The 70,675-nt window shown below is 45.1% G+C and overlaps 2 protein-coding genes, 2 long non-coding RNA genes and 1 pseudogene across 31 annotated transcripts in view; 3 read left to right on the top strand and 2 right to left on the bottom strand.

Annotated features, from left to right (window-relative positions):
• The window catches only part of LOC123586046, a 3,583-nt gene extending 2,880 nt beyond the window's left edge, over positions 1–703 (top strand). The window contains exon 3 of the long non-coding RNA XR_006706567.1: positions 1–703. This exon is cut by the window's left edge and continues 723 nt beyond it. This is a non-coding gene — a long non-coding RNA (uncharacterized LOC123586046).
• A 4,252-nt stretch (positions 704–4,955) lies between these two features.
• On the top strand, positions 4,956–9,355 carry LOC123585791 (annotated as a pseudogene).
• Positions 9,356–14,373: 5,018 nt separating this feature from the next.
• On the bottom strand, positions 14,374–44,640 carry LOC123586043 (interferon-activable protein 203-like). 28 transcript variants are annotated; one of them, XR_006706565.1, is made up of 14 exons: positions 44,358–44,597; positions 39,606–39,884; positions 38,601–38,719; positions 37,822–37,989; positions 34,175–34,342; positions 31,468–31,635; positions 28,736–28,921; positions 24,860–25,027; positions 22,187–22,354; positions 19,508–19,675; positions 16,687–17,106; positions 15,715–15,820; positions 14,894–15,009; positions 14,374–14,689 (listed from the first exon to the last, which is right to left on the bottom strand). XR_006706565.1 is itself a non-coding variant. In XM_045454855.1 (14 exons), exons 2-14 carry the CDS (start codon positions 39,868–39,870, stop codon positions 14,635–14,637), a joined length of 2,355 nt encoding a protein of 784 aa, XP_045310811.1. In that variant the 5' UTR covers positions 39,871–39,880; positions 44,358–44,640; the 3' UTR covers positions 14,374–14,634. The 28 variants fall into 28 exon arrangements, 27 of the variants coding, with proteins under 27 accessions (XP_045310811.1, XP_045310813.1, XP_045310810.1 ...); XM_045454855.1 differs by having other exon boundaries at positions 15,635–15,820; positions 39,606–39,880; positions 44,358–44,640; XM_045454857.1 differs by having other exon boundaries at positions 15,635–15,820; positions 28,736–28,903; positions 39,606–39,880; positions 44,358–44,640.
• An 8,737-nt stretch (positions 44,641–53,377) lies between these two features.
• On the top strand, positions 53,378–54,524 carry LOC123586045. The gene is made up of 2 exons (XR_006706566.1): positions 53,378–53,632; positions 53,843–54,524. It is a non-coding gene; the product is annotated as an uncharacterized LOC123586045 (long non-coding RNA).
• Positions 54,525–55,175: 651 nt separating this feature from the next.
• LOC123586044 (myeloid cell nuclear differentiation antigen-like) lies at positions 55,176–63,565 on the bottom strand. Its single transcript, XM_045454884.1, has 4 exons — positions 63,397–63,565; positions 59,392–59,823; positions 57,617–57,805; positions 55,176–55,493 (listed from the first exon to the last, which is right to left on the bottom strand). The coding sequence occupies exons 2-4, from the start codon at positions 59,812–59,814 to the stop codon at positions 55,356–55,358; spliced, it is 750 nt and encodes a 249-aa protein (XP_045310840.1). The 5' UTR covers positions 59,815–59,823; positions 63,397–63,565; the 3' UTR covers positions 55,176–55,355.
• Between the last annotated feature and the right edge of the window lie 7,110 nt (positions 63,566–70,675).

Raw genomic sequence — 70,675 nt, 5'->3', positions numbered from 1 at the left:
CACACCCAAAAAAGGTAGATATCAATAGGAAGAGCACAAGGCCTGCATTCGAAGCCTTCGACTTTATACCTTCCTACTTCCCCTTACTATCTGCGTGGCCTCGGGTATGTCACTGCACTCGAGACACCGAATTCAACTGTAGCAACGGGGAGATGATAACAAATGAAACTGCTGTGTGTCAGGCACACCCCACCGAATGCTTACACCCCCCGTTTTCCAAGCGACCCTGAAAGATGGAGCTACTATCCCCATGTCAGAGGTGGACGGGTCGTTTTCCTCTGCGTCGCCCAGGCCCAGTGAAAGTGCTTTGTGAATGGTAAGCCACCTGCCAGTGGTCAGTCACACGCGAGGCCAGGTTGGTTCTCCGCTTCCCAAACCAGCGCGTGGGCTCCTGAAATCACGACGCTGCCAGAGATCCGAATGCGCTTGCGTTGGGCGTGAATGTTACCGTTTGACAAGTGTTTAAAAAACAGTTTTTAAGGAAACCGATCTTCTGGAGTACAATGCAAATTGTATATGTACAAGATAAAAACAAAACTTTGGAGAGACAGCGGGGCCTTTGTCTCCTTATACGGTATATAAAATGTATCAGAATGTGATTGCTATTATGTAAGAGGCTTCTGCGAAGATGAAATTCTTAAGGAGAAGGGGGAAACAAACAAAAAACAAGGAACTGGAGGGGCGCCTGGGTGGCTCAGTCGGTTGGGTGTCCGACTTCAGCCAGGTCACGATCTCGCGGTCTGTGAGTTCGAGCCCCGCGTCAGGCTCTGGGCTGATGGCTCAGAGCCCGGAGCCTGTTTCCGATTCTGTGTCTCCCTCTCTCTCTGCCCCTCCCCCGTTCAAGCTCTGTCTCTCTCTGTCTCAAAAAAATAAATAAAACGTTAAAAAAAATTAAAAAAAAAATAAGGAACTGGACGTCTACATATTGTAGACCCTCCACAGATGTGAGCTCCTCTTCCTCCTTTGTCCCCAGGACTGGGGAGCTTCAATGGCTTTATCACTCCAAGGATTTCAAATGGGTGTGTGAATTTGAAAATAGTTCTGAGAAGAGTTTGAGTTCCCACTTAGGATCTGGACGCGTGGAAGGAGTTTTCCTGTCGTCAGCTGCCTGCGGGGAAAGCATCGCGAGGACACAGTGACGGGGACCATTTGGATGACTCACTGATGGGTCACTCAGGCTCCCTTGAGGCCCCACCTACTATTGCCGGTTCATGACCATCCTTTCTTCCGTGGCTTATGTCCTGTGGCCTATGTTCTGTGGCTTATGCCCCATACGGTGTTGTTCTGGAAGTCACTAATTACTGGTGATGCCAAGCATCTTTTTTCTAATGTTCGTCAGACCTTTGACTAAATTGCTTATTTATACCTCTCTATGTGTGTTTCTGTTTCCTCCCTCAAAGATTTCCATGTTGCGTGCAGGGAAATCCGACCAAGTGTTTCTCTCTGCTTCTCTTTTTGTACCTGGAGGAAGAATCCTCCCCCACCTCGGGGTGTGAGAGTCTCCTGTGAATCCCTCAGGAGCAGTGCTGTTCTGATTTAGGGATTTGATCCACCTAGATACACATATTTTTGTACAATGCGAGAGAAGGCTTCGGTATTATCTGTCCCCATATAGATTGCCACTTGTCCCATTCTTATAGTTTCCCACTCTTTCCTTGTGATTTGTAAAGTCACTGAATTATATACCATTTTTATGCATTTGTGGTTCTGTTACCCCATTCTGTACCAATTAGTTGACTTTTCTCTGTGTGTGAGAGATATGATATGTAAACCACCATCATATTGCTTTAACTGTCACGTATTCATAGTAAGTGTTGATATCTAGTAGGGACAGTACTTCCCAATGAATATCTTAAACTTGTTTTGGGGTAGTTTTGTCCTTACTCCTTTAGGTAGGTCTTGGGCTCACCCTGATGAGCGCAAGGGGAAGCCCTCTGAAATTCTCCATGGAGTTTACGGGTTACTTTGACAAGCTGCCATTTTCGTTTTCCTGAATCTTTATTGGTTAAAAAGATCATACCTATCTTTCTTTACTTAGATCTTCATATAAATCTTTCAATGACATTTTAAATTTTTTCTCTTTAAGGACTTTACAAATCTTTTGTTAGATGTCCTTAAGTATGCCGTAGTTTAGTTGTTACTGGAAATTGTACTTTTCTATTCCAGATTTTTTTAGTTTCTTATTTCTTGAGTTTATTTATTTTGAGAGAGAGAGAGAGAGAGAGAGAGAGAAAGCACAAATGGGGGAGGGGCAGAGAGACAGGGAGTGCGAGGATCCCAAGCAGGCTTCAGGGCAGAGCCCGACGTGATGGGGGGCTTGAACCCACGAACCGTGAGATCATGACCTGAGCCAAAATCAAGAGTCAGACACATAGCCGACAGAGCCACCCAAGTGCCCCTCCAGATCTTTCTCTATTGGCGTCTTCCTGAAATAAAAAAAACGCCATTTTTGAATATTTGTCTTAATGTCTAGAAACATGGCTGAGTTGTTATTTTTAATATTTTGGGTATTATTTCGGATAGTACACACAGATAATAAAATTACTGTAAGGTGGTCTGGGCTCCAGGACAGAAAAGTCAATGGCACAACATAAGGAATCCGGACGTGGACCCACTCGTCTATGGACAACTGATTTTCAGTTGAGGGGAATCTGTTTTTAAAGTACCCGTAGATGATGTGCTGTTGTCTGAGAACTCCAGAGGCCTTGCATAACCTCCGGGGAGTCCCTTTCACGGCAGTCCCGACCCTCTTTCTCAAGAAGCTCTTGCTTACATTTCAACAGGATCTCCTCTGCTGTACCGTAAACATTCTGCTTCATCTTCCCTTTAAAAAGATACTAACCACTTACCGTGCTTTACTTTGAAAGGAGAATTCTCTTGGGTGGTGTGCCTCCGTGTGGGTCCCACAGTGGGGACCGGGAGTAACAGTGAGGAACTGTGTTACTTCCTGGCCTGGGCACCTCACTCCTGGGCAGCCGGGCAGGTGTGGGTGCGTTCTTCCCCGTGGGTTGAAGATCTCTTGTTCCCTGAGCGCCATGGCTACATCTGGCTTTATATCCGGATGAAAAACAGAGCCGGCCAAGGAGCATCCCCCCAAAGACCCCCCCAAGGAGAGTCTCCAAATGCAGCAATTCCAGGGTTCTACACGCGACTTTGGTAGCAAAAGTCACAACATCTCATACATAATATTTGTGTGCATACCACGTGAACAGCATGGCTTCTCACACACGAGCCTATAATGGGCGAGTGGCAAATGTAAGCGATGACGTGAGCACAGGGGCCACGCAGAACCACAGACACTTTATCAAAGCGGCCTTGTCCGGGAGTTTAGTAGCCTCCGCTGTCTGAAGTCAGAAGGTGTAGCTCTTGGACTTGGCCTCGAGGGGGCGGTAACGACACGTAAGAACCGACCCCACTGGCTTTTCTGATTCTGAGCTGAGGAATCTAAAAGTGTGGGCCGACCACAGGCTGACCACATTTAGGAACGTCTTTCGGTTTTTATCTCAAGAATTCATTTTCCCTGCTTGGGGTAACACGCAATTTCCTCTGTTGAAGACTTTCTCCATTTTGTTGTGTGTAACAGTGATCCTAGGATCTTATTATCCCAACTCGGTAAAAGCGACCCAATCTGGGACTGGGTGGGAGACAGGGATGCCTGGAGCTCTGTAGCCATAGAAGAAGTCGGCTAAGTTCCCGTTTTATAAATCTAAAATTCCTTCCCGGGTCATTCTTAGGCCTCCTTTGGGTGCAAACACTTATCTGTGATCCGTGCTGTTCTGAACTATTCTGGTAGAAAACCAGTGATTGTTGCATTTCCTGTGGGTCTCACCTTTCAACCTTTGTGGAATGTTCTCTCTGCGTAGCCATTGCCCGTCTGCACTCGGACTGCTGAGTGCTGTCCTACTCACGCCCTCACCTCATGGAAGGTGGAGGAGAGCTGGACAGACCTTGCATGGAGGGAGAGTCAATAATCAGCAGATGGAACAGGCTTGTACAGAAAGAGAGATGAAGGTCACCGAAGCCTGGAAGTTCAGAGGAGATACCATCAGTGTCTGTGAAAGCCGTGGAAGATGAAAGGAGAAGGTTGAAAATGATAGATGAAATGGCGAATACAAACGCACACCCGAATGTTAAGGAAAATGAGATCCTTGGGACCCCAAATACTTCCTTGGTACCACATGTGTGAGAAGAAAAGGGCTGCCATGCTGAGGGAGACGAGGAGGAGGAGTCCCTCGGTCTCTCTTGAGTCTGTTGTCTCTCCCACACTATCCACATGGAAGGGAGACTTGATCTGCATACCTCTCTGAGACACCTGTTTTGTGGAACTGACTTACCTTTGGAGGGTTAGTTTCCCTTCTTCCTAGAGCAGAGATCTCTCTGAATGGCCTGTGACAGAGCCCTGACCACTGTGTACTCTTGGAAAGGTAGTGACAGGGAACCCACCACCTCAGAAGACAGTTCGCTCTACTCTGAAACAGCTCTAATAATTAAATCCTTCTTCTTTCGAGTAAATTCAAAGTTAAATTTTTTTTTTTAATTTGATTTGAGACAGAGAGAGTGTGTGTGAGCGGGGGAGAGGGACAGAGGGAGAGACAGAGAATCTTGAACAGACTCCACGTTCCGTGCAAAGCCTGACATGGGGTTCGATCCCATGACTCTGGGATCATCACCTCAGCCAAAATCAAGAGTCGGACACTCAACCAACTGAGTCATCCAGGTGCCCCATCAATTCGAAGCTTAACTCCAAAGGTTGCCTTGTTATTTTTAACCCAGAACTACTCATTTCTATCAGAAACAACATCCAATAACCTTTTGCCCCTTCTGTCTGAGGGTATCTCAGATAATTGAACAGGACCATATTGGTGCATGGTATTTAAAAAAATTATCACTGGACTTTGGCTTTTCATGATGCAAGATAAGTTGGCCATCGACCTGGGGCACCCAAGGTGCCTATGATGGTGGCCTTGGTGAGCAGCGAGCCCATCACCTACCCATCCGTCCACCTATCCTTCCAGTAAATATCCATTGAGCTGCTAATAGTTAATGGGAACTCTTTTCAGTTCTGGTGATAAAATAGGGAGTTGTAAACAAATGCAAGTTTTGGAAACTTACGCTCTAATGAGGGAGGTAAGTCTTTTTCTAACTAATGAAAGTTAATGAATTAGTAAGCTGAGATAAGAGCTCTCTATGAAGGAGATGGTCATTGGGGAGCATGTGTCAAGGGAACATAACAAAAGCCAGGAGGAGGTGTAGGCTGGGAGGGGGTGTCAGATGAGGAGAAGGTGTCAGATGAAGCTTCTCGTGAAACGTGACCCTTCAGCTCAACTCTGAGAAATAAATAAGAGTGGACAGTGTCTTCAGTAGAGGGAACACCGTGTGACGAAGCCTTGTGGCAGAAGTCATTGGCTTACTTGAGGACTTGAAAGAAAACCTGTGTGGCTGGAGCACAGAGAGTCACCAGAGGGTGGTTGAGATATCCTTTGAGAGACAGACAAGGTAAGGCTGTGTGGAGCATGATTAGAATTCTCCTTGTTTTAAGAGAAATCAGAAGTGATCAAAAGGGGAATGATACCAGATTTGCACTTTGGATTGATCCCTCTGGATATCGTGGGGGAAAAATGTGACGGGCCAGTTTGACTTTGGGAACAACAACTGGAAGTCAGGAAGAGCTATCATGAAGTGGAAATGGAGGGAAATACACCGAGCTGAAAGAAACTTGGGAAGAGGGATTAGGATTCGGTGACACATTGGAAACGAAAGGCTAAGGAACAGTCGCTGTCAGGGAGGGTGTTTGGTTTCATTCAAATAACTAGGTTTTCCGGCGTGAAAAATACACATGCTGTAGTGGCTTTGGGCAGCCAATTCTTTTTTTGTAAAAGTTTGCATACAGAGCTAAAAGGTAAACTCACTCCAAACAAAAAATAATTATAATATCAAAATGTTATTGACACAGTGGTTTCCTGGAAGTGGATGGTGCCTTGCTTGTGTTTGATGTGGACCAGTGTCCCAGAACACATTATTGGAAAAGCTGGTGAAACCCCAAAGATCCATGAGTTTCAAGCTCAGCCCCTTGGAACAATTGTAAATGGGCTGTTTGCAGTCCTGAATATATACATATACACACACATATATATATTATATATGTATAATATTATATATGTATTATATATTATATATTATATTATATATATTATATATGTATAATATATACATATATATACACATATATATTTTATATTGCTTACTAAGACTAGCTTATTCTCCACCAGGAGCTTGGAGAAAACTTAGAAATTATTCATTTCCAACTTTCTTTAGAGAGAAGAAAACAACAACAGCAGCAGCAACAAAAAACCTCAAAACTAAAGAGCTGCATAGTGAATGTGCTAAAACCAAAATACATTAAAGTGTTTTTATTCTTGAAAAGCCTATCACAATCCCATTTCAACTCCTCCATCCTTGCAGCTTTTGAAAGAGGGACTACTTCAGACACAAATCGTGTCTGCCCTCTGGGTTATTTTTGCACTTTATACAAAGGATCTGTATTTAAGGCTACTAGTTTTGTGAATACACAATCAGTGCAGTTGAGTGATAAGCCAGAGTAACTGACCCGGAAGACGAATTGGTGGAGCAAGCTAACGAGCTGTGAGGCAAAGAAGAAGAAGAAGAAGAAGAAGGGGCATAGCTCAATTGGTTAAGCATCTGACTTTGACTCAGGTCATGATCTCACGGTTGGTGAGTTGGAGCCTCCCGTCAGGCTCTGTGCTGTCGGTGCAGAGCCCACTGGAGATCCTCTTTCTCCCTCTCTCTCTGCCCCTCCCCCACTTCTTCTCTCTCTCTTCCTCTCCCTATGTGTGTCTCTCTCAAAATAAATAAACTTTAGAAGAAGAAGAAGAAGGAGAAGGAGAAAAAGAAGAAGGAGGAGGAGGAGGAGGAGGAAGAGGAGGAAAAGAAGGAGGAGGATTAGGAGGAGGAGAAGAAGAAGAAGAAGGAGGAGGAGAAGAAGGAGGACAAGAAGGAGGAGGAGGAGGAGAGAGTCTGTGAGGAGAGCCCTAGAAGTGAGGACAAATGAAGGACCACAAGGAGGGATCCCACTCACTCCACCTCCATGAACCTTAGATGAGCCCTGCTGTCTTGGGGTTAGTTGCAGAGGAACCAATAGGGCGAATCTGTCCTTCTGGAAAATTCAGGCCAAAAATGACCTAGGTTAACAAGGTGATAGCCTCCATTCCAGTTTGGAGCCTTCAATCTGGCCAACCACCTGCAAACATGCATTCATTTAGTCCATTAAATTAAACCTAAAGAACTATCAATCTTTTATGTAACCAATCAACACCCTGCTCCCTTTTGACCTGTACTTGATTATGACTGTTTCTTGTCCGTGATTCCTATAGGAATGGCAAACTTTCCCCTTCTTCCTTTCTAGGTTCTTTGGCTGATCTAATAATTACATTGCCATGAGACAGGTGAATAGGAGAAAAACTTAATTTTGTATGTACTGGGGCCCCATAAAAAAATATGAGACTCTGAGATAGTCAAGCACGTGAGGCTTATAATGCCATCTTGAGCTAAGGAGAAGGGGGCAGGGGTCCAGGGCTTCAGGGGGAGCAAGGCAATTCATGGGAAGATGAGAAGACCCATTGTTTGGTTCACACGTGTTTGCCCTGCCATGCTGCTACACCTGTCTTTTATAAAAAGTTGTCTTGGGTAATAGCTCTTTTCTTGGCATAGGCTCCCATGGAAAAAAATTTTTTCATAGTTAAAGGAGATGCAAAAAGCTTTTCTTGAGTCTTGTGGGTCTTAATTGCCTTCAGCTCAACATAACCTATGTGTCAAAGTGGCACATTTTGGGGTGACTTTTTCTGCTCTCTTCATTCTTCACTCTTGGACTAGATTTTGCACCATCTGCTCGTGTCTCTCCTGGAATGGCTGCTTCAGGTGACTCTCCTCCAACCGTGGGATCTCCTTTCCGCTGCCTGCTCTGGTTACTGGCCCTGGAGAAACCCCAGCTTCTCCAGCTGTCAGTTATCGGCCCACGGGCCCTCCTGGCCTCCCAAAGGAGGGCAGCTGACAGACACAGGAGGCCATCATTCTTAGTAAGACAGTTATGTTTACCCGAATTTGCTAACATCTATTACATACACACCTGCCACTTTCAAAGCTGGATTTTTTTCTTATACAGACCTATGATGGTTAAACTTACATTTTTTAGACTTTATAACGGTGCAGGGCCGATACGCATTTAGTAGAGGCTGTACTTCGAGTTTTCAATCTGGGTCTTTTCCCAGGCTAGCGACGTGCAGATGATACTCTCTCGTGATGCTGGGCAGTGGCCATGGCTCTCGGGGAGCCGTGTGATCCCGAGGGTCAGCAAGCTACACACTGACAACCGTTCTGCCTTGTAAAACCTTTCCATTTTTCACATTCAGTACGGGATTCAATAAATCATGTGAGATACTTCAACGCTTTACAATCAAATGAGCTTTATGTTGGACAATTTTACCCAACTCTAGGTTCATCGTTCAGTGTTCGGGGCACGATTAAGGTAAGTGAGGCTAAACTGTGATGTATTAAATGAATTTTTAACTTCTGGTGGGTTCATCGGGATGTAACCCCATCACAAGCCAAGGGAGATCTGTCTTTCCTTCTGGAGGCTGTTGCTGGCACTTCTGGTATCTGACTGATGTGGCGTTTCTTAATCAGATGAGCAAAGGTTGGGCGTTGATTGATTTTTGCAGAAAACAGAAGAGTCATATATTATTTGACCTAAATGACAGAGCGGGAAGCATGGAAGCATTGATGCTTGGAAAACAGAACACGGTCAAACGTGAGGAAGGGGATATATCTTAACTTACGTTCTTTGAGCTGTCAAAAACGAGTAAAGGTACAGCTGAACTCTGGAGTTCACAATTTCGTTAAGGTGGGAGTTGCATGGAAAGTCACTCCTCCAAGGGGATGTATTTTGTATTTACTTTCACAAAGCTGGACAGGTCCTCTTGTACCCCTGCATCTCACGGACCTTAGGGATCTCTCTTCTCCAAAATGCATATCTTACATACACAGTCAAGAGGACATGGCTTTCTCACAAGGCAGAGACACACATGGAGGTGCCCATACAGCCCCACAGGGTTCATTGGAGACACTGCACGTCTAATGCAGTTTGCCCAAAGTTGGGAAGAGTATTCTGACAGATATATATATAAAAGTAGGTGCAGACCAAGACATTTTGAGGACGCATTTCTCAGAGTCAATCCAGCCATCCCTGCATCTACCGTAGTCCAGGGAAACTGAGTCAGGATAAGTCCCCTTCCTCTTCCTGTCCTTTGTCTGTCCTTTGCCACCAGTTGGCCTTCTTCCCCATGCCCCAGCATTGTTTGCACAGGCCCTTGCCTCCCTTTGTAAGAGTGGGAGTGCAGACAGGAGACAGTGGCACGTGCCCTTGTTAAGCAGGAGTGTATATCTCAGGCCAGACATAACTCAAAGAGAGAGATCCGAGAGTGAAAAATGAACTAGAAGGAAGGGAAGAGATCATTTTATGAGAAGAGAAGAAGGGTGCACTTTATGAGGACAGAGGCACTGTAAGCAGAGAAGGAGTGACTGATAAGCAGCTTCACAGACTGTATTTTTTCTTCATGCAGGTTATTAAGGGAAAAAAATTGAAATGAAAAGGATCAATTCAGATCAACTGCTCTAAACAGCATTTAATTGAAGAATATCTAATACAGCCTCTTCAACCAGACTGTGAGTTGCCTGAGAACAGCAGGGCTCAGGCTCCCCCCACCACTTCCAGATTAGCCAGGAGGGGGCCAGTGCTAGATAAATAACTCCAAAACCACAACATATTATCACAATAAAAGTTGATTTCTCATTCAGCACAGCCCCATATCAGTTTTAGTTTGGGGTAAGGATAGGACTTTGCTCCGTGTGGACATTCAGGGAGATTGTTGTTTTTCAATAAATGCCTTTGAATGAATAAAATGGTTAATAGAAAATATTTACTATATACGGTTACACACGTCAGATAATCCAGAGTTATAATTAACCAAATTCCCAGAGCAAATATGAAAGGCTCGTAGCATAAAAACATTCTCAACCTCACCAATAATCTGTGACACAATTAAATAACGAATAAGAGGACTCTGATCCTAGTTAGAATGTAGAAAAGTTAGAAAAAGTCTTGCTCCCACCCTCACAATAACAAATTTAAGTGGATAATCTATGAAAACCACAACTCTTTCTAAACCCATTAGCGAACTAAGGCTGCAGAGCAAGCATCTAATGAAAAATCTAAGGAAAGAGAGAGGACCCCTCCAAGGAGAGAAAAGCACTTGCTTATGTGGGAGCTGATGACAGACACTAAGTTCCCCACATGAAAGAAGAATTCAGCTAAAAGTTTTAATGGATTTCTCAAGGCTAATGTCGGACTAGCATAAAAGTGTAGAGTCCCTGGGAGTCTCAGCCACAAGGAGAGTTTGTGCGTACTTGTAGGTACTTCTCGGTGGGCCTCATTGGATGGTTATGAGAAAGATTGGAGATGGGGAGACTAACCATTGTGGGGCAGACATGGAACTCTGTCTGGAACCTTCCTTAGAGAACAAGAACCAACCAACCAAATAAAAAAAAACCAAAACCAAAAAAAAAAACCCTCTAGTGGAAGAGAAGCAAATTCTGCCATCTTTAGGACACAGAGGAAGACCTATTAAAACGGAGGGAGGGAAGAAAAAGTTGTTCTACTCTTGGAGAAAGGGTAGAAATAGGTTCTGGGAGCAGCGTGTAAAGCAGAATGCAAATTCTACACGTGAGGGAGGGACGGGATCAGCGGTGACAATCTCACCTGTAAGATGTAGGACAAAATGCCTACCAAAGACTGAATGATGCTGAGTCAGAACAACAGGAACTCCCCCATCACTCCTCCTACAACCTGCTGCCGACTGCCAAGACAAATAAGTACCAAACAACAAATCACAGCAGTTCGTTGCTAGGGGATGATCAACAGTACATAAAAAATATCTTCTTAGGTTCAGGTGTGAAGGGAAGACCTTAAGATAATGGTATAGATAGCACTAGAAGAATTTCAAAGCATGCGGTGCCCTGAGAGTAAATAGCACCAATAAATCTCAAACCCATCTCTACTCCTGACCAGATCAATTCAACAGGCATGGTAAGATCATCCATGCTCATTTCGAGGTATAAAGACTCTCTGCCTCAGTCTCCACCATCACAGATGGCTTTCAATAAAATTTGTGAGGCATGCAATGAAGTAGAAGAAAAAAAAATCTGTCAAGAGACTAATCAATCAAAAGAAATAAAATGTTGAAACTATCAGGTAGGGTATTTAAAACAGATGGACAACAAGCATCTTCAGGTGAGCAATTTCAGGAGAAAAATGTAAACAAGGAGAAAGAATAAGATGGAAATACTAGAAATGAAAAATACAGTCATAGGGATGAGGGAAGTCTACGACAGTATCATCAGTAGACTTGACATGACCCAGGAGGAGATAGATTAACAAAATGGAAACACAAAAAAGAAAACACTGAAAAGATTGGAATATCCAGGAGATATGGGACAATAGCAAGTAGTTTAAAATACTCGTAATTGGAACCCCGGAAAGAGAACAGAGAGAGATTGAGGCATGAGGAGTATTTGAAAAGAGACGGTGGCAAAGAATTTTTCAAAACTAATTATAGACAAATAACCACAGATCCAAGAATCTCAGAGAACATCAGGCAGGGTAATAGACTTTTGGCAAAAGTATAAAGTAAATAAGTCATGGAGATGAAAAATGCAGCATAGAGAGAGTATAAGTCGATAATATAGTCATCATGCAGTATGGTGACAGATGGTTACCTCACTCATGGTGAGCATCCAGCAAGGTATAGAATTGCTGAGTCAATATATTGTCCATCCAAAACGAATATAACATTATATGTCAATTATACTTTAATAATGAATTTAACTTTTTTAAAAAAGAGAAACGATATCAGTGGTGGTTAGGAGCTTGGAATTGGGGGAAGAGTTGACAATGTGTCCTATCTATTGATTTTGTACTGGTAAAACACCCGCACACATTGGTAAAAACCCAAAGAACTTTGCACTAGTAACTGAAGTTTACTGTATGAATATTATACCTTAATTAAAAAAATGGAAAATAGGTACTACATAGGAAGATAAAATTGTGGAGGTTTTTAAATACTCTTTTGATTGTGATTTTTGATTCTTCTGGAATAAGCACCCATTTTTTTATACTAAATAAGATGAAACTTTTTGTAATGTTTGTTTATTTTTGAGAGAGAGAGAGAGAGAAAGAGGGGGGAAGGGCAGAGAGAGAGGGAGACATAGCACAGAGCCTGACAGAGCCTGATGCCGGGCTTGAATCCACGAACTGCGAGATCATGACCTCAGTTGGACGTTTAACTGACTGAGCCATCCAGGCACCCCACGATGAAACTTTTTTTTAAAAAAGAACCATAAACCTGGATCAAGGATTTTATTTTTTTTAATTTTTTAATGTTTATTTATTTTTGAGACAGAGAGACACAGAGCATGAACGGGGGAGGGTCAGAGAGAGAGGGAGACACAGAATCTGAAACAGGCTCCAGGCTCGGAGCTATGAGCACGGAGCCCAACATGGGGCTCGAACTCACAAACCGTGAGATCATGACATAAGACTCTTACATAAGAGGAAGAAGGTGAAGACGATGAGTATGTAGCTCAGAATACAAACATCATTTCTGTGTGAAGCCTTCATGATCCTTAGGGTCCATAGATCAGGTCGGAGGTGGAGGAAGTGTCAAGAGTCGGCGACATCTTCTCTGCATGACATCCGTTCCCCAACTAGCTGAGGGACGTTATGATCTTGATGACTTCCCTCAATCTCTCTTCAGTGAAAACTTCAGTTTTCACATGGCGGATGGAAAAATGGGATTCTAGAACTTCTAACTTCCTTCCAACTCTGATTTTCCCCAAATGCCCCAAATGATATGAATGCTATTAGGTTGGCATTGTGCAGGATTTTTTTTAAGTATACACATTACTCTTGGCATCTAAGCCTCCCAGAATAAAAGACGCATTCAGAAAGGAAGCCGTACAGGGGAGAACCACTCATTATCTTTCCATGGACCTGGGCCCCAAACCATAAAGGCAGACCTGTAATGCCTCTTTTCCTAGATCAGTTGCACATGAACAGCCTTGGACCTTCGCGGAGGGAGACACCTCATTCCATTCTTCTCAACTTCCGCCTGATCCTCGCTCCCCTCCCCCTAACACACCTATCCCAACCGGGACCACGGCCTGATTCTCCATCAGGGACAGCGACTGACCACCCGCGTATCATTTGGGATGTGATTTCACCTTTCTCTTCCCTGTTTTTCTCACGTTAGGAGAGTGAAAAGGCGAAAACTCTCAACCATCTAGAGCTAGGCTGGAGATTGACACAAAATAATTGCAAAGCACCAGGAAGTGAGTATGTGATCAAGAAATCGATTGTAAACGTCCGGTTTTGGATACCTCCTTCCTGCCATTGAACTCCACAGTACGTGAATGATTCTTCAGCGCTTGCCTGAAGCGAGCGGGTCTCTGCCCGAGGCAACTTCCCGCTGGAATCCACGCAGGGGCAGCATGAGAGCCAGGAAACATGGCTGGAGAGCCACCAAGCTGTTGGGCCTTGAGTAAAGGAGCTCAACCAAGCAAGCCGCATCACACGGGGCTAGAACCACACGCAACACGTACGTGTCTTCCTGCAGATTGCCCGGAGGTGACTTATTTGGCGGAACAATTAGGCGTTATGCCCGCTCAGGGGCACCAGTTCTGAATCGACTCCCATCCTTCTGAGCTACAGCAATCCTTTCCTAGGAAAACAGGGCTTAGCAACTGCAGCTCAGAGAATTTCTGTGCTGACGTGCGCCCTCAGCAGGGTTTCTCTGAGCAGGGCACAGCCCGTTCAACATGCCTGTTCTTGACCCCAGCCTTCCTTTGTCAAGGTCGCACCCAAAGCATAAAAGCAAATATTGCTTGGGGCCTGTGTGCTCCAACCTGACCTGCAAGTCACACATGTTTGCTTTTGTTTTTTCGTATTATTTTCTTTTCTTTTCCTCTTTATTTTTTAAATTTAAATCCAAATTACTTAATATCTAGTGTAGTAAAGGTTTCAGGAGTAGAACTGAGTGATTCATCACTTACATACAACACCCAGTGCTCACCCCAACAAGTGCCCTCCTTTAATGTCCATCACCCATTTAGGCCACCCCCCCAACTCCCATCCAGCAACGCTCAGTTTGTTTCTGTATTTAAGAGTCTTTTATGGTTTGCCTCCCTCTCTGTAAATGATTCACTTGTAAGCAACGCACCAAATGAATTAGACTTCTATTCTAGCACTCCTTTAGCAAAAAAAAGTTTATTATTTTTTCCCAAATTATAAAAATTATACATGCAAAATATGGCATTAGGGTGTCACAGAAAAATATAAAAAGAAAATAAAAAGTATCCATTAACACTCTATTTCCTAGAATTAACAGCTGGTATACCTATCACTGAATTTCTATCATGTACATATATAGCTTTTCTGTATTTGGGTTTTATTTCCATGTACATCGTTAATGGCATCCAGGTTTTTAGAAGGACATTATGCTGGGGTTTTCATATACAAATCAGGGTTGAGTTGTTGTTTCTGGTTTTTCCTGGGCTTGATGACCTTGAAGAAGAAAGAAATGAAGTTAGAGCAGGTGAGATGTAGCTAATTCTGACTTTCTCTCTGCACTGACACTGTCCTCCAACCACCACTTGCATCCCATTCTCGTAAGGTTCTTCTCACTCTCCCCTGTCCCCTTCAATGAATTCCTGTCCTTTGAGTCACCTCCCACATTGGTTGAGACCCTAAAATGAGATAGTCACTCACCCACAGCATGAGTGCACGTGGAAGGGCAGGAGAGAGAGGAAGGAGCAGGTGTACTCAATGCCAAGAGTTGAAGGGATGGTTCTCACGGGGAAGACAGGTGGGAGGAGGGTGTGAGTCTGGAATGGAAAGGCTGGAAGGTTTGAAAGACTCAGAACTGGAGATATCTAAGAGTCTGGGCCTTGCTGTGGGTCTGGATGTGTCAATCTTTGATCTATTTCACTCTGGTACTAGCCTTGAAGGGTCTTCCCACAATCTCACGTGGACAAAGAGCGTGGAGTTAGTCCTGGAGGACCAATACTCTCTGTCTGTGTAGACCAGTCTGTGTATCTCATTAAAGGCAAGTTACTTTGTGTCGAGGTACTCAGGGGCACTCTTGATCATTTAGGTCTGGTGTGAGCTCTGTTTGCCTTCCTCTGGGATAGATGGCATTTCCCCCATATTAAAAGTGATGAACCTGAAGTTTCTGGTGCTTAACTTCACCAGCAGTTAGAAAATCACAGAACTAGGTTTTGAAAGAAATCGGCCTTAATGAAGCCCAAATTTACTACATAATCTCCCTGCTTTGATGCATTCAACCAATTTTGTAATATTTAGCTAGGTATTATATCCTTTCAAGGCTTCTCTGGGGTTTCTCTCTCCAACACAATTCAAAACCTCCTTCTTTAAAGAAAGAAAGAATGATAGAAAGGGCAGTCATAAGTCTTCCACATTGGAAGAATGCTATTCCCCAGAAGTCCCCACCTTGATGAAGCTGTGAGTTATAGATCTCAGCTGTCTTCGATCCCCACTTAGTTCAAAGCAGATGAGTGTGAGTTTATCGCCTTTCTCACAGTTGACTTTGGTCAGTCGTCCATACACCAAGACGTCCATCGTCCCCGTATCATCTTGTATTTCATACAAAGTGATGCATTGACCCAACACCATTTTCTGCAAAAGAAAATCGGCATGCTCCTCAGAACTGGATCAGGTTCCACGTCCATGAGAAACACAGGGTGTCAGTGGAAACTTTTGTCTCCGACAGGTTAATATGAACTGGAGGTCCAGAAGGAGGCATAGCACATAGCTTAGGATGTTTTGTTCAGAGATTCTCCTTATGAGTCTGAGAAGGATTGCCACTCATTCTCATTAAGTGGATTATGTCATTTCAGTCTCTACCTCTTTCCTGTCCATTCTCTACTCCCTCTTCCCAGTCTGCCCAAATCCAGAATCTCGATCATCTAGTCCCGTTGTTCTAGGTTCCTTCTCGCTCACTGTACTCATTAATTCTGCAAATGCACCTGTGTGCACAGCCACTTACACGGAGGGCACAGGAGACAACACAGGTAGAAGGAAAAAGCTGCATTTCAGGGCAGAATCATCTGTCGATTTCCTACTCTGGTTGTCACAACCAGCATCCAAGTTTGGGAGGGCAATTCTTTATTCACAATCAAGTTAAGCTGTCATTGAAAGGGATGAGACAGAACTCAAACAAAATCATAAGGATATGTGTGCTGATAGAAAGTCTGCACTGTTCTGGACCAGAGTACCTGTGAATGGATCATAGTATCTGCCAAAAACCAAGGATTTGGGGAAATCTCTTTCCGTAGAACTTACATGGCATTGCCTTCGGAAGAGGAATGTGAAGAGTTTTTCTAGCCCGTATCCTGAAGTGGGAAGGTTCTACCCAACTACCCTCGTCATTGGAGCCTTGAGTTCCTGTGTTTCAGAAGTGAACCAAACTGCACTTGGCAAGTTCAGACCTTTAAATTTGGGGGTTATAGATGCAATAGTACAAAACAATGGTGTGGGCTTACCTTATGCACCTGATACACCCCACTCACAAATGTTCCTGGCTCTTCCAAGCGAAGCTCCTTGATTTTAGGAGTTGCATTTGCATTTTGGATCAGTCTGCTTGAGACCTCCATCTTTCGGTCAGCACTGACATCAGACACAGAAGAGACATTGTACACTTCCAGGAACCCGTTGCGGCCAAAATAATCTGCTAAGGTGATGACTCTCTTTGGTATGAACTTGTCCTTCAGGCCGACATTAAAAACCTTCACTCGAAAGAACTGGCTCTCAGTAACCACAGTGGCGTGAAACATCTTTCTCTCCTCGCCTGTGATGTCATATGCGAATGGCTCTGTGGCTTTCAGCACCATCACTTCCTTGGCGCATGTCTGTAAACCCTCTTCTCTGGAAGCTTTTGTAGGTACAGACTTCAATCTTGGTTTCTACTTGGAAGTACACATCAGAAAGTGGCCCAGGTAAGAAAGGGAACACACAGTCCTTTCTAGTGACAGCCACCTTAAGCTTAATGTTGAGCCTCCAGAAAGGCTCAGATTGGATGGATTTGGGGGGAAAAAAATGAGCTAGAGAGAGAGAGCTGACCTAGTATAAGGTAGCTAGTGGAAGACATGGAAGAATTACATGTAATTGTACTTATTTTCTTCCTCGTTTCATACATTTGGGAGGAATATTATTTTTTCTGTTAAAGGCATTAACCCAAGATAAAACAACAACAACAACAACAAAACAATATTTCTCTGAGGAGAGCTCTGGAGAGCATAGAGGAAGAGGAAAATAGCCATGCTGTTGTGAAGGGATTCCCATTAGACATGAAGATAAATATATTATCTTAATTTACCAATCAGCATTTTAGTGAGCAAAGTAAGATAGCAGTAAGGAAGAAAATAAATCACCCTAACAGCACTGGCAGTGAACGGCTCTAGTCAGAAACCACAGATTTCATCTGGAACCAGTCCCAGTAGATGTCACAATTGAAAGAGGGAAACCATGAGCCCTTTTCCAAGAAGGGCTGTGCTAAAAAGAGATTAGTTAAGCAATCACTGGAGAAGCTCATGAACTTCCCTGATTTAGAAATGTTCTGGCTCCAGACTTGAACAGTAGAAGAATGAGCCTTCCGAAAACATGCTTCCTTGGCATAGAATTATTTGAACCCAATGATTCTAAAAAACAGCAGCATAGAAAAAGCTCTACAAAGAGAATAAAAATTCCCCTAAATGTTAAAGCTTTCAATCACAAAGCCTGGATTTGAATCCAGTACCAAGTAAATGCCTAGTGCACAGAAATGTCGTCAGCACTGTCTTTCCATGGTTTTTTCAGAGGCCTGTAGTCTGCTCCAATAAACAGATATTTCATGCTTTGTGTTGACCCTGTTGGTGGAATCTTTGTTAGAGGGATAGCCTTATAAAAGAAATTTCTCCATTTGGGTAAGCCACATATACTCAGTAATCTCATTGACAGGATCATGCTGAGCTATTGCCTTTTAAAACTCAGTTATCATAAACTGGTATGACAAGAGTGGGGCTTGGAGGCTGAGGAAATATTGGTTTGGATAATATTTTGAAAGCATAAACAGGTCATTTTCTCTCAGAGTATATTCTCCATTTCCCACCTTGTTCATAAATCATGCTTTTCTGTGCTATTCCCTTCATCATAGCAGAAATTGAAGGTGATAGTGATCTGTTTCTGGCTTTGAACCCAAAAAGCAAACCGAACGCACACCCTAGAGAAAATTGTTGGGAGACCCCATGATGAATAACAACAAGGCTTCCATTCTCACCTAAAGAAGCACAGACTGAAAGGTCAGACACCTTTTTGAAGGCCTCCTGTGCAGGTGGTCAGACCCCAGGGAAACACTGAGTCCATGGTGTGTTTATGTGTAAGAGGGTAAGGCACAAAAGAGCCTCCTGGGGTCCTGGTGCTCCATGGAGGATTCAGGGCAGCAGAAGGATTCTGACAGGAGGAAAAGTGACTGTGTCCCATGTATAGGCAGATGAGGACATAGAAAGTCACTTCCATAGAAAGTCACTTCCAAGCCAATACTCTACCCCCAAGGGTAGGCAACCACCATGGTCATGTCACGGTGGGACGGAGGTGAGCTAAGCGGGAGGGCATGCCTGCCTGTGCACTTGCCTCTCCATTCTAGTCTAGTCTTTCTCTAGAATCTGAGGTTATTCTCCCATAAAAGGAGAAGGTACACTCATTATAGTGGCGATAAATGCTGGAAAAGAAAAATAAAGGGACTCGTGAAATCGAGCAGAGGAAAGATGTGATGTATTGTTGGAGGCACATCAGTGAGGACCTGCCCGTTGGGGAGGGGAAGCAGTCAGGCTGATGTCTGAAGGTGGGTGTTTCTGGGTCAGTGAAAAAGACAGGAGTAATGAATTCCCAACCAGAGAAATATCTTTTGTATACATATTGGACGTGGGAGGGAGCCCCTAATGCTGGAAAAGAATCCAGAAGTGTGGTCAATAAGCCAGAGGAGAGGGACGAAAGGAGACAGGAGATGAGTTACATGCAATTGTTCATATTTTCCTCCTGTGTTCATCTTTAGTGGTCTGACCACCCCCTATTCTCATTCCTGCACTAAGTCAGTAACCCTCTTGAGATCAGGAGTTCTTTCAAAATACACATTTTCAAATAGCAAAATACACACTTTCTATTACACTGAAAACTCACTACCTGCATTTAATAAGCTAACAGGTGACTTTTGTTATGTAAGGAAATTACACATAGTAGGGAATTGCTGAGAAGCTCTTCCCAGGTCCTGATGATTCCTGTGCTATGTTGTAGAGAGAGGAACAAGTACGGGGAAGAGCAAGACGGTACCTTGGTCGAGAAACTGCTGCCCGGGGTTGGTGGAGGCATCCGAGGAGGCTGAGAGAAGGACCCAGGTGACAGGGCACCTGTGACGGAAGGTTGTCCAAGCTGACCCCATTCCGGCATTGGCTGCATCATCTCAAATTTTTCAGTTTTTATGGTTTGGGTTTCCATTTTCTGAAAATAGTTTTTTTCTCCCTGGTTAGTTGTCAGTATCAGGTGAACCACAATCCCTCTCTTCCTTCACCTCTCTCTCTCTCTCTCTCTCTCTCACTCTCCTCTCTCTCTCTCTTTTTGTCTTTCTGTCTCTCCGTCACACACACACACACACACACACACACACACACACACACCAGGATCCTCAATCTGGAATACTAGCACAGAAGGATACCTCCTTCTGCTCTCTGGCTTGGACCCCAACCAGGGTACAAACATCCCTCTGCAAATTTTAACAACACAGATGATTGAACTTTCATTGGAATGCTAGGCAATTCTAGTTCCACCTCTGCTTCCAAGGGCCCCATGTCAAGCTCCTCAAGACAACACGTGGATCGTGGCCTGGTAGAAAACCCTACCTGGCTCCAATGGAAACCTGTCTCAGAACTACTTGGCTGAACTTCGGGATGTTTTCTTAACCATGTTTTTCACTGCCTTGTGCTTGTGCAAATAAGCAAATTGGTTCCTACTCCTGTCCTTCAACTCAGGAAACCCTGTGAATTCTTTGTTTTCCATGCCAGTGAGATTCCCCCCGTTCATCATTCCAGAGGCAGGATTCTGCAGCAGGCCACCAAATCCCTCAGAGATCTCAGGGACAGACAAGCCTAATGAGGGTTTCCCCCAGGTTCTCCCAAGTCCTGGACTTTTATGATCGTTTAAGGAATTGCAGAAAGAGTCTGTAAACTCGTTTGCCTTGACTACCTGTCCTTTTACTAACGAAAGCCCAATTGGACCATCCTGCATCTGATATGCCCGTGCCACCATTCTTATCACTTTTAGCATCCATTTGACCACTTCATCAAGTGTCACTTGTGGATAAAGTTGTAGATGAGAGAGCTTCTGGAATACCTGCCTCTGGTAGGCGGCTCCTGATTAGAACCCCGTCGGACCAACCCCCACACCTCATTCCTCTTTTGCAGGAGTACAGAGCCTGGCTGTGGAAACAAGTCCACCCATGACTCTGGTTATTCACACATTAGAGGCATTAAAAAAATATTGTAACATCCGCACAGCTACGTGGATTCGGTTTGTGCCCGTGAAGAGCTCACGTGTTCACGCTCTGACACTCACTGTCTGTGTGACCTTTGCAGAACGTGTTTAACCTCTAGGAACCTCAGTTTTCTCAGAGGCGAAATGGCCCTAGCAACAGCATCCTGAGTGATAAATAATGAATGCCGTTATAAAGATGAGATGAGATCACGGACACAGAGCACACAGGTTCCGGGGTCGAACCCACTACGTGGGCAATACACAGCCATGTCGGCATTGTCACTGCTTTTTCATGATCTAGAGATTTTGGTCTGCTCTGAATTACAGATGCCTCATGTTGTATGTGGGTCCCTCCTGATGGCATGGGAAATACTTCCCTAAAGTAGCCTCTCTATTTGCTTCTGCCACAGGTAGCAGTTTATCCCAAGACAACCTTATCTTGATATTCCCTCAAAATCAGTGACACTGAAAGCTTCTGTCATAGCAGTAGGATTTAGATGCTGAAAATATTTTTTCAAGTTTATTTCTTCATTTTAAGTGCAAGGGAGCGAGAATGCAAAGAGACACAGAGAGGAGAGAGAGACTGAAAGACAGAGGGAACGTGTAGGGTAGAGGAGGCAGAGAGATAGGTAGAGAGCAAATCTCAAGTCAACGCTTCACTCTCAGTCCAGAGCCCAATGTAGGGCTTGATCTCAAAAGCTGTGAGGTCATGACCTGACCAGAGATCAGGAGTTGGATGTTGTATCGGTTGAGCCACCGAGGCACCCCTAGATGCTGAAAATATTCTTTTTGACTGGATAATATGAGAAAATAATAATTGATTTCATTTCCTTCATCACCCTGTCCTGTTGTAGAATCACGATGTCCTGAGCTGTTTGCTTTAGAAGAGACGTAGCTGTCAGAATCAAGGGCAAAACTGCTCTATGCCTGGTTTCGGGGTAAAAGTTGAACAGATCCCACATGGTAGAGAAAATCATTGGGAGACCCGATGATGAATCAGGGCAAGATTTTTGTGCTCACCTAACGAAGAAAAGACTGAGCAATCAGACACGCGTTTTGTTCCTGTACAGTGGCTGGACCCCAGGGAGGAATTCACTACATGTGTGTTTATGTGCAAGAGGCTGAGGGAGCCGATGAGCCTCCGTGGTCCTTGGGCTCCAAGGAGGATTCAGGGCAGGAGAACTTTGCTCATGGCAGTAGAAATTCTCATGGGAGTCATTTGTTTAAGGAGTCATCTGAGTAGGCCAACGGGACTTTGAAAGTGTCACTTCCAAGCCAGTATGCTTGGCAAAAGTAGCATTATCCTGAGCTGTGTGCATATGTCATTGTCATAGCAGAGAGACAGTGGCTGTGGTTATTGTCATTGTTGTGTAATGAATTTTACATAGTAGGGGAATTACTGAGAAGCTCTTCCCAGGTCCTGGTGATTCCTGTGCTATGTTGAAGAGAGAGGAACAAGTATGGGGAAGAGCAAGACGGTACCTTGGTCGAGAAACTGCTGCCCGGGGTTGGTGGAGGCATCCGAGGAGGCTGAGAGAAGCTCGCAGGTGACAGGGCACCTGTGACTGAAGGTTGTCCAAGCTGACCCCATTCCAGCGTTGGCTGCATCGTCTCAAATTTTTCAGTTTTTATGGTTTGGGTTTCCATTTTCTGAAAATAGTTTTTTTCTCCCTGGTTAGTTGTCAGTATCAGGTGAACCACAATCCCTCTCTTCCTTCACCTCTCTCTCTCTCTCTCTCTCTCTCACTCTCCTCTCTCTCTCTTTTTGTCTTTCTGTCTCTCCGTCACACACACACACACACACACACACACACACACACACACACACCAGGATCTTCAATCTGGAATACTAGCACAGAAGGATACCTCCTTCTGCTCTCTGGCTTGGACCCCAACCAGGGTACAAACATCCCTCTGCAAATTTTAACAACACAGATGATTGAACTTTCATTGGAATGCTAGGCAATTCTAGTTCCACCTCTGCTTCCAAGGGCCCCATGTCAAGCTCCTCAAGACAACACGTGGATCGTGGCCTGGTAGAAAACCCTACCTGGCTCCAATGGAAACCTGTCTCAGAACTACTTGGCTGAACTTCGGGATGTTTTCTTAACCATGTTTTTCACTGCCTTGTGCTTGTGCAAATAAGCAAATTGGTTCCTATCTCGTGTTCTTCAGCTCAGGAAACCCTGTGAATTCTTTGTTTTCCATGCCAGTGAGATTCCCCCCGTTCATCATTCCAGAGGCAGGATTCTGCAGCAGGCCACCAAATCCCTCAGAGATCTCAGGGACAGACAAGCCTAATGAGGGTTTCCCCCAGGTTATCCCAAGTCCTGGACCTTTATGATCATTTAAGGAATTGCAGAAAGAGTCTGTAAACTCGTTTGCCTTGACTACCTGTCCTTTTACTAACGAAAGCACTTTGGACCATCCTGCATCCGATATGCACGTGCCACCATTCTTATCACTTTTAGCATCCAATTGACTAGTTTGTCAAGTGTGACTTGTGGATAAAGTTGTAGATGAGGGAGCTTCTGGAATACCTGCCTCTGGTAGGCGGCTCCTGATTAGAACCCCGTCGGACCAACCCCCACACCTCATTCCTCTTTTGCAGGAGTACAGAGCCTGGCTGTGGAAACAAGTCCACCCATGACTCTGGTTATTCACACATTAGAGGCATTAAAAAAATATTGTAACATCTGCATAGCTACGTGGATTCGGTTTGTGCCCATGAAGAGCTCACATGTTCACGCTCTGACACTCACTGTCTGTGTGACCTTTGCAGAACGTGTTTAGCCTCTAGGAACCTCAGTTTTCTCAGAGGCGAAATGGCCCTAGCAACAGCATCCTGAGTGATAAATAATGAATGCCGTTATAAAGACGAGATGAGATCACGGACACAGAGCACACAGGTTCCGGGGTCGAACCCACTACGTGGGCAATACACAGCCATGTCGGCATTGTCACTGCTTTTTCATGATCTAGAGATTTTGGTCTGCTCTGAATTACAGATGCCTCATGTTGTATGTGGGTCCCTCCTGATGGCATGGGAAATACTTCCCTAAAGTAGCCTCTCTATTTGCTTCTGCCACAGGTAGCAGTTTATCCCAAGACAACCTTATCTTGATATTCCCTCAAAATCAGTGACACTGAAAGCTTCTGTCATAGCAGTAGGATTTAGATGCTGAAAATATTTTTTCAAGTTTATTTCTTCATTTTAAGTGAAGGAGAGTGAGAATGCAAAGAGAGACAGAGAGAGGAGAGAGAGACTGAAAGAGAGAGGGAACATGTAGGGTAGAGGAGGCAGAGAGATAGGTAGAGAGCAAATCTCAAGTCAACGCTTCACTCTCAGCCAAGAGCCCAAACTAGGGCTTTATCTCAAAATCTGTGAGGTCATGACCTGAGCAGAGATCAGGAGTTGGATGTTGTATCGGTTGAGCCACCGAGGCACCCCTAGATGCTGAAAATATTCTTTTTGACTGGATAATATGAGAAAATAATAATTGATTTCATTTCCTTCATCACCCTGTCCTGTTGTAGAATCACGATGTCCTGAGCTGTTCGGTTTAGAAGAGACGTAGCTGTCAGAATCAAGAGCAAAACTGCTCTATGCCTGGTTTCGGGGTAAAAGTTGAACGGATCCCACATGGTAGAGAAAATCATTGGGAGACCCGATGATGAATCAGAGCAAGATTTTTGTGCTCACCTAACGAAGAAAAGACTGAGCAATCTTTGTTCCTGTACAGTGGCTGGACCCCAGGGAGGAATTCACTACATGTGTGTTTATGTGCAAGAGGCTGAGGGAGCCGATGAGCCTCCGTGGTCCTTGGGCTCCAAGGAGGATTCAGGGCAGGAGAACTTTGCTCATGGCAGTAGAAATTCTCATGGGAGTCATTTGTTTAAGGAGTCATCTGAGTAGGCCAACAGGACTTTGAAAGTGTCACTTCCAAGCCAATATGCTTGGCAAAAGTAGCATTATCCTGAGCTGTGTGCATATGTCATTGTCATAGCAGAGAGACAGTGGCTGTGGTTATTGTCATTGTTGTGTAATGAATTTTACATAGTAGGGGAATTACTGAGAAGCTCTTCCCAGGTCCTGGTGATTCCTGTGCTATGTTGAAGAGAGAGGAACAAGTACGGGGAAGAGCAAGACAGTACCTTGGTCGAGAAACTGCTGCCCGGGGTTGGTGGAGGCATCCGAGGAGGCTGAGAGAAGGACCCAGGTGACAGGGCACCTGTGACGGAAGGTTGTCCAAGCTGACCCCATTCCGGCATTGGCTGCATCATCTCAAATTTTTCAGTTTTTATGGTTTGGGTTTCCATTTTCTGAAAATAGTTTTTTTCTCCCTGGTTAGTTGTCAGTATCAGGTGAACCACAATCCCTCTCTTCCTTCACCTCTCTCTCTCTCTCTCTCTCACTCTCCTCTCTCTCTCTTTTTGTCTTTCTGTCTCTCCGTCACACACACACACACACACACACACACACACACACACACACACACCAGGATCTTCAATCTGGAATACTAGCACAGAAGGATACCTCCTTCTGCTCTCTGGCTTGGACCCCAACCAGGGTACAAACATCCCTCTGCAAATTTTAACAACACAGATGATTGAACTTTCATTGGAATGCTAGGCAATTCTAGTTCTACCTGTGCTTCCAAGGGCCCCATGTCAAGCTCCTCAAGACAACACGTGGATCGTGGCCTGGTAGAAAACCCTTCCTGGCTCCAATGGAAACGAGTCTCAGAACTACTTGACTGAATTTTGGTATTTTTTCTCCACCATGTTTTTCACAGCCTTATGGTTCAGCAAATAAGCAAATTGGTTCCTACTCCTGTCCTTCAGCTCAGGAAAACCTGTGAATGCTTTGTTTTCCATGCCAGTGAGATTCCCCCCATTCATCACCCTGAGGCAGGATTCTGCACCAGGCCACCAAATCCCTCAGAGATGTCAGGGACAGATAAACCCAATGAGAATTTCCCCCACGCTTTCCCAGGATCTGGACCTTTATGATCGTTTAAGGAATTGCAGAAAGAGTCTGTAAACTCGTTTGCCTTGACTACCTTTACTTTTACTAACGAAAGACCTTTTGGACCATCCTGCATCTGATATGCCCGTGCCACCATTCTTATCACTTTTAGCATCCATTTGACAAGTTCATCAAGTGTGACTTGTGGATAAAGTTGTAGATGAGGGAGCTTCTGGAATACCTGCCTCTGGTAGGCGGCTCCTGATTAGAACCCCGTCGGACCAACCCCCACACCTCATTCCTCTTTTGCAGGAGTACAGAGCCTGGCTGTGGAAACAAGTCCACCCATGACTCTGGTTATTCACACATTAGAGGCATTAAAAAAATATTGTAACATCCGCATAGCTACGTGGATTCGGTTTGTGCCCGTGAAGAGCTCACATGTTCACGCTCTGACACTCACTGTCTGTGTGACCTTTGCAGAACGTGTTTAACCTCTAGGAACCTCAGTTTTCTCAGAGGCGAAATGGCCCTAACAACAGCACCCTGAGTGATAAATAATGAATGCTGTTATAAAGACGACATGAGATCACGGACACAGAGCTCACAGGTTCCTGGGTCTAACACACTACGTGGGCAACATAGCCAAGTCGGCCTTGTCACTGCTATTTCACGCTCTACTTAGAGATTTTGGTCGGCTGTGTTCTGCAGATGCCTCATGTTGTACGTGGGTCCCTCCTGATGGCGTGGGAAATACTTCCCTAAAGTAGCCTGTCTATTTGCTTCTGCCATAGGTAGCAATTTATCTCAAGACAACCTTATCTTGATATTCCCTCAAAATCAGTGACACTGAAAGCTTCTAAGATAGCAGTAGGATTTAGATGCTGAAAATATTTTTTACAAGTTTATTTCTTCGTTTTAAGTGGAAGAGAGCAAGAATGCAAGAAAGAGAGAGAGAGAGGAGAGAGAGAGAGGGAATATGTGGGGTAGGGAGGCAGAGAGATGGGGAGAGAGCGAATCTCAAGTCAACTCTTCACTCTCAGCCCAGAACCCACTGTAGGGCTTGATCTGAGAAGCTGTGAGGTCATGACCTGAGCAGAGATCAGGAGTTGGATGTTCTACTAATTGAGTCACTGAGGCACCCCTAGATGCTGAAAATATTATTTTTATATGCATATTTTTTAAAAATAATGATTGATTTTTTTTTTGCTCTCTAGATTATTCACTTATTCACCCTGTCTAGTTCTTGAAACATGATGTGTTTTTTTTAATTTTTTTTAATGTTTATGTTTTTATTTTTGAGACAGAGAAAGACAGAGCATGAACAGGAGAGGGGCAGAGAGAGAGGGAGACACAGAATCGGAAACAGGCTCCAGGCTCTGAGCCATCAGCCCAGAGCCTGACGCGGGGCTCGAACTCACAGACCGCGAGATTGTGACCTGAGCCAAAGTCGGACGCTCAACCGACTGAGCCACCCAGGCGCCCCGAAACATGATGTTTTGAGCTGTTTGCTTCTGGAAACACAGGAAACAAAGGTAATATTTGTCCGCATCTGGTTTTGGGGAAACAAAGGGACAGAACCCACGCTTGAAGAAAATCAGTGGGAGACCCTGTGATGAATCAGAGCAAGGCTTTCCTGCTCACCTAATGAGACACAGATGGAATGGTGGACCCATTTTTTGCGAGCTTCCTGTGCAGGTGGCTGGACCCTGTGGAACAACCGACTGCATGATGCGTTTATGGGAAGAGGCTGAGTCGGCAGATGAGCCTTCCCGGGGTCCCTGTTCTCTAAGACGTTTAAGGGCAGTGTGAGGATTCTCCCAGAATAGAAATGGCTGTGTCCCATATATAAGCAGGTGGGGACTGAGAAACTGTCACTTCCAAGCCAGGATGCAGGGTCAAAGCAGAGTTATCTTGAGATGTGCACATATGTCATCGTCCTAGCAGAGACACAGCGGCTGAGTTTTCATGACTGGAGAAGGACACATCCGCGGCCATCTGGGCCTGGGATCCAACAGGCACAGGTAGCTAGCTCCATCCCATGCATAAATCCTGGGGACACTGGGTAGGGATGATGAGTTTTGGTGCTGACAACAGCAGGATCCACAAGACACAACTTGAGAAAGATGTCTTTAGGGAGTTTGTCCTCAAGTGCTATGTGTGTGTTGGGGCCAGGGTACAGCCTGGGTCAGAGGGCAGCTTGGGGCTTGGGTGACAAACTACATTAGAGAATAGTGATTCAAGTGTTGCCTGGCTCATTCCTCAGGTGGGTATTGCTGTGGTATTTGCCACAGAATGGACATTACATCTCCCGAGTGTAGGCAGCCACCGTGGTCATGTCAGGGTGGGACAGAGGTCCGCTAGGAGGGAGGGGATACACATGTGTGCGCTCACTTCTCCACCTCACCTGGTTTTTCCCTATAATCTGAGGTTATGGTCCCACAAAAGGAGAACTTACACTCATTAGAGTGGTGATAAATGCTGGAAAAAAATCAAAGGACCCATGACAGCCAGCAGTGGGAAGATGTGATGTGTTGTTGGGGGCACATCAGTGAGGACTTGCCGGGGTGAAAGGAGTCAGGCTGGGGTCCGAAGGTGGGTGTATCTGGGCCAGTGGAAAGACAAGAGTCATGAATTCCAAACCATCGAGATAGCTTATGTTTACACACGTGACGTGGGAGGGAGCCCCGAATGCTGGAAATGAATCCAGATGTATGGTCAATAAGCCAAGGGGAAAGGGACAAAAGGAGACAGGAATGCAGGGTATAAACACCCTCCCATGTTCATCGTTAATGGTCCGGCCACCCCCTACCCCTACCCCTGCACCAAGTTGGTAACCCACTTGAGATTCGGAATTATTTCAAAATGCATACCTCAAGTAGCAAAGGATCTCTACTACACTGAAATCTCACTACCTGTATTTGATAAGCTAATGAGGGATTATTGTTATCTAAGGAAATTATACATAGTAGGGAGTTACGGAGAAGCTCTTTCCAGGTCCTGATGATTCCTGTACTATGTTGTAGAGAGAGGAACAAGTACGGGGAAGAGCAAGACGGTACCTTGGTCGAGAAACTGCTGCCCGGAGTTGGTGGAGGCATCCGAGTAGGCTGAGAGAAGCTTGCAGGTGACAGGGCACCTGTGACTGCAGGTTGTCCAAGCTTATCCCATTCCAGCGTTGGCTGCATCATCTCAGATTTTGCGGTATTTGTGTTTTGCGTTTTCTTTTTCTGAAAGTAGTTTTTTCCCTGGTCAACAGTTTTCTATATCTGATGAGCCACAATCTCTCTCTCTCTCTCTCCCTCTCTCTCTCTCTCTCTCTCTCACTTTCCTACTCTCCTGCTCACTCTTCTCTCCCCTTCATCTCTCTGTCTCTCTCTCTGTCTGGGTCTCTGTCTCTCTCTCTCTCTCGCACGTGCACACACACACACCCACACACACACACACACACCACAGGATCTTCACTCTGGAATACTATCACATATTAGTATACCTCCTTCTGCTCTCTGGCTTGGACCCCAACCAGGGTACAAACATCCCTCTGCAAATTTTAACAACACAGATGATTGAACTTTCATTGGAATGCTAGGAAATTCTAGTTCCACCTCTGTTTCCAAGGGCCCTATGTCAAGCTCCTCAAGACAACATGTGGATCGTGGCCTGGTAGAAAATCCTACCTGGCTCCAATGGAAACCAGTCTCAGAACTACTTGGCTGAATTACGGGATGTTTTCTTAACCATGTTTTTCACTGCCTTGTGCTTGTGCAAATAAGCAAATTGGTTCCTATCTCGTGTCCTTCAGCTCAGGATACCATGTGAATTCTTTGTTTTCCATGCCAGTGAGATTCCCCCCGTTCATCATTCCAGAGGCAGGATTCTGCAGCAGGCCACCAAATCTCTCAGAGATCTCAGGGACAGACAAACCCAATGAGAATTTCCCCCACGTTTTCCCAGGATCTGGACCTTTATGATTGTTTAAGGAATTGCAGAAAGAGTCTGTAAACTCATTTGTCTTGACTACCTTTACTTTTACTAACGAAAGACCTTTTGGACCATCCTGCATCCGATATGCCCGTGCCACCATTCTTATCACTTTTAGCATCCATTTGACAAGTTCATCAAGTGTCACTTGTGGATAAAGTTGTAGATGAGGGAGCTTCTGGAATACCTGCCTCTGGTAGGCGGCTCCTGATTAGAACCCCGTCGGACCAACCCCCACACCTCATTCCTCTTTTGCAGGAGTACAGAGCCTGGCTGTGGAAACAAGTCCACCCATGACTCTGGTTATTGACACATTAGAGGCATTAAAAAAATATTGTAACATCCGCATAGCTACATGGATTCGGTTTGTGCCCATGAAGAGCTCACGTGTTCACGCTCTGACACTCACTGTCTGTGTGACCTTTGCAGAACGTGTTTAACCTCTAGGAACCTCAGTTTTCTCAGAGGCGAAATGGCCCTAACAACAGCACCCTGAGTGATAAATAATGAATGCTGTTATAAAGACGAGATGAGATCACGGACACAGAGCTCACAGGTTCCTGGGTCTAACACACTACGTGGGCAACATAGCCATGTCGGCCTTGTCACTGTTATTTCACGCTCTACTTAGAGATTTTGGTCGGCTGTGTTCTGCAGATGCCTCATGTTGTACGTGGGTCCCTCCTGATGGCGTGGGAAATACTTCCCTAAAGTAGCCTGTCTATTTGCTTCTGCCATAGGTAGCAATTTATCTCAAGACAACCTTATCTTGATATTCCCTCAAAATCAGTGACACTGAAAGCTTCTAAGATAGCAGTAGGATTTAGATGCTGAAAATATTTTTTCAAGTTTATTTCTTCATTTTAAGTGCAAGGGAGCGAGAATGCAAAGAGACACAGAGAGGAGAGAGAGACTGAAAGACAGAGGGAACGTGTAGGGTAGAGGAGGCAGAGAGATAGGTAGAGAGCAAATCTCAAGTCACGCTTCACTCTCAGCCAAGAGCCCAAACTAGGGCTTTATCTCAAAATCTGTGAGGTCATGACCTGACCAGAGATCAGGAGTTGGATGTTGTATCGGTTGAGCCACCGAGGCACCCCTAGATGCTGAAAATATTCTTTTTGACTGGATAATATGAGAAAATAATAATTGATTTCATTTCCTTCATCACCCTGTCCTGTTGTAGAAACACGATGTCCTGAGCTGTTTGCTTTAGAAGAGACGTAGCTGTCAGAATCAAGAGAAAAACTGGTCTACGCCTGGTTTGGGGTAAAGTTGAACGGATCCCACACAGTAGAGAAATCATTGGGAGACCCCATGATGAATCAGAGAAAGATTTTTGTGCTCACCTAACGAAGAAAAGACTGAGCAATCAGACACTCATTTTGTTCCTGTACAGGTGGCTGGACCCCAGGGAGGAATTCACTACATGTGTGTTTATGTGCAAGAGGCTGAGGGAGCCGATGAGGAGCCTCCGTGGTCCTTGGGCTCCAAGGAGGATTCAGGGCAGGAGAACTTTGCTCATGGAAGTAGAAAATCTCATGAGAGTCATTTGTTTAAGAAGTCATCTGAGTAGGCCGACGGGGACTTTGAAAGTGTCACTTCCAAGCCAGTATGCTTGGCAAAAGTAGCATTATCCTGAGGTGTGCGCATATGTCATTGTCATAGCAGAGAGACAGTGGCTGTGGTTATTGTCATTGTTGTGTAATGAATTTTACATAGTGGGAGAATTGCTGAGAAGCTCTTTTCACTTCCTGATGATTCTTGTGCTAAGTTGTAGACAGAGGAACAAGTACGGGGAAGAGCAAGACGGTACCTTGGTCGAGAAACTGCTGCCCGGGGTTGGTGGAGGCATCCGAGGAGGCTGAGAGAAGGACCCAGGTGACAGGGCACCTGTGACAGAAGGTTGTCCAAGCTGACCCCATTCCAACGTTGGCTGCATCGTCTTCGATTTATCATTGCTTGTGGCTTTAGTTTTTCTTTTCTGAAAGTAGTTTTTTCCCCTGGTTAATAGTTTTCAATATCTGATGAGTCACAATCTCTCTCTCTCTCTCTCTCTCACTTTCCCACTCCGCTGCTCACTCTCCTCACCCCTTCCTCCTCTCTGTCTGTCTGTGTGTGTCTCTCTCCCCCGCACACTCACACACACACACACACCCCAGGTTCTTCACTCTGGAATACTAGCACATATAGGATACCTCCTTCTGCTCTCTGGCTTGGACCCCAACCAGGGTACAAACATCCCTCTGCAAATTTCAGTCACACAGATGATTGAACTTTCATTGGAATGCTAGGCAATTCTAGTTCTACCTCTGCTTCCAAGGGCCCTATGTCAAGCTCCTCAATATGACACGTGGATCGTGGCCTGGTGAAAACCCCACCTGGCTCCAATGGAAACCAGTCTCAGAACTACTTGGCTGAACTTCGGGATGTTTCAGTAGCCAAGTTTTTCACTGCCTTGTGCTTGTGCAAATAAGCAAATTGGTTCCTATCTCCTGTCCTTCAACTCAGGAAACCCTGTGAATTCTTTGTTTTCCATGCCAGTGAGATTCCCCCCGTTCATCATTCCAGAGGCAGGATTCTGCACCAGCCCACCAAATCCCTCAGGGATCTCAAGGGCAGACAAACCCAATGAGGATTTCCCCAGGCTCTCCCAGGACCTGGACTTTTATGATCATATAAAGTATTGCAGAAAGAGTCTGTAAACTCATTTGTCTTGACTACCTTTACTGTTACTAACGAAAGCCCATTTGAACCATCCTGCATCCGATATGCCCGTGCCACCATTCTTATCACTTTTAGCATCCAATTGACTAGTTTGTCAAGTGTGACTTGTGGATAAAGTTGTAGATGTGGGAGCTTCTGGAATACCTGCCTCTGGCGGGAGGCTTCCCGATTAAAACACCATCAGACCAACCCCCACACCTCATTCCTCTTTTGCAGGAGTACAGAGCCTGGGCTGTGGAAACAAGTCCACCCGTGACGCTGGTTATTCACACATTAGAGGCATTAAAAAAATATTGTAACATCCGCACAGCTACATGGGTTTGGTTTGTGCCCATGAAGAGCTCACGTGTTCACGCTCTGACACTCACTGTCTGTGTGACCTTTGCAGAATGTGTTTAACCTCTAGGAACCTCAGTTTTCTCAGAGGCGAAATGGCCCTAACAACAGGGCCAACAACAATGGCCCTGAGTGATAAATAATGAATGCTGTTATAAATACGAGATGAGATCACGGACACAGAGCACACATGTTCTGGGGTCCAACACACTACGTGGGCGATACACATCCATATCGGCATTGTCACTGCTATTTCACGATCTACTTAGAGACTTGGTCTGCTCTGATGTGCAGATGCCTCATGTTGTATGTGAGTCCCTCCTGGTGGCATGGGAAATACTTCCCTAAAGTAGCTTCTCTGTTCCATTCTGCCACAGGTAGCAATTTATCTCAAGACAACCTTATCTTGATATTACCTCAAAATCAGTGACACTGAAAGCTTCTATGATAGCAGTAGGATTTAGATGCTGAAAATATTTTTTCAAGTTTATTTCTTCATTTTAAGTGGAAGAGAGCGAGAATGCAAAGAAAGAGAGAGAGGAGAGAGAGAGAGTGAGAGAGTGAAAGACAGAGGCAATGTGTGGGGTAGGGGGGCAGGGAGACAGGGAGAAAGCGAATCTCAAGTCGACTCTTCACTCTCAGCCCAGAGCCCAAACTAGGGCTTGTTCTCAAAAGCTGTGAGGTCATGATCTGAGCAGAGATCAGGAGTTGGATGTTCTATCGGTTGAACCACTGAGGCACCCCTAGATGCTGAAAATATTCTTTTTGACTGGATAATATGAAAAAATAATAATTGATTTCATTTCCTTCAACACCTTGCCCTGTTGCAGAAACACGATGTCCTGAGCTGTTCGGTTTAGAAGAGACGTAGCTGTCAGAATCAAGAGCAAAACTGCTCTATGCCTGGTTTCGGGGTAAAAGTTGAACGGATCCCACATGGTAGAGAAAATCATTGGGAGGCCCCATGATGAATCAGGGCAAGATTTTTGTGCTCACCTAACGAAGAAAAGACTGAGCAATCAGACATGCGTTTTGTTCCTGTACAGGTGGCTGGACCCCAGGGAGGAATTCACTACATGTGTGTTTATGTGCAAGAGGCTGAGGGAGCCGATGGGCCTCCGTGGTCCTTGGGCTCCAAGGAGGATTCAGGGCAGGAAAACTTTGCTCATGGGAGTAGAAAATGTCATGAGAGTCATTTGATTAAGGAGTCATCTGAGTAGGCCGACGGGGACTTTGAAAGTGTCACTTCCAAGCCAGTATGCTTGGCAAAAGTAGCATTATCCTGAGGTGTGCGCATATGTCATTGTCATAGCAGAGAGACAGTGGCTGTGGTTATTGTCATTGTTGTGTAATGAATTTTACATAGTGGGAGAATTGCTGAGAAGCTCTTTTCACTTCCTGATGATTCCTGTGCTAAGTTGTAGACAGAGGAACAAGTACGGGGAAGAGCAAGACGGTACCTTGGTCGAGAAACTGCTGCCCGGGGTTGGTGGAGGCATCCGAGGAGGCTGAGAGAAGGACCCAGGTGACAGGGCACCTGTGACGGAAGGTTGTCCAAGCTGACCCCATTCCAACGTTGGCTGCATCGTCTTCGATTTATCACTGCTTGTGGCTTTAGTTTTTCTTTTCTGAAAGTAGTTTTTTCCCCTGGTCAATAGTTTTCAATATCTGATGAGCCACAATCTCTCTCTCTCTCTCTCTCTCTCTCTTTTCCACTTTCCTGCTCACTCTCCTCTCCCCTTCCTCCTCTCTGTCTGTGTGTCTCACTCTCCCCCGCACACACACACACACACACACACACACCAGAATCTTCAATCTGGAATACTAGCACAGAAGGATACCTCCTGCTGCTCTCTGTCTTGGACCCCAACCAGGGTACAAACATCCCTCTGCAAATTTCAGCCACACAGATGATTGAACTTTCTTTGGAATGCTAGGCAATTCTAGTTCCACCTCTGCTTCCAAGGGCCCTATGTCAAGCTCCTCAATATGACACGTGGATCGTGGCCTGGTAGAAAACCCTACCTGGCTCCAATGGAAACCAGTCTCATAACTACTTGGCTGAACTTCGGGATGTTTCAGTAGCCAAGTTTTTCACTGCCTTGTGTTTGTGCAAATAAGCAAATTGGTTCCCATCTCCTGTCCTTCAGCTCAGGAAACCCTGTGAATTCTTTGTTTTCCATGCCAGTGAGATTCACCGAGGGCATCTTTCCAGAGGCAGGATTCTGCACCAGGCCACCAAATCCCTCAGAGATCTCAGGGACAGACAAACCCAATGAGGATTTCCCCCAGGCTCTCCCAGGACCTGGACTTTTATGATCGTTTAAGGTATTGCAAAAAGAGTCTGTAAACTCATTTGTCTTGACTACCTTTACTGTTACTAACGAAAGCCCTTTTGGACCATCCTGCATCCGATATGCCCGTGCCACCATTCTTACCACTTTTAGCATCCAATTGACTAGTTTGTCAAGTGTGACTTGTGGATAAAGTTGTAGATGAGGGAGCTTCTGGAATGCCTGCCTCTGGCAGGAGGCTTCCTGATTAGAACACCATCAGACCAACCCCCACACCTCATTCCTCTTTTGCAGGAGTACAGAGCCTGGCTGTGGAAACAAGTCCACCCATGACTCTGGTTATTGACACATTAGAGGCATTAAAAAAATATTGTAACATCCGCACAGCTACGTGGATTTTGTGTGCCCATGAAGAGCTCACGTGTTCATGCTCTGACACTCACTGTCTGTGTGACCTTTGCAGAATGTGTTTAACCTCCAGGAACCTCAGTTTTCTCAGAGGCGAAATGGCCCTAACAACAGCACTCTGAGTGATAAATAACGAATGCTGTTATAAAGATGAGATGAAATCCCGGACACAGAGCACACAGGTTCCGGGGTCCAACATACTACGTGGGCAATACACAGCCATGTCGGCCTTGTCACTGCTATTTCACGCTCTGTTTAGAGATTTTGGTCGGCTCTGATCTACCGATGCCTCATGTTGTATGTGGGTCCCTCCTGATGGCGTGGGAAATATTTCCCTAAAGTAGCCTCTCTATTTGCCTCTGCCATAGGTAGCAATTTATCTCAAGACAACCTTATCTTGATATTCCCTCAAAATCAGTGACACTGAAAGCTTCTGTCATAGCAGTAAGATTTAGATATTGAAAATATTTTTTCAAGTTTATTTCTTCATTTTAAGTGCAAGAGAATGAGAATGCAAACAGAGAGAGAGAGAACAGAGAGAGAGAGAGAGAGAGAGAGAATGTGTGGGGTAGGGGGTGCAGAGAGATGGGGAGAGAGTGAATCTCAAGTTGACTCTTCCTCTCAGCCCAGAGCCCAGTGTAGGGCTTGATCTCAGAAGCTGTGAGGTCATGATCTGAGCAGAGATCAGGAGTTGGATGTTCTACCGATTGAGCCACCGAGGCAACCCTAGATGCTGAATACATTATTTTTGACTGGATGCAATGAAAAAATAATAATTGATTTTTTTCCCTCTCCAGATTTTTCACTTATTCACCCTGTCTAGTTCTTGAAACATGATATTTTGAGCTGTTTGCTTCTGGAAACACAGGAATCAAAGGTAATATTTGCCTGCATCTGGTTTTGGGGAAACAAAAGGAACAGAACCCACACCTGAAGAAAATCGGTGGGAGACCCTGTGATGAATCAGAGCAAGGCTTTCCTGCTCATCTAATGAGACACAGATGGATGGTGGACCCATTTTTTGCGAGCTTCCTGTGCAGGTGGCTGGACCCCGTGGAACAACCGACCGCATGATGTGTTTATGGGAAGAGGCTGAGTCGGCAGATGAGCCTTCCCGGGGTCCCTGTTCTCTAAGACGTTTAAGGGCAGTGTGAGGATTCTCCCAGAATGGAAATGGCTGTGTCCCATATATAAGCAGGTGGGGACTGAGAAACTGTCCTTTCCAAGCCAGGATGCAGGGTCAAAGCAGAGTTATCTTGAGATGTGCACATATGTCATCGTCCTAGCAGAGACACAGCGGCTGAGTTTTCATGACTGGAGAAGGACACATCCGCGGCCATCTGGGCCTGGGATCCAACAGGCACAGGTAGCTAGCTCCATCCCATGCATAAATCCTGGGGACACTGGGTAGGGATGATGAGTTTTGGTGCTGACAACAGTAGGATCCACAAGACACAACTTGAGAAAGATGTCTTTAGGGAGTTTGTCCTCAAGTGCTATGTGTGTGTTGGGGCCAGGGTACAGCCTGGGTCAGAGGGCAGCTTGGGGCTTGGGTGACAAACTACATTAGAGAATAGTGATTCAAGTGTTGCCTGGCTCATTCCTCAGGTGGGTATTCCTGTGGTATTTGCCACAGAATGGACATTACATCTCCCGAGTGTAGGCAGCCACCGTGGTCATGTCAGGGTGGGACAGAGGTCCGCTAGGAGGGAGGGGATACACACGTGTGCACTCACTTCTCCACCTCACCTGGTCTTTCCCTATAATCTGAGGTTATGGTCCCACAAAAGGAGAACTTACACTCATTAGAGTGGTGATAAATGCTGGAAAAAAATCAAAGGACCCATGACAGCCAGCAGTGGGAAGATGTGATGTGTTGTTGGGGGCACATCAGTGAGGACTTGCCGGGGTGAAGGGAGTCAGGCTGGGGTCCGAAGGTGGGTGTATCTGGGCCAGTGGAAAGACAAGCGTCATGAATTCGAAACCATCGAGATAGCTTATGTTTACACACGTGACGTGGGAGGGAGCCCCGAATGCTGGAAATGAATCCAGATGTATGGTCAATAAGCCAAGGGGAAAGGGACAAAAGGAGACAGGAATGCAGGGTATAAACACCCTCCCATGTTCATCGTTAATGGTCCGGCCACCCCCTACCCCTACCCCTGCACCAAGTCGGTAACCCACTTGAGATTCGGAATTATTTCAAAATGCATACTTTCAAGTAGCAAAGGATCTCTACTACACTGAAATTTCACTATCTGCATTTGATAAGCTAATGAGTGATTATTGTTATCTAAAGAAATTGTACATAGTAGGGAGTTACCTAGAAGCCCTTTATAGGTCCTGATGATTCCTGTACTGTGTTGTAGAGAGAGGAACAGGTACGGGGAAGAGCAAGACGGTACCTTGGTCGAGAAACTGCTGCCCGGGGTTGATGGAGGCATCCGAGGAGGCTGAGAGAAACTCGCAGGTGACAGGGCACCTGTGACGGAAGGTTGTCCAAGCTGACCCCATTCTGGTGTTGGGTGTGTCTTGTTAGATTTATTGTTGCTTGTGGTTTTAGTTTTCCTTTTCTGAAAGTAGATCCCAACCCTCTGGGTAATGGTTTGCAGTTCAAGGTAAAACATCATTACTACTGAGCCAATCGGTTTTTTAGTACTAGATTATAAAGATACTAAAACTTCTGTTCAGGAAACAGGGGACCATATGGAGTCCGTCCTCTGAGAGATGATGGGAGGCGTGCAGCCCACAGTGATGGGAGTTTCACACAACAGCTGGGAATCTCCCCTCCTCCCTGTGGCCCGAAGGATGCTACACCAGGACCTGGAAAATCTAGAATCGAATTGTGTCTCTTTGGTGAGCTGCCCTCCTGGTGAGACTTCCCTTTATCCCACATGTAAAGAGGGGTCCTGACTCCACATCTCCTTCCCACGGAGTCATACACACGAGTTATAGTGAACACCGTTCTGAAACATAACGGGTGATGGCCAACTACGGGTGGGTGATTGTTCACTATGGATTTGCTGACTCCAAACCTCATTTTCATTCTGCCCCTGGAATCCCTTTTTTCTTGATTCTTCTATTTGCAGATTGAGAAATGAAGGAAGAGCTAAGTGCCCCCAGGAAGCTAATCAGGGGAAGAGCCATAGGGGAACCTTCTTCAGCGGGACCTTTTGCATCTTACCTTCGACACAAGTGGCCGTGAAGCCTTGTTTGCGGTGGATGTCGATTCGTCAGTGTTGGACGCCTCCTGCTTTCTTTTCTTCACTGGAGCCAGTCCCTGTGTTTTGTACTTGTTCATAACTGAGGCAGCAAAGAGAACATGGTAAATCCAAAGAGGCCCGTCTAGCGCAACTGCATCACGTTCGGCGCTATTTCCTCGGAGCTCTGGCCTGTGGGTCTGAGGTGGCGTTTCTGTCCCCCCTGTGTCCATCAACCAGCCAGCCCGGCTACAGGTGCTGACTCAGTCTCGGGTGGTCTCCTTCCTTCCCCACGGGCACAAGCCCACCCCTCCATCGTCCAGACTCCCGGGAACCTCAGTCAAACCCTCTTCCAACCCATTTATCCTATATTTTCCTTTTAAGAATATTAAGTTTTCAAAATGCCGATGGTGGGTTAACTCCTATGGAAGGTCTATTTGAATTACAGGAAGCAGAGAAAGGAAATCCGATCTAATTAGGGACGTGACAAACTGGTGCTGCTTGACTTTTTAAAATATGTTTTTACCATCCAGTGATTTTATGGGAGCCAATGGTTTCACATCTGCGAGAGAGGAGTTTTTCTTCAAGCACTGCCTCACGTTTGTTGCTAGGGAATAGAGTAACGGTGGGATAAATATTGTGAGGGAGCAGTATACGCACCGTTTGCAGTATTTTTAAGAGTCACAATTTTTTCCTAATTTTGTCGTCACCCTGTAACCATCGTAATGTGGGGGAAGCCTCAGCCTTTGTCGTCAACTCTTTCTGCTTTTTTTCTTTACCCACATCCCCCAAATACACCCTGTAAAATACAGTGCCCCCCTTTGTAGGAAAGGAATTGTTCAACTGTCAACCTGTTGGCACTCGAAGGGCCACCTCATCCGGGCAACTGAGTCGTAAATTGGCAAAGGGATCTCCCTGCTGTGCCGACACCAGGGCTCTGCTGGGCACAGAGGGCGGGCACGTGGACAGTGAGGGCTCCTCTGCATTACCTTTTCTCTTCTCATTTTTAATAGTTTTCACGGTGTCTTCTAGTCCTTCTATGTCTTTGAGCAGCGTCAGGAGTTTGTTCACACAGAGAATCCCCCGGAACTTCTTGTGCATCATGTCAGCAATCTTGACCTTGGTATAGTCTTCTTTCATTTTTGGAGTCAGTCCCAAATCAGAGTCCAGCAGGGACTTAACCATGCTAAACTGGTCGTCGTTGAGGGGCTGAAGCCCTTTCAGCAGAAGAATTCTCTTGCATTCTGTCTCCATCTCTCAAGGTCTGTTTAAGCAGGAGAAAAATACCATAGGGCGTTACATTCTCATCGGAACGATTTAAAAGCCTGGTTGTGTCTATGTGGGTGAGTGGCCCATGTCAAGGTGTTGTCCTTGAGTGTGTGTGACAAAGACCAGGTGCATCACTGTGCAAAATGGGTTGAGATCTGCTGCATTCAGAACTTCTTTTTTAAAAAAAAAATTTTTTTTAATGTTTATTTATTTTTGAGACCATGTGAGAAACAGAGTGCAAGCAGCGGAGGGGCAGACAGAGGGAGACACAGAATTTGAAGCAGGCTCCAGGCGCCGAGCCGTCAGCCCAGAGCCTGACGCGGGGCTCGAACCCACAAACTATGAGATCATGACCTGAGCCGAAGTTGGACACTTAATCTACGGAGTCACCCAGGCGCCTGCATTCAGAACTCCTGAGAAAGTCTTTTCATTTAATGACGACAGTTGTGTCGGGTCAGGGCAGGTGTGGTGGCGGGAGGTCTGGAAAGAGGTAGTGTTTTCTGTGCGTGGAGTGTGGGCTGTACGGTGTCACAGGGCACCTGCTCCCGGAGACCATCCCCTACTGGGGCTGCGGTGTCTCCCTGGATGTCTGCTCGCTGGCTCCTGACCCTGTTACCCTCTCTGATGGCCGAGTGGACCGCAGTCTCTCACCCTCCGTGACTGTCCCCGCTACCGGGGCGCTCGCTTCCACACCAGGGACCCGCCCACGTCCACCTGCCTTCCTCTAGCCAGTCCTTCTAGCGTCCCCTCTCCCTGGGGCTTGGGCATGTCCTCTGTGTCCTCTGCGCCCTTGTCCCCTGCTGGCCTTCTACCTGCTTCCTCGTGCACAATCACAGCATTTTTTTTCTGGGACCATTTAGTAGTCCTCTCACTGGGTTCTACACTCCGGCTAGAGCAGGAACACTGCACTCTTTTGGCGCAATTATTTAGCAGTTCCTTGATTTTACCCTTCTAGGCTGAATTCCTCTGAACAGTTCTTTTGGAAAGCCAGATGTCCCTCTCTCCAGCCATGGCTCTGTCCCACTTGACAGCCGCCAAGAATTCCCCGGTTTGTTTTTGAAATTTTTCTTGCTCCCCACCCTAGCTTGGAGAGCCTTGAATAATCTGCATCTTTTTTTTTTTTTTTACATCTATGCCTTTTGTAATTCTTGTGGCTTATGCTCCAGAAATATACAACCCATCTCGCCTCTTCATGCATCAGGACTTTGCTAATTCCCTCCCTGCTGCCTAACAAGCGGCTCTCACCTTTCTTCCTCCGACTGACTCCTCGGAGCCTTCAGGACTCCGCTGAGGCTTTGTCTTCCAAAAGCCACCAGAGTCCCCCTGTTGGACCGAGGGTCCCGCCTCTGGGCCCCTTTAGCACCTCTCGTACTTCCTCTATGGTACTCAGTACATGGTACGGATTCCACTTTTCTGTTTAAATTCATCAGTTGTTCTTATTCGGGCACCGTGTGTTTGTGTAGCTTCTGTATAATTAGCATGTTCAAATCCCCAGGGCTGTGAATGATTCCTTCCTGCGAGGGTACGAGATCCTCGGATTGGTCAGGCTCATGGATTGAAGGATAAATCCACAAGATGGATTATAGCAGAACTGAAGATCATTAACAACAAAGTAAAAACTCTGAAAGCTTCCAGAAATGAAGAGCAGATTACCTGTAAAGATTCAAGGAGCAGCCTGAATCTGACACTCAGCAGGAAAGCTGTCCACCAACAGTAAAACAGGGTAATTTTCAAATAGTATTTGTTCAAATTCCATATCTGTTTCAAAGCTGAATAGTGTTTAAAATGAAATTTTTGTGTTGTGTGTGGTATATATGAGTGTGACAACATAATTCGTTTGCAAAATAAGATATAATACGATATAAGGTGACAGGAGGCTAGGTCTAATCTTTGTTCATTCCTCTTAAATATGAACGTGCATATTGTATTTCCAAAATATTAGTGTGTTTGATTTTAGAATAACCATCCAGACCCCTCTTGGGTTTCTAGTATTACAGTATTTGTTTTTGTGTCTTGTTTGTTTGTTTCTATTTTTTTAATGTTTGTTTATTTTTGAGAGAGAGGGAGAGAGAGCATGAGCAGGGGAGGGGCAGGGAGAGAAGGGGACAGAGGATCTGAAGCAGGCTCTGTGCTGACAGCGGAGAACCCCATGTGGGGCTCGAACTCATGAACCGTGAGATCATGACCTGAGCCGAAGTCAGACCCCCAACCGACTGAGCCACCCGGATGCCCTCTAATATTACAGTATTCAAAGTAGGTACACTAAATAGCCTTTCTGAAATGCCCCGATTGTGAATTTCGAAACAGATGCAGCCCCAGGGGTATCCTACATAGAGGGAGGGCAGAATAATTTTGAGAGCAGAATTCTAAGCTGGCCAAACTGATATTTAAATGTGGGGGCCTCAGAAACTATTCTCTGATATTCAAGGCCTTGTGGTTTGTACGACAAAGACCTATAAGGAAACGTCTATTGGAAATGATATTCGATAATAAAAATGACACATAGAGCCCAGAACTACTGCAAGCCAGAGCGAGGACTACCTTGGCGAGGTGTGCCTCTGTCTTAAAAGAAATGCAACTTCGACTAAAGACGAGAGAGACAGGAAGCATATCGACACGGTGGGGGAAGGGAGGAAAGTCAATGGGGCCCTTCGCTAATGTCTTTGTCTTAAAGGATCAGATAAAGGTATACGTAAAAACAGAAGCACGAGAAAGGAGCATTCAGAAGTGTCAGAAACGGGAACGAGCGTGGCCGAAGCCAAACTGTACCCCTTAATTATCAGCAGACACAGAAATGGCCCTAACGAGGTAAGTGGAAAGTGTAGTCAAATGGCATTTACACAATCTGCCAATGTATTGTTAAGAAAAGATCACTTAAAGGTGGGGAAATAAAAGACAAATATTTCATCATGCGACGAGCAACCAAGAGAAAACCAGCTTATCTATATTAGTGTAGCTTTAAATAGATCTGGAGACAAAAAAAATATCATCAAAGCACAACACAATGACAAAGCTGACGTCCCAGGGAAATAACACAGTTGTGATTGTGTATTTACTTGCTAATCGAAAATATATATTATTTTTGTTGTGATATCCCTTTAGAATGCTATAAATATTATGTAATTTATTTTATAACATGATTCGCCTATAATAATATAAAAACTATATTTGTAATATTATATCGTATGTTTTTCTCCATACATCCACACACACTTGTATATATCATCGTGTATGTAAATTTGACAGACGTACGGGACGAAAACCTCACAATGGCACGGTTTTTATGCGTGATGATTTTAATGCATCTAGCAATTGCGAAATGAAATTTTAAAAAATCAGTAAAGATTTAGAAAATCCGACCAACGCAATTAATAAACATAATTAACGAGGTTTATCTAACATACCCTAAATTCTGAAATCAGCATGAAAAATCTCACACTCTAACGAGAGCAAATGAAATAGTATTATAACAGGCCGTCCAGAAAGTTGCTCAACAATTCTGCAAGCAGGCAATAGAAATCTATGTATAACTGACTCCCTCCCTCTCCCTTGCATCTTGCCACTAGAAAAAAGTCAGTAATTTTGAGGGAGGCAGAAAGTAATACTAAAAGGAACTGAAATAATGGCTCTGGAGTATAAGATAAAAATTAAACTGTCTGAAAGAGGTAAAGAAGCTATGTTTTTGCATAACTGTGTCTGTGGAAAGGAAATTTTTTCTGCTGTGTGTGTGTGTGTGTGTGTGTGTGTGTGTGTGTGTGTATACGCATGCATGTGAGTTTTCTAAGATTAGGATAATACCATACAATCAACTTTAAATCCAAATGTGTGTTTTACTTCATATTAGGTTATGATACTTTCCTCCTTGTGCTTCTATCTTGACTTTTGCCCAGGACCCTGCCACAGCCACCACGTTTCCTGTGCACTTTCCAGGGAAGGAAACTAAACAGTTTCTCTAAATATAACTCATGGCAGTAGTCACCTAGGGAATAAATTTTAATATCGTCTATAGTCAAAATGTCTCTCCCTTTGTTCAGGCCTCAGATGTGGTAGAATGAGAATGTCTGTTTTTTGCCTGAGCTGTAAAGGATTAGAATCAAGCTACTGTTGGAGAGTCTGGGTGGCTCAATTGGTTAAAGCACGTGACTCTTGATTGCAGCTCAAGTCAGGATCTCACGGTTCATGAGTTTGAGCCCTGCTTTGGGCTCTGACCTGACAGCATGGAGCCTGCTTGGGATTCTCTCTCTCTCCCTCTCTCTCTGCCCTTCCCCTACTCTCACTGTCTCTCTTTCTCTCAAAAATACATACACAAACTTAAAAAAAAATAGAACGAAGCTACTGTTTTCATTTTTCTGACTGTAGTTGATAACCAGCACAACCCCCCCCCCCCATTCTTTATAACCGAAGCCCCCTGGATGTTTCCTGCTCAGCCAATAGGTGACCACATCTCTTGACAGAAAGCCCACGGTTCTCACCTTGCTGAAATTCCCCACAAGTCCAGATCTTGAGGTCTTCTTCAGAAATGCAGGGATCACTGCTTATTTTGTTTGAGGAGAAAGATCAATTAGGAAAGCCCTTAGAGACTGAACTGCAAGCTATTATAATCTCCTGAAGGGCGCAGGAAAAAGAAGTGTTTTGAAAGATAGCAAGCAGAAATGGCAGTGTGTGGAGTCACAATTTGACTGGTTTTGGTTTCCTCTCACTGTGCTGTCCCCCAGAGGGAGGTTATGAAACCATCCCGAGACTCCTCCCTCCCCTGTTCTTAGCTTTCGATTTCATTAGTCAGAGAAAATAAACAGCTTCCTTCCTGTAAACACTGAGTCAAGATGAAAAATCAGAGCAAAAATATAATTAAGGGTTTTTGTTACAAATGTCAGGAGAGGGAAGGAGTGCCAACGTTAGAACTTTGTTGTCCCGCAGACTTACGTGAGGGTCCTTAGAAATTATATTCCCTCCAAAAATGTTCAAATGTAGGAGAAGTAAGATGAATCACTGGGCCACTTATCCCTCACTTCCTGTTTTCAGAGTTCTAGAGTTCTAGGATGAAATGTTGAAAGAGGCATCTATCTCTACTGCGCACTTGACTGGACATCCTGCATATATGTACAGACAAGTCTGCTATGAAATCATTCTGGGTTTAAATAGTGCCTGAAGCAGTCACCCCGTTAGTAAGTGAGGTACTTGGAGGTAGAAGGTACCACAGAGGTAGAAGGTCATTAATATGTGAATCTTTCCTTAGATATATAGCAAGGAAGTTGCCCTCTCAACTATGACTAGGCTACTTTGCCTCACTGATTAAGTTAATGGTTACTCAAACTTTCTGCATTATTCACGCATAAACATAGCTGGGTAGCAAGTTCATATCATGACAGTGTTGAAGTCTTTGCAAATTCTGGATGAACACTGAGCCTCTGGACGGAGATGGGCCTGATTCACCTTTTGTTCCGCAATGGTTTGTTGTTGTTGTTGTTGTTCCCATGAAGGACAGCGGATGCATTCCAGAGTATCGGAAACTCTGAGATATCAAATAAATGGTACCAATCAACTGACATTATGGCTGTAACTCACCAGGTGATCTGCAGGTGGGATGACACCAGGACTGGGATCCCAAAGGACAGATGGTGTTGGTGATGATCTGAGGATATCTAAAGAGAAGAAAGCTGATTATTTTAATCCAGACCATAGTCGTGGAGTGGCTAGCTGAAGTCGAGATTTGAGACCATCTGAAAACACCACCAAAGCATGAGTAAGTCATGGGAAGGCGAGGGGGATCTGGAGGTGTCCATAAACACCTGGGAGTGTTCATTGCTTCCTTTCAAGGGTTTAGGTTGCTGTTTCATGCGGCATGGAGCTGGCCTTAAGGTAAGAGGTGGAGGGGAACATTAGGGAGGTCAGAGAGGGCCCCATCCCAGAGATCAGAGGGTAGAGAACATATGGGAAGAATGACCATATCAGGACATTTTCCTGCTCCTTTTCTTTGCAATCAGGTGATGTAATGTCCCTGATTGGGACTCCTGCACATAACACACAGATTCCTGTCATCAATAAGGACAGTTTCCTGCAGTGCTCCATAATTCATACAGTGAAGCTGGAATTTTAATAGCTGAAACAAAGGAATGCTAAAAACATGTATTTCCTCCTGGCTCACAGGCAGTAGCCAGACATTTGGTGGCTTGTGCGGTGATGCAGAAAGCTCACTAGTACAACATCCAAGAAACCTCGATACGGAGAAAAGTGGATAAATTTACGCCGAGTTTTTATTGTCTCAAGTATTAATTCACATGGTCAAAATCCCCAGGACAAGTCCCCACTGGATTGACGTTCCGTGGGCCAAAGCTAACACACTGGTTTTTGTGAATACAGTTTTATTGGGACACAGAGATACTCACTTATTTACGCATTGTCTACATCTGAATTCCTGGTGCCACTGAAGAGCCGATGAGCGACACGGTCCAGGTTCTCACTATATGGCTCTTGAAAGAAAAAAAGCTCGTCAACCTGTGCCCTTAGCCATCAGGCTGAGAGAGAGCAGAGAGAATCTACAGGGAAAAGCAGGAGTGAGGAGGAAAACAATCACATCAAGAAACCACAGTCAGACCTTTTCAAATCCACAGTAGGACCGCGGAGAAAAGCTTGGTGATGAAGTCTGTGTCTCAGAGAAAGAAACAGAAAGGGAGGGTTGGGGACTGAACTGTGTTCTCCCAGATTCACATGTTGAAGCCTTACCCACTCCCGCGACTGTATTTGGAAGGAGATAGAGCCTCTAAGGAGGTGAATAAGTTAAAATGATGTCATAAGGGAGGGGCATTAATCCAACGTGACTGGAGCTTTTCTAAAAAGAGGAGGTTTTAACACACGCGGAGACCAGGGATGCGTCCACACAGATGAAAAGTATGTGAGGACACGGCAAGGAAGTGGCCACCTGCAAGCTGGGACAGAGGCTTCAGGAAAAAGCAAATCTTTTGAGGCTTTGATCTGGGACTTCTAGCTTCCAGAATTGTGAGAAAATAGATTTCTGTTGTGTCAGCCGCCACCCCCCCCAACCCTGCCCCCAGTCTGTGGTAGTTTGTTATAGGAACTCTAGCAAAGGAATACAGGGAAGAGTGGCAAAATTCTTCTCCAACAGCTTATCCTGGGGGCGGGGGGTGGGTAGAAAGCTCGCTAGTGTGGGAGCCTCAGCTCGCTCAATAGATGAATTGACAGAACCACCCCTGCCACCCCGCTTCCCTGAACAGCATGCTTTCTCAGGGAAGTTGATTTCTCTTTCAAAGGAAATGCAAAGTGTGATGGAGGTTTCTATGCGGAATCAGTCTTGTATCCCTGAGATAAAGCAACGGTTCCAGGATGCATCATCACTTACCACATTTTGAGAGATTCAATTTTGAGGTATGTGAAAAAGTACTTTTACATTTATTTTCAGGAGAGGCATTGGCCTTTATTTCTCCTTTTGCTTGGTCTTTATCTGATTTTGGTACGACATCAGTGTTGGCACTCCTAAAAGCGTGCACGTGACGTCACTAATGCTTCCTCCTTAGATGTTTGATAGAATTCATCAAGTGTGTATTCCGGGAGCTTTTATTGTGGAAAGGTTTTTGTTACAACTGAATCTCCTTGCGTAGATATAGCGAGCGACATTCAGATGTTCTTTTTCTTTATGAGAGTTTTGGTAAGTTGTGTTCTCCAGGAATTTTGTCCATTGGATCTAAGTAACCGAAGTTACTGGCCTAAAGTGGTTCATAATATGCTTTTTGTGCTCTTTTAAATTTCTGTAGGCTCTGCAGTGTCCCCTTATGTTCCAGAAATTGGGCATTTCCACTGTCTCTCTATTGCCCTTATGTAGTCCCGCTAGACAGGTTTGTCTCTGAGGACAGGGACACAGGAAAGCCCAAGGCCCAGGGGGAATGGAAGGAGACCAGAGGGCTTGAAGCCTCTAGCAAATGCAGCGAGAATGAACATTAAACACTGCCCGACACTAAAGGTGTGTTTACCCCATTCCTATCACCTGACAAAACATGCCATGCTTTCGACAAACCATTATGGGGCATGTCTAAAGACAAGGACAAACAGTCTGAAGAGACAAGACTGGCATCTGAGCCAGACTCAGATATGACATAGATGTTGAAGTTAGCATACAGGGAATCTAAAGTGTCTCTGGTTAATATGGTAAGGGCTTGTGTTAGTTTCTAGAAACGCCACGAGAAAAATCCCACACATTGGTGGCTTAAATAACCGTACTTGATTTTCTCTGGGTTCTGGAGGCTGGAGTCCAAGATCAAGGAAGCAGCAGGGCTGGTTTTCTCAGAGGACTCTCTCTTTAATATGCAGACGGACACCTTCTTCACACAACTGTCCCCCTGTCCTCCTCCTGATGTCTCTGTGTGTCCACGTTTCCCCTACACATAAGAAAACCCATCAGACTGGATCAGGAACCAGCCATATGATCTCGTTAGCCTGAATCACCTCTTTAAAAGGGTCTATCTACAAATATAGTCACATTCTACTCTACTGCCTGTTAGGGCTCCAGCATACGAATTTGGTGCGGGGGACACAAGTGAGCCTGTAGCAGGGCTTTGGCAAAAAAAAGTAAAAAGCATGCCCCGAATGGTACTCTAAGCAGAAAGACAGAACCTCTAAGAAAGAATCAAAAGGAATTTTAAGAAATAAAATTGTTGAAGAGCGCCTGGGTGGCTCAGGACATTAAGCACCTGACTTCGGCTCTAGTCATGATCGTGTGCCGTTTGGTAGTTTGAGCCCCCACATCAGGCTCTGCACTGACAGCTCAGAGCCTGGAGCCTGCTTCATGTTCTGTGTCTCCTTCTCTCCCTGCCTCTCCCCTGCTCTCTCGCGGTCACCCCAAAATAAATAAACATTAAACAACATTTTTAAAAAAACTTTAAAAAGAAATAAAAATGTTGTGACACAAAAGATAGGTATTCAGTAAGTGAACACAACCAAGGAAAGGATCGGCGAGGATAGGTCAATAGAAGAAACTACTTACACTGAAATGCAGAGAAAGAGAGAAAGAAAAACCAGAATAGCCACCATCAGTGGCATCATAGCATAAGACACAGCATATGATGCATCTTAGAAATCCGAAAGGTAAAGAAAAAGGCAGAAAACGTATTGGAAGGAATAATGACAAAGAAGACGCCAAGATTAATGACAGACACAGAACCACAGAGACAAGAAGTTCAGACAATGTCAAACACGGTAAATATCAAAAACTTACCTCAAGGAATATCATTTTCAAATTGCGGAAAACAAAAGACAAAGAGAAAATCTTGAAAGAAGTCAAAGGAAAATACAACACCCTGTCTACAGAGGAACAAAGATAAGAATGCTGGGGCCTTCTTGTCAGAGACGGTGCAAGAAGAGGGTGAGGCGACATATTTAAAACGTTGAAGAAAGGGGCGCCTGGGTGGCGCAGTCGGTGAAGCGTCCGACTTCAGCCAGGTCACGATCTCGCGGTCCGTGAGTTCGAGCCCCGCGTCGGGCTCTGGGCTGATGGCTCAGAGCCTGGAGCCTGTTTCTGATTCTGTGTCTCCCTCTCTCTCTGCCCGTCCCCCGTTCATGCTCTGTCTCTCTCTGTCCCAAAAAATAAATAAACGTTGAAAAATTAAAAAATAAAATAAAATAAAACGTTGAAGAAAAAGCCTATCAGTCTAGAATTCTATATTCACGGATACTATCCCTCAAAAGTGAACGAGAAAGGCTTGCTTAACCAAACAAAAAGTGAGGGGATTTGTTGTCAGCAGACCTGCCCTGTGGGAAATGTTAAAAGTTCTTCAGGGAGGAGGAAAATGATACAGGTCAGAAATTCAGACCTACATGAGGAACGGAAGCGCATCAGAGAGGAATAAATAATGACAGCATGCTTTGCATTTCGGATTGTTTTGAGTTTATTTTGAGAAAGACACAGAGAGCAAGTGGAGGAGGGGCAGAGAGAGAAGGAGAGAGAGAATCTGCAGGCAGATTTAGGTTGCTTAAAAACCTGTCTGTACACTCTCAACTCCTGAAAATTTTATGAGTATAGTTGAAATGCTAAGAGAGGAAGAAAAATCAAACGATATAAAATGCTTAGTTAAAACCAGGGGAGGCAGTGGGGCGCCTGGGTGGCTCAGTCTGTTGAGTGTCTGACTCTTGATCTTTGGCTCAGGTCTTGACCTCATGGTGCGTGAGATCCAGTCCTGCATTGGGCTCTTTGCTGACAGTATGCGTCTCTCTCCCTCTCTCTCTCTCGAAATAAATAAATAAGCTTCAAAAAACCAGAAGGGAAGGAGACAAAAAGACAGGGGAAAGAAACAAAGAACGAATACAAAGAATAGAAGACAGTTAGAAACATGGTAGTTACCAATCTAACTTTGTCAAAAATCACTTTAAGTGTCCAGTGGTCTAAATACATGAAATAAATGAGATGGATTCAAGCAAAACAACCCAATTCTACATTTTCTGCAAGAAATCTACTTTTTTTTTTAATGTTTATTTATTTTGAGAAAGAGAGAGAGAGTAGGGGAGGGGCAGAGAGGGGTCGAGAACAGAATCCCAAGCAGGCTCCACACCATCAGTGTGGAGCCCGATATGGTGCTCGAACTCACAAACCATGAGATCATGACTCCAGCTAGGCTGGAGATTAAGTGACACAAAATAATTGCAAAGCACCAGGAAGCGAGTATGTGATCAAGAAATCGATTGTAAACGTCCGGTTTTGGATACCTCCTTCCTGCCATTGAACTCCACGGTACGTGAATGATTCTTCAGCGCTTGCCTGAAGCGAGCGGGTCTCTGCCCGAGGCAACTTCCCGCTGGAATCCACGCAGGGGCAGCATGAGAGCCAGGAAACATGGCTGGAGAGCCACCAAGCTGTTGGGCCTTGAGTAAAGGAGCTCAACCAAGCAAGCCGCATCACACGGGGCTAGAACCACACGCAACACGTACGTGTCTTCCTGCAGATTGCCCGGAGGTGACTTATTTAGCGGAACAATTAGGCGTTATGCCCGCTCAGGGGCACCAGTTCTGAATCGACTCCCATCCTTCTGAGCTACAGCAATTCTTTCCTAGGAAAACAGGGCTTAGCAACTGCAGCGCAGAGAATTTCTGTGCTGACGTGCGCCCTCAGCAGGGTTTCTCTGAGCAGGGCACAGCCCGTTCAACATGCCTGTTCTTGACCCCAGCCTTCCTTTGTCAAGGTGGCACCCAAAGCATAAATGCAAATATTGCTTGGGGCCTGTGTGCTCCAACCTGATCTGCAAGTTACACACGATTTACTTTTAAGCATCACACCAATAAATTAGACTCCTGTTATAGCACTCCTTTGGAACAAAATGTCTATTATTTTTTCCAAATTATAAAAACTTATATATACATGCAAAATATGGCATTAAAATTGCACATAAAAGTATTAAAAAAAATAAAAAGTACCTATTAATACTCTATCTCTTAGAATTGATAGCCGGTATATATATCTCCAAAATTCAATAATATTATATACTGTATATTATATATATGTAATATATAGATAGATACTTTTAAAAATATGTGTATATCTATCTCTCTCTATATTTTTGTTGTGCTTATATTTTATCTCCATAAACATCATTAATGGCATCCAGGTTTTTGAAGGACACCCTAGTGAGTGTGGTTTCCGTGTACAAGTAAGGATTGAGTGGTTGTTTCTTGCTCTTCCTGGGCTTGATGACCTTGAAGAAGAAAGAGGTGAATAGAGGACACTTGAGTTGCAGCTGATTTTACCTTTCTCCTTGCACTGACGTGGTCTCCCAGCCACCAGCCACCTCCCCATGAGCACTCTATTGTCACTGCCATCTCACATGTGAGATTACTGAAGCTCATAGGGTTTAAGTCTTCCTCAAGACCACAAACTTAGTGAGAGAGCCCTTAAAACCCAGCCTTGATGACCTCTAAAACATGAGCATTTGGTGGGCATACAATGCTTCCAGCCCCAAAGTTGCAATTGTTACAAGGGCTGCAAGTTGTTCCGAAAACAATTCACAGTCCAATGATCTGGTTCTTTTCCTTTTTTGATTTTCCTTAGCTCGGTTTCTGCAAGTCTAAAGAGGAAGATGTGCTTGACGTGGCTCACAGATATTTTAATCATTCCACCCACAGGGATTTCCAGTAGCCACCTCCTACCTCTCTGTCAATAGGTGGCATTATATGAATTAGATTACTGAACGCCAGATGGTAACTCAGTGGCAAATTAACCTCAAAATACGAATGTTAGAGAAAGGCTTTCATTAGTGATATTGAAGGTAATCGATATAATATGAGATTGCTCACACGTGGTATAAAAATCAATGTAATGGCAATGCCCTTGAATTGTGTTGACTATAGTTGACACAGCTAAAGGATTCTGTCTGTTGGATGCAGACTGCAAGGACCCCAGAATCTTTTCTCTGAAATTTTGGCTTCTAGCAAATTCCTCCAACAAGGTGATGATAAGATCGCACCAAAGATTGGGGAGCTATTATTTCCTGATAACTGAAGATCAGAGGACAGAACTAATTTGAGCATTTGGTTAATGGGCAATATATAGTTAATGAATGTCCGTGAGTGTGGAAGTTTCTGTTCTGAGACTTTTTCTTTATAACCTGGGAGGACTGTCAACTAAATAATACCCTTGAGAATTCTGTCTGCCCCAGTAGCTCAGGCCACTTTTAATCTCAAGTAGAGCAGGACCCATCTCAGAACAATGAAGTTTCAATCATGTGGTCCTTTGACACCTCGGAGGGAAGTATTCGATAATGGGGGGGTGGGTGAGAGCGGAGGAGAAGGTGAGTGCATCTGAAAACGTGCTATTATTGCTGAGAAAACGGCAGAGTTAAGATTCTGTTTTCATTTTCATTTTTTTAATGTTTATTTCTTTTTGAGACGGAAGGAGACAGAGTGCAAGTGGGGGAGGGGCAGAGAGAGAGAGGGAGACACAGAATCCGAAGCAGGCTTCAGGCTCCGAGCCGTCGGCACAGAGCCCGACGCGGGGCTCGAACTCACGGACAGCGAGATCATGACCTGAGCCGAAGTCGGACCCTCCACCGACTGAGCCACCCAGGCGCCCCCGAAATGTTTTTTTACTTGACCACCAGACGTGAGGTTAGATAAAAAAAATTTTCTAATACTTAGGAAATTCTCAAACCTACGTTGAAATCTTTACATTCTTCTGGAGTGCATGACATGTGCTTGTATACCAGGCTCTGTAGAAAGACTAAAGCATTTCACAAGGTAGGTAACCGATTAGACTCCAGCCCTTCCTTCCTAGAAACGTTCATCACCAAATTTGCCTGAGCCTTTGATGAAGGCGGGGAGAGGGACCAGGAAAGCCTGGGATGCAGTCGTGTCCCCATGGTGGCACAGACCTAGGACACTTAGGGATGTGCTAAGGTGCCCTGTACCCTTGGAGTGCCCTTGTGACCCTGAGAAATGTTCTACTCCCTGTGTGTGTGTGTCCTCATGTTTCGTGAGGTGGGGCTAATACCATAGAATACGGTTCTATGTCCAGATGCGTGTTGTTTTTATCTTTTTATTATCATTGCATAATGCTTTTTTCCTCCCACTGTCCTGTCTCCTACCCAGGCCGCCACCACAGCCACCAAGCTTCCAGGCAAGAAAGCCAAAGCCTTCGTCTAACTATACTCCTGTTGTAAACGCCCCCCCGAGTGAATTTTAGAGGCTGCAACAGTCAAATGCTGTGTTCAGGCCTCAGTTTTAGGAGAATACAAGATGTCTACTCTCTGCCCAGGTAAGTGAAGTATTAGAGGCCACTGAGGGTTTCAGGTTTCTTAGCACAGTTGATTCCGGCTTCCCTTCCCCATCCTCGCACCCCCACCTCGCACTCGGCTGATTCCACATGAGGCTTGGTTTGGGCCTTGTTAGGATGCATCTAGAGCTGTCCTCAGTCCACTCGTTGTCCCATATTGACTCCTAACGTGCAGCCTCCCTGCTTCGTCAGGGTGTTGTCCAGGTCGGGAAGATGCGTCTCTATTTCAGCAGCCTCCACCTTGCCAGCTCCCTGCGCTCTCTCGCACTTCTGCCCTGCGCTCGACCCCCGGCAGCTGGAGGCCTCACTGGTCTCACCCCCAAGTGCGAGCCAGGACTCAGCCAGTGAATGCCCGCCCCCCCCCCCCCCATCACTCTCTTCTCTCTACGTTCCCGCTATTGAGATGCCATGAAAACTGATGTTTACCGTCCTGGGCAGTGCGGCTGCCAGGCTCTGCACGGACACCTGCTCCCTAGGCGCCGTCCGGAAACCCTCCCAGGGGAGACCCGGGCGACTGTGGAACCTGCCTGCGGAGTCTGCTTTCTGGCAGGGATCCTACCCTTGTGCTGCCTATTGTTCAAAGCCTGAAACTGTCATGTCCTGATTGCCTCATAGCACGGCCTATGGGGGGAGGCTACTCTGCTCTCTCCGGAAACGGAAGTCACCCGGTATGTTTCAAATACTGACTTTAGAGATTTCATCTCGTTAAGTGTTATTTCCCATCATTTGGAGTAGATTTCATTCTCTATTCGTGACTCTTTGCTCTTGACATGTCCCTCCATGGGTAACACGGTTCAGGAATCTGCACATTTGAGATATGACAATAGGAAAATACAGTTGAAGAATAAATCATGCGATGTACCAGTAAATCAGAGGATGGGACTAAATATTTCATAGCACTAAGGGTAGGGATCCTTCCTGAGAGTATTTGTACCTTTGCATAAACCCCCAATTGTGCTTCTTCCAGAGACCCCAGTTAAACAAATGCTCCCCTTTGGTGGGGGGGTTCATTGCAGAAAAGGGTTATTTTTGTGGACCGAATAAACCTTTTCCCAGGGCACAGGACTCACTGAGTTTTATATTGTTGTAGGACTAACGTACATAACCTGAGACTGACTCCAGTTAGGGCCTTGCCCTCTGGAAGTCACAGAAGGTAGCCCCCCATATTGGTGAGGTCCGGTGTACCCCATCCTGTGTGGCTCACAGTGCACAAGTCAACTGCCCCCATGCAGCTCACTCCTGGATGAAAGAGACCACATCTGGCACTTTGGCAGAAGATGCCTTTTGGAAAAGCAAATTTTAGGGGCGCCTGGGTGGCGCAGTCGGTTAAGCGTCCGACTTCAGCCAGGTCACGATCTCGCGGTCCAGGAGTTCGAGCCCTGCGTCAGGCTCTGGGCTGATGGCTCAGAGCCTGGAGCCTGTTTCCGATTCTGTGTCTCCCTCTCTCTCTGCCCCTTCCCCGTTCATGCTCTGTCTCTCTCTGTCCCAAAAATAAATAAACGTTGAAAAAAAAGTTAAAAAAAAAAAAAGAAAAAGCAAATTTTATTTTATTTTTTTTTGTCCTACAAATGTGTTAGACGCGAAATCTAATCTGTTTGGTAAGTGCATAAAAACATGTTAATCTAATGCTTTTTTGAAGGAAGTAATGAAATCTATCATGCGGATAGAAGGAACTCTTAATGTGCTGGACCACTTTCCACCGAGACTATTCTTCATTGATATTCTCCACTTTGACAATACAATTAACGCCACTCGATGGATTCAGAGGAGAGTTCTTCACTGCAATGTCCAGCTTGAAAGTTACACTGCATGGTTGCTCTTTGCATCCGTTCCTCTTGACGACCTTCAAGGAGAGATAAGAAAGACACGATGAGACCCTAAGGGTCTACAAGAGGGTCTCCTGTGTGGCCTACCCCCAGCCCCCTGCAGCCATTGTCTCCTGCTCCCTAGCATCCCCTGTCCTGTCTCAGAGGCTGCTCATTCTCTGTTTCCCAACTCCCCCAGTGCCATCTTCTCTCTCTTCATGCCCTGGCGCCCGAATCTTTCCTGGTGCCCCGCCTAAGTGTCCACCGGGGTGGGGAGGAGGAATCAGGAAAGAAAGGGTGGAGCTGGGGCTTGCAGTGCTGAATGCCGAGTCCTCAGGGAGCACAGAAGTGACGGGAAGCTTCCGCGGGTAAGTATGTTTCTCTGTGCAGTTGCTCTAGAGGAGAGGAACGTTGATGAGCGCATCCACAATTCCTACGTGGACTTTGTGAGTATGTGTGTATGTTCCTATGTGCATGGGAAAGAGTGTGGTGTCATATGGGTCAGGATGTGCGCTGTACCACAGTGTGGTACCTTTGTCTCTAAGATACAGTTAGTGATTCAAGATCTTGGGGCTCCATGGGTCCTCAGTGTCTGGTGTGAGTTCTGTTGACCCTCTTTCTCCTTACACTTCTCTGTGACGCGTATTAGACACACTTTCTGTTTTCCCCTTGACCCCTGTGCTCACTTGTTTTCCTTCTCAGGTGTGAAGTATTTCACCCCCAAGAATCAGTTCTTCTCAACTCTTCACCCTTATGTGTCTGGGCTTTTCAGTGAGCATGCCCGCGAATCTGACTCTGGAACCCAAGCACTGGGGCCAGTGTAGGAATGGCGGGTCGACCACAGACAGGCAGTGCCAATTAGGGCAAGGGCCTACCTTTCTCTGATGATGATCATCAGTATGTCTAGCAATGAAATGGGAATAATGACGGTGTCTGCATCCCTGCTTCAGTTCCCAGCACACAAGAAGCACTCAGAGTTTTCTTATTGGGCCGCCTGGGTGGCTCAGTCGGTTAAGTGTCCGACTTCGGCTCAGGTCACGATCTCACAGTTCGTGGGTCTGAGCCCCGCATCAGGTTCTGTGCTGATAGCTCAGAGCCTTGAGCCTGCTTTGGATTCTGTGTCCTCTCTCTGCCTCTCCCCCACTCATGCTCTGTCTCTCTCTCTCAAGAATAAACATTAAAAAATTTTTTAACAAAAGTTTTCTTATTATATCAATATACATGTTATCACCTTGAGATTTCTCACAAGCAGCATTGTTACACCCATGACTTTAAGAAAGATCTCTAACTGACAAATATTGCTGCTTCTGCTTCGGTATCCTTGTCCCTGAACCTCGCCTCTCTCCCTAATGCATCTGTCCAGGTGGTCACGACAATATGTTTTGCTAAACTCTCAAAGAGATCAAGCATTCTTCTGCTCCCCCAACAATTTTTCAGGTTGTCACCTATCTTCACAGGGATTTTTCCACTGGTTTCTGAAACAGCGCTATGCCACCTGCTCGGCCGACTCCTCCGTGTACCTTTCTGGCCTCCTCTTCCCACTGTGTTGACACCTGCTAGATTTTCCGCTTGTACAGAAGTCACGTTGTCTCTCACACTCGTGAGGAAACGCCTGAATCACTTCCTCTGCCTAGAGCGCTTTCCAACGTCCTCTTTGCTGAGAAAAACACTGCGACTGCAGTTTGATTTCCCTTTTCTGCCAGGCAGTGACATAACGTATATGTACGTTTTCGCTGAACCAGGCAGGGTCTTCCGTTCACCCCGTGAGGCAGAGACTTTGACCATTTCAGACGACCGATCAGGACAGATTGCCAACATCAGGCAAGCGGTGAGTGCTGGACCCAGGACTCAAAGCACGACTGTCCTATCCAAAGCCTTGCTCTCAGCCACCATGAGAAATTCCTTTCTTTCCCGCCTTCCTAATTTTTCCCAGTGTTTGCTTGTTTCACGTAAGTATCGTGTCCTTTTGAAATCTGTGTGAATGTCATTTCCTCAGAGCCTCTTGAAACTCCTCCACTTAGACATGAATGTCAGGTATGGTTCTGTTCTCCTCCCACCGGCTGCACCCCGTGTGTAAGAAGACAGGAGTCTGGTGCTCTCAAAACCCAGGCCAAACGATTTGCCTCCCGGGCAAACGAATGTTGTTCCACCAAGGTCTCACCTCCATGCAGCTGTACTTTCCACTTGTCAGTTTTAGCTTCTCCTTAATTTTTTTCAGATAAAAGCAGAAGAGTCGAACTGTGTCTCCTTCCGCACACTCGATGCCGTAGCATATTTCACTCCCCACGACCTCCATGGTTCCCGTATCGTCTTGTATTACATAGACTGTTGTCTTCTTGTTATCTTTTTTCTGTAACAGAAGTTGAACATCCCGTTTCTCTTTCGGCTTTGTTCAATGTTTTATTATTTATTTTTGAGAGAGAGAGAGACAGAGACAGAGCACAAGCAAGGGAGGATCAGAGAGAGAGAGGGTGACACAGAATCCGAAGCAGGCTCCGGGCTCTGAGCCGTCAGCACAGCGCCTGACACGGGGCTCGATCTCACGAACCGTGAGGTGGTGACCTGAGCCGAAGTCGGACGCTTAACCGACTGAGCCACCCAGCCGCCCCCAACATCCTGTTTCTGAAGACATCATAACATTGATATTTGAAGGAAGACCCCGGGGACACAGTGAATACAAGACATAAAAAAGCAATTAGAGGAACAGATACACATACAGCTTCGGCAAGGTCTTCTCCAAGAACTTTCGGCTTATGATCTTGCTTTGATAGTTTCCCTTTTCTTGTTCTAGATATTTTCTATCTGGCAGTCCTAGAACAATGAATTTTCTTCCTATTTCCTACTGCTTCACCACCAGGGAAGCTTTGATTCCTTCAAACACTGGAATCAGAGGAACCCGAGGGCTTTCATGGACTCCTTTACCTCCTGTCGTTCTGCAGAATGGAATGGACATGACTGCAAGTCTTGATTCAGTAGATTATACAGAACCAACAGAACAAGTAAGGTTCCAGTAACTCACTCTTCTCCAAGTCTTATCTCCACTGACCTGGATCTTGCAGTTCACAAACGACAGTCTCACTTCCTTAAGTTGTAACTCATCCATTCTAGAAATGCATTTCTCTTAAAGACAGAGTTGGAGGGTAATGTAGGTAACTTAAGGGGCTCTCCCAGAAGACGGATGTGTAAGATTATGAAGCAGTCAATCCTACAAGATGCCAGGTAAGTTCATGAAAGTTTGTGAATTCTGGGGAGACCTGAACACATCATACTAACTATTAACCTGAATTTGGACGTGCCGTACAAGTAAACTTCTCTGACACACGCACCCCCTTTTGGGGGATATAATGGAGTTGGACTGCCGTGTTTTCACCATATCTTGCGATGTCAAACCTTAGTCTTCAACGAACTGTTTAAATAACGTGTTAAATAAATAAGCTAGAGGAGACAGCCTTGCCCATGTCTATCGTTTGCCTACGTGGTAAAGGTATTCATATTCAGGAGGACATGAGCCGATATATTTATTACTTTGATTATGTGTCCCAACCAGAATGAATCTTTGGGAGGCTGATGGATTATTCAAAGATTTAAAAAAAGAGAAAGATAGATTTATACAGTTTTGGAGGAGCTCAGAGATAAGCACATGCATACTGATTCATGCCCTGATAACAGAGGCTGAAAATAATCCTGACCGGGGACACGACAAGATTTCTGGTGACACTTTTTCAAAGAACTTGCATGAAGGTATCTTGAGTACAAGACTACCAGGTCACTAGTCCCATTTCCTGTCACGTGGCTCTCTTGACCACCTACCCGTGGTCAAGAGACAGGCCTGAGAACTGGGCTCACCCGTCAGTCAGCACACACAGAACCCGGCGATCAAAAACAGTTAATTTCAGGTGTGGGTGGAGAACATGAAAACGAATGTGAAGAGATTACCTTCTGCAGGAGAAACAATCCAGACACGATTGTTGGAAGATTACCCGGATCTTCCTGGCAAAGATCTCTGATCTTGGGAGGGGTTTTTGCTCTTTTCCAGATGTCGTTTGGGACCACGATCCTCCGGTCATCAGGAGCTTTCTGCACAACCGACCTTTCGTTTATCTCCAGGACATTTTTGTATCGAACGTATCCTGACATGGTAATGACATTCTTTTGTTTGAATTCCTTTTTCAGCTTGATGTTTAAAACCTTCACTTGGAAAACTTGATTGGAAGTAGCCACCGTAGCAAGAAACACTTTTTTTTTCCTCTGCCCTGGGAATTCATACTCAATTGGATCTGTTGCCTTCAGTACCACCACTGTTATGGGGTCCTTTTGAAGGGTAGGCCTCCTAGGAGCCACCTGATTTGGGGCTTGCATAGCTGGGTTCTGTGTTGGACAGAAATAGGAGAACAAAGGTAGAAGTTTGAGCATGGAATACCAGGTCATTTACTCGTGAGTGACACTTCGCTTATGACACCGGGGCCACAACAACCCTCGAAGATCGTTGGAGCTGGGGCCAGGCTCGAAAGGAGTCGCCTAACAGAAAGGAAAGGCTAATGAACTGAGAGCTTAGGTAGTAAAAGTGTAAGGCAGCAGACTGGGATGAGAGTCCAAACACCCTCAGTTGAACAGAAGAGCCTTTCCGAATTTAAGCACGATCCTGAGCCCGAGACATGCACAGAACTGTGGATGATAAGAGCATCGGCCTGAGCTAATGAGGGACAGATTCAAATATTTCTTTGACAGAGCAGATTCAGAACGAGCAAATAGAAAATGAATGTCAGGCATGTCTGGGCACAGCTCAGACTGCCAATGTGCACATGCCGTCAGTGGGAAAAAAGAAAAAAATTGACATGTAGCGTGAAAAGGAGAAAACGTTTGAGGAAATAATGAGATAAACTTCTTGGAATGAAAGTAACATGAACATCTTCAGAGTGACTGGCCAAAAGAATGCCAAAAAGGAGAGTAAAGGAAAAACCCGTGTCAGGCAGGACGTAATGTTGAGACCCCGGAAAATACCTAAAACAGCCAGGAAAGTTTGATTCCCAGAGAAAAAGTACAGATCACTTAACAAAGTTGCAGAACCAGATTCTCAACAGCAAAACTACACTGCAGGACCTTTGTACAGCATTCTACCCAAATTCCATATCTGCGGTTTGGAAATCCCCCAAAAAAGGGAATCCAAAAGGGGTGTGTGTGTGTGTGTGTGTGTGTGTGTGTGTGCGCGTGCGCGTGTGCGCATGCGTGTTAGTTAGGTGACAAAACTTATTAGGAAAATATCTGATATGAGGTCTCAGGAGCCTATGTATATATTTTTTAAAAATCCACATGAGTGTGAGGGCACATACATCTTGCTACATAAACATGACTGCATGTGAGCTGAGAGACAGGACTCAGATCTTCCTAGATCGTCAGTATAGTACATGATAGATAGTGTGTGCATTTGTTAACCGTTCCTAGGTCACTCAAATTCTGAATTCCACAACATATGTCAACCCAAAGGCCTCAGAGCGAGGTTGTGAACAGGTATTGAAGGGAAAAACTAATTTTGAGACAAGAATTTTGTAGCAAACTGAAAATGGCATTTAAATGTGATGTCCTATAGGTGAATCTCTGATATTGACCAACATGATGAACAGTCAGAAGATTTAGCAACACAAAGATACCTATCAAGCACTCTTTTGGAGATAATATTCCCCAAGAGATTAAAGGAGGTTAACATAAAAACACGCTGCAGACTAAAAAGGAAGTGAGGACAAGACCTCGGTTGAGTCTTTCAAAGTTGTAAAAAATCAATAAAGCCCCAACGGAAGAGAAAGAAAACAGAAAGTAGGTCAACACAGTGGGGTGAATAGAGGAAGGAGAGATGGTATCTGTTCACTGAGCTGCTTGCCCGGGAAGAGGAGTCAGAGACATTAACTTAAAACTATTGTTGAGGGGCGCCGGGGGGCTCAGTCCGCTGAGCATCCGACTTGGGCTCAGGTCATGATCCCATGATCTCGCAGTCTGTGAGTTCGAGCCCCGTGTCGGGCTCTGTGCTGACAGCTCAGAGCCTGGAGCTGCTTCGGATTCTGTGTCTCCCTCTCTCTCTGCCCCTCCCCCACTCATTCTCTCTCCCTCCCTCCCTCTCTCTCTCTCTCTCTCTCAAAGGCAAATAAACACTAAAAAAAAAAACAAAAAAAACCTGTTGGTGAAGAAGACAGCAAGACAACACAGAATAAGCACTCCAGAAAAGTGCTCTGAATTAATCAAAATGGAGTATTTCACCGAATGGACATAAAGTGATAAACCCATTAAAAGACAAGATTTCAATGTTCAAGTAGCTTTATTATTTTTTTTTATTTTTTTAAATTTATTTTTCAATATATGAAGTTTATTGTCAAATTGGTTTCCATACAACACCCAGTGCTCATCCCAAAAGGTGCCCTCCTCAATACCCATCACCCCTCCCCCTCCCCCCCCCCCCCCCCCCCCCCATCAACCCTCAGTTTGTTCTCAGTTTTTAAGGGTCTCTTATGCTTTGGCTCTCTTCCACTCTAACCTCTTTTCAAGTAGCTTTATTTTTTTTTTTTAATTTTTTTTTTCAACGTTTATTTATTTTTGGGACAGAGAGAGACACAGCATGAACGGGGGAGGGGCAGAGAGAGAGGGAGACACAGAATCGGAAACAGGCTCCAGGCTCTGAGCCATCAGCCCAGAGCCCGACGTGGGGCTCGAACTCACAGACCGCGAGATCGTGACCTGGCTGAAGTCGGACGCTTAACCGACTGCGCCACCCAGGCGCCCCTTTTCAAGTAGCTTTAGATGGTCCTTAAGTCAAAGACTAATCTGAACTGAGCTTTGCTGCCCAATGATAAAAGTTTTCAATTCCAGACAGATGCAACAGTTTAATTACATATTTGCCTAATAGTTATAGGTATATGTTATTTATTATTAGTTTATATTATCCTCATTATTATGAATAGTGTTATGACACAAGCACGTTCCCCTCTCTCTCACTGTACATTCATATATGTGTTAACAGCTGAGAGAACCACAGGGAAAAATGGACAAAATCATGATTATACGTTGGTGCTCCCCTATGTCAACTACTGAAAAAAGCAAGAAAAAAAACCACTTAGAAAAGTTGACCATCACTGTTCAACTTAAGTAAAAGCTTGATGTAATATTTAGAAATTTCTGAAACCAATATTTGAAACATAACATTTCTCTCAAAAGCACACGACATGTTTGAGTACCAGGCTCTACAGAAGGACAAGCATTCCAAAGTGTGGCTCCAGATTTGTCTCCAGCCACCTCTTTTCTACAAACTGCACTACCCCATTTGCCTGAGCCTTGGAGGGAGGCTCGGAGGGGGTCCTGGGGGACCCGGATGCAGCCCCGCCCCTAGAAGTGGCAGGGGACTAGGACAGGTGGGAAAGTGCTAAGGTGCCTTGTACCCCTGTGAGTGCCCTTGTGAACCCGATCGATGCTCTATTCCGTGTGTGCGTGTGTGTGTGTGTGTTTGTTCCCAGGTTTTTTTGAAACATATCCAGACATGGTTTCTATTGAGTATCATCGCATACTACTTTTTTTCCCCACCCTGTCCTGTGTCCTGTCTCCTCTACCCCGGACCCCACCGCAGCCGCGAAGCTTCCAGGCAAGAAAGCCAAGGCCGTCTTCTAAATAGTTACTCCTGTTAGAAACACCCGCAGCATGAATTTTAGAATCTACAACAGTCAACATGCATTTCCCTTCTTTCAGGCCTCAGTCAGATGGAACGAAAGATGTCTGGCATCTTCCCCTGGCAGAGAAGGCTTAGAAGGAGCCACTATGGTTTTCAGTCTTCAGAACACAGCTGATGGCAACCCCCCTCCCCTGCGCGCTACACACAAGGCTCAGACACTCACCCTTCCCCCGTACCTCGTGGTATCATCGAGCTGCCCAGATGTCCCCCACAGAAGTCCTGGCCAGACTCACCTCACTGACGACTCGCCACAGTCGTCCAGCTATGGAGATTTTCTTCCGAAATACAGCGATCGATGTAGGTTTGGTTTGAGTAGGAAGATATCACAGCAAAGCTCTCACAAACTGAACTGCAGGATTCTGCAATCTGAAATGCTCTAAAAAAATGGAATCCTTCCAAGACAACTTGGGAAATTGCCATTGGTAAACGTCACACAAGAGCTAAAGCCTGGAGCCCGCCCAGTGTTAGGAAACTTTTCCTGAGGCTCCTCCCATCCATGCCTTTAGCTTTGTCTTTTCTTTGTGAGAGAATGTGAGTCAGAGAAGCTTTCTCTTAAACATTTCAGTGACCATGAAAAGAGCTAAATTATCACGTTTTTATTTTATTTTATTTTATTTTGTAAGAATGTCTGAAAGGAGTTTCAACTTAGAACTTTCTTATCCCAGCGGACTTTACTGTTGGTCAGTGGACCCTGGAGCCCCTTCAGTGAGGCTCAACTATCAAAGAGGAGAAGTGAGTCACCTACCCACAACTTCCTGTTTTCCTGCTTACATGGCACTCGATGGGAGGGAGGAGATCTTAGGGAAATTATTTCCAAATAAACCTAAGTGACTAACAGGTTCATATCCTTGCTGCAATGAATCATCAAATCCCGGCAGATCAGGAAGATTCTAGAAGAGAGGAGGGCCTACTAAAAAGGTTGTCTGCAGTGTTGTGATCTGTATAGGACTGCGGGTACAATTTGGAGAATTGTAACCCTGAGAGGTCAACTAGATGGAACCAGGCAGCATCCTTGTATGGAGATTACACACCATCTGACTTGCAGGAAGGCAGAGTCAGTGAAATGTAAAGGGGTCCCAAAAGCAGGGCACGTGAAGGGAGGGAGAAGAAAGCTGATGGAGACAATTGAGGCAATTGGAACTAGGTTTGTGGAGGGGAGAGTTGTAGTCTGTGTCTGAAAAACATCTGCAATCAATGAGTGAGGCAGGGATGCAGGGTGGGGGCTGGCAGGAGTCCCCAAGGCTCTAGTGGGTTGTCACAATTCTTTATTCCAGACTTAAGTGCTGCTTATATGGATGCATTGAGCTCTCTTCACATTAAGAGTGGAGGGACTTCAGGGAGACCAGAGGGTCCCCGACCAGAGACCAGGAGGCAGAGGACAGGAATATGGACGACTCAGGACATTTTCTTCCTGTTGAACTGGAAACTACCTTATGTGGAGCGATGCCCTCTGATGCTTCCCCCTCAGAGAACACACACGTTACTGGCCCACACAACGGGGAGTCAGGACAATGCTCCGACATGCATGTGTGCGCTTAGGGTCGTAGAAGATGAACCAGAGCGACCAAAAACAAATGTGCCTTTTCCCTGACTCTTAATCAGTGGTCAAACATCAGCGACCGGGGCCGTTACAGAGATAGATACAAGGCGATCGATCTGGCCCTCCACCCACTAAAAGATCAGTGTTCCCTAATTCGCAAAGCTTCATCAATGTAATGATAAGAGCCACCTGGGAACGGAGAGAACATTCAACATGGGGGAAAAGCCTGGAAAACGCTTGTGGACCCGCTGTCATCTCTAGTTCTGGTCTCACGTACTATTTTAGAAGATCGCTGAAAACCCCCAGTCAAGAGTCACCACCAGGTTGATGTGCTAAGTAGGTCTCGCTGTTAGGAGATGCTTCCTACGGAGAGGAGCTCAAGCAGACACAAGAGCACCCGCCCCAAGAAATCACAGGAAGGTCCTTAAAATTCCATATTCAATCTTGGGTTAAAGGTATAGGGTAAGTGCTGTCCCTCAGAGAAGAATATGGGAGGGGACGATGGGCTGGATGTAGTCCAACCACCTCCTACTCTTCGGGGCCAGAATAAACCCTATTACTGTGTGAGCCTGAGCGGGCCAACGTGATTCACCCATTTACCAAGTCGTCAGTCACCTGAATTTATATTCTATAAGAACCTACCCTTGCCTGTATTAAAGTTATGTATGGTTTTTGTTTATTTTACTGTTCGTTTGCTCTTCTTTTTTGTCTGTGTAGCTGCATTTTACAATATACAAAATCAATTCATGTATCGACCTCTTCTTATAGCTCTGTTATTTCTTTTTTTTTTTTATATATAATATTTTTTTTTTCAACGTTTATTTATTTTTGGGACAGAGAGAGACAGAGCATGAACGGGGGAGGGGCAGAGAGAGAGGGAGACACAAAATCGGAAACAGGCTCCAGGCTCTGAGCCATCAGCCCAGAGCCCGACGCGGGGCTCGAACTCACGGACCGCGAGATCGTGACCTGGCTGAAGTCGGACGCTTAACCGACTGCGCCACCCAGGCGCCCCTCTGTTACTTCTAAATACCATTTATTGTTTGCTTTGCTCCATTTTTTTCCTAGTGGTAGGAGACATAAATTTATATGAATTATATTAGTACTCTCCTCTTTTAAAATTTTTTTTTTCAACGTTTATTTATTTTTGGGACAGAGAGAGACAGAGCATGAACGGGGGAGGGGCAGAGAGAGAGGGAGACACAGAATCGGAAACAGGCTCCAGGCTCTGAGCCATCAGCCCAGAGCCTGACGCGGGGCTCGAACTCCCGGACCGCGAGATCGTGACCTGGCTGAAGTCGACGCTTAACCGACTGCGCCACCCAGGCGCCCCAGTACTCTCCTCTTTTAAATGAAAACACTTAAAGTAACATTCTTTTCTGGTCAGGACTACTTTTGCTTTGTTCCCTATGTCCTATGGAGTCTGGTCGTATTGCCCCTCGTGATCCTTGGCATGTATTAAGAAATGGCTTATTTTAAAATTTGTTATGTCATGGGGCGCCTGGGTGGCGTAGTTGGTTAGGCGTCCGACTTCAGCCAGGTCACGATCTCGCGGTCTGTGAGTTCGAGCCCCACGTCGGGCTCTGGGCTGATGGCTCAGAGCCTGGAGCCTGTTTCCGATTCTGTGTCTCCCTCTCTCTCTGCCCCTCCCCCATTCATGCTCTGTCTCTCTGTCCCAAAAAATAAATAAACGTTGAAAAAAAAAATTTAAAATTTGTTATGTCATTTGAACAAAGTTGTACCTTTTCTAGATATCTTATTGTTAACTTCCAATTGGGGTGGTCATTAAAGACACTGTAAGTTTTCAGATGTGAATTTTACTGAGGCCAACTTAAGTCCCTGCATGTACTTACTTTGGTGAGCATTCCATGTACACTTAAAGAGACGATGTGGAGAATTCAGTTGTTTTTTACGGCGTCCTCTAAATGAAAATTAGATCACACTGGTTGAATTTGGGGCTACATTTTGCAGTATGTTCCTGGTGTTTTTCTTCTTCTTCCATCACATATTGCATTGGAGGCTTAAATACCTATCCGTGATTGTCGATTTATCTTGGACCACATCAGTGCTGTTAGGTTTTATTTTGCAATGTGAAGGTTTCATTAAATGGGTTGCTAACATTGTTACGCCTTTCGGAAGAGTTCGCCAAGCTCTTTCCCGAGCTTCTCTTCTTACCACACCTGTAACCAGCTTTCTCTGTCTTGCGTCAGAGTTTGGCTCAGGCTTTATTTAGGTGGATTTGCATGAATCTTACCATGTTTCCCTCGTCCTTCTGATGCGTTAGAACTCAAAGTCTGAGTCAAGTCAGGGATCCGTTTTGGGCTTTGCTAGTGTGTGTTTCATACCAGTCCCTTTTCTGGTAGTTGGGCCTTCTTTCTAGGATTCAGTCTTGCTGGTGTCAAGCTGGATGGCAATGGCAGTGAGCTTACATCTCTACCTAAGCAATCGGCACAGGCCCCAGCACTGTGTGCTCTCTTGCCCCTCTGTTGTTTTTCAGCCTTGTTGAGATAGAATTGACATATAACACTGGGTACCTTTAGGGCATGTGTGTTGATTTGTTACCCTTATATGTCGCAAAGAGCAAGATTTCCTTCTTTCTTATGGTTGATTAAACTTCTATTGTGTATTTACATCGCGTTTTCTTCATCCATGCATCCCTTGATGGACACTTAAGTTGTTTCATATCTTGGGTACTGTGACTGGGTCTGCATTCACATGGAGATACAAGCATAGCCCTTTGATATCCTGTTAATACTTTCGGACGTACACCCAAAAGTGGGATTGCTGGATCATACCGTAATTCTATTTTTAATTTTTTGAGGAATTTCCAATCTGTTTTCCAAAATGGATCACCTGTTTGCATTCCCGCCAACAGTGCATGAGGGTTCTCTTCTTTTCCACATCTTCACCAGCTTTGGTTATCTCTTGCATTTTTAAAGAAAATTCTCTGTATTTATTTTGAGAGAGAGAGAGAGAGAGAGCGAGAGCACACTAGCAGGGGAAGGGGCAGACAGAGGGAGACGGAGGGAGTGGGAGAATCCCACGTGGGCTTCACACTGTCAGTGTAGACAAGCCTGACGTGGGGCTTGATCTCAATCTTGACCTGAGCCGAAATCAAAAGATACGTGCTTAAGGGAATGAACCACCCAGGCCCCCTTGTTTGTTGATCATAGCCATTCTAACAGGTGTGAGGTGATATCTCACTGTGGTTTTGATTTGCATCTTCCTGAGGATGACTGATGTTGGGCACCTTTTCATATACCTGTTGGCCATTTGTATGTCTTCCTTGGAAACAGGTTAGTTCCTCTGCCTGTTTTTTTTTTTTTTTTTTAATTTTTTTTTTCAACGTTTTTATTCATTTTTGGGACAGAGAGAGACAGAGCATGAACGGGGGAGGGGCAGAGAGAGAGGGAGACACAGAATTGGAAACAGGCTCCAGGCTCTGAGCCATCAGCCCAGAGCCTGATGCGGGGCTCGAACTCACGGACTGCGAGATCGTGACCTGGCTGAAGTCGGACGCCTAACCGACTGCGCCACCCAGGCGCCCCATGTTGTTTTTTTTTTTTTTTTTTTAATTGGATGGTCTATCGCGGGGTTTTTGTTTTTGTATTGCTGTTGATTTGTATGAGTCTGCATACATTTTGGATACCAATTCCTCATCAGACATACGGCTTCAAATATTTCCTCCAATCCCCTAGGTTACTTTTTCGTTACGTTGATTGTTTCTTTTGCTGTGTTTTCATTGGAGACAGTCCCGCTTACTGAGTTTCTGCTTTTGCCGCATATTCTTTGGTGTCATATCAAAAATTATTAAGGGTCTCGGGGCGCCTGGGTGGCGCAGTCGGTTAAGCGTCCGACTTCAGCCAGGTCACGATCTCACGGTCCGTGAGTTCGAGCCCCGCGTCGGGCTCTGGGCTGATGGCTCAGAGCCTGGAGCCTGTTTCCGATTCTGTGTCTCCCTCTCTCTCTGCCCCTCCCCCGTTCATGCTCTGTCTCTCTCTGTCCCAAAAATAAATAAACGTTGAAAAAAAAAATTATTAAGGGTCTCTTCTGAGTTTTCACCTTGGATTTTCATGGTTTCAGGTCTCTTGTTTAAGTCGATACTCCTTTTCAAGTTCTTTTTTTTTTTTTTTTGAGTGGAGTAAGGAGTCTAGTTTCATTCTTCTGCATGTGGTGATCCAGTTTTCCCACAGCTGGGGTTTTTTTTTCTTTTTTTACTTGTGAAGTTTTATTTTTCTTTATTTTTCTTTTTTTTTCCTTTGTGACCTTATGGCAGATAAAGATTTCTTTTCTTTTTTTTTAAATATGAGATTTATTGTCAAATTGGTTTCCATACAACACCCAGTGCTCATCCCAACAGGTGCAGCCCTCAATACCCATCACCCACCCTACAGCTGTTTATTGAAAAGACTACCCTTTCTCCAATCAGACAAGGTACCCTTGCCTCTCTTGCCAAATATTCGGTAACAGGGGTTTATTATTGGGTCTTGATTCTGTTCCATTGATTTCTGTGTCTATTTTTATGCCAGTCCCATACTATTTTGGTTACTACAGTGTTGTAGTATAGTTTGATCAGGAAGTGTGATACCTCCAGCTTTGTTCTCCCACTTCAAGATTACTTTGGCTATTTGGGGTCTTTGTGGTTCCATTAAAAAAATGAGGGTTTCAAAAATTTTATCTGTGTGAAAACACCATTGTAATGTTGATAGGAATCTATAAATCGCCTTGGGTAGTATGGACACACTAAAACTATCGATTCTCCTGCTCCATGAACACTGAGTGTCTTCCCATTGACCTGTGTCTTCAATTTCTTTCACCAAAGCCACAATCATGTACAGGTCTTTCACCTTCTTGATTACATTTATTCCTAAATATTTTGGTATTGGATACTATTTGAATGGGATTGTTTTATTTCTCATTTAGATAGTTTCTCATTTAGATAGATTGAGAAATGTGACTAATTTCTGTGTTAATATTGTAACCTGCGATCTTACTGAATTCCTTGATTAGTTCTAATAAGTTTTTGGTGAAGTTTTTAGGATTTTTCTCTAGAAGACCATATCCTTTGCAAAAAAGACAAGTTTACTTCTTTCGTTCTGATTTGCACGTCTTTTATTTCTTTGTCTTGCCCGCTCACTCTGGCTGGGAGTCCCAGGACTGTATGAATAAAAGTGGACACCCTTGTCCTGTCCTTATCTTAGAAAAAGGTTTTCAACTTTTGACCAGTGAGTGTTTGTTACAGGATACAAACTTGTGGGTTGAAGACAAATAAGTTCCGGGATCTAATGCACAGCATGGCCACTGTAGTTAATAGTACTGCGTTGTACACTTGAGAGTCGCTAAGAGAGTAAATATTTAATGTTATCAACACGCACACACACACACACACACACACACACAGAATTATGGGAGGTGATGGATGGAGGAGTTAACTAATCTTATTTTGGTAATAAATTCCCACTATACACATGTATCAAATACTTGTATCAAACACTTCAAAATTACATAATGCTGGGGCACCTGGGTGGCTCAGTCGGTTGAGCGTCCGACTTCAGCTCAGGTCACGATCTCACGGTTTGTGGGTTCGAGCCCCACGTCGGGCTCTGTGCTGACAGCTCAGAGCCTGGAGCCTGCTTGGGATTCTGTGTCTCCCTCTCTCTGCCCCTCCCCCACGCACGCTCTGTCTCTCTCTCTGTCAAAAACAAACATTAGAAAATTTTAAAATTAAATAATGTCATATAGCAATTATATCCAGAGGGAAGTGGAAACTCCTCCCCACAATTCAGACTCATTTCTTTTTTGTGATTCCGCATGAGGCTTGGTTTGGGCCTTGTTAGGATGCGTCTAGAGCTGTCCTCAGTCCACTCGTTGTCCCATATTGACTCCTAACGTGCAGCCTCCCTGCTTCGTCAGGGTGTTGTCCAGGTCGGGAAGATGCGTCTCTATTTCAGCAGCCTCCACCTTGCCAGCTC

The sequence above is a fragment of the Leopardus geoffroyi genome, chromosome C3 (genome assembly GCF_018350155.1).
Source record: "Leopardus geoffroyi isolate Oge1 chromosome C3, O.geoffroyi_Oge1_pat1.0, whole genome shotgun sequence".
In the NCBI taxonomy this organism is placed as follows: Eukaryota; Metazoa; Chordata; class Mammalia; order Carnivora; family Felidae; genus Leopardus; species Leopardus geoffroyi.
This window is presented reverse-complemented; position numbering and strand designations above follow the sequence as displayed.

Coding starts and splice junctions, on each gene's coding strand:
- LOC123586043 (XM_045454855.1), bottom strand. CDS start 39,870: ATGGAGACAGAATGCAAGAGAATTCTTCTGCTGAAAGGGCTTCAGCCC. Junction 38,720..39,605: donor TAAAAATGAGAAGAGAAAAG/GTAATGCAGAGG, acceptor TTGCTGCCTCAG/TTATGAACAAGTACAAAACA. Junction 31,636..34,174: donor GCAGCAGTTTCTCGACCAAG/GTACCGTCTTGC, acceptor AACTACTTTCAG/AAAAGAAAAACTAAAGCCAC.
- LOC123586044 (XM_045454884.1), bottom strand. CDS start 59,814: ATGCAAGCCCCAAATCAGGTGGCTCCTAGGAGGCCTACCCTTCAAAAG. Junction 57,806..59,391: donor GATTGTTTCTCCTGCAGAAG/GTAATCTCTTCA, acceptor CTTCTGTTACAG/AAAAAAGATAACAAGAAGAC. Junction 55,494..57,616: donor GAAAGTACAGCTGCATGGAG/GTGAGACCTTGG, acceptor CTCTCCTTGAAG/GTCGTCAAGAGGAACGGATG.